The sequence below is a fragment of the Aptenodytes patagonicus genome, chromosome 13, assembly GCF_965638725.1.
Source record: "Aptenodytes patagonicus chromosome 13, bAptPat1.pri.cur, whole genome shotgun sequence".
Classification (NCBI taxonomy): domain Eukaryota; kingdom Metazoa; phylum Chordata; class Aves; order Sphenisciformes; family Spheniscidae; genus Aptenodytes; species Aptenodytes patagonicus.
Window position 1 is genome coordinate 6,312,685 of NC_134961.1, and position 71,126 is coordinate 6,383,810.

The 71,126-nt window shown below is 46.8% G+C and overlaps 2 protein-coding genes across 3 annotated transcripts; one reads left to right on the top strand and one right to left on the bottom strand.

Moving 5' to 3' along the window:
• Nucleotides 1–19,894: 19,894 nt before the first annotated feature.
• Nucleotides 19,895–29,343, top strand: SSTR5 (somatostatin receptor 5). 2 transcript variants are annotated; one of them, XM_076351231.1, is made up of 2 exons: nt 19,895–19,948; nt 27,339–29,343. In XM_076351231.1, exon 2 carries the CDS (start codon nt 27,403–27,405, stop codon nt 28,513–28,515), a length of 1,113 nt encoding a protein of 370 aa, XP_076207346.1. In that variant the 5' UTR covers nt 19,895–19,948; nt 27,339–27,402; the 3' UTR covers nt 28,516–29,343. The 2 variants fall into 2 exon arrangements, with proteins under 2 accessions (XP_076207346.1, XP_076207345.1); XM_076351230.1 differs by lacking the exon at nt 19,895–19,948 and adding an exon at nt 20,262–20,374.
• Nucleotides 29,344–58,059: 28,716 nt separating this feature from the next.
• Nucleotides 58,060–65,325, bottom strand: C1QTNF8 (C1q and TNF related 8). Its single transcript, XM_076350844.1, has 3 exons — nt 65,317–65,325; nt 59,418–59,658; nt 58,060–58,647 (listed from the first exon to the last, which is right to left on the bottom strand). Exons 2-3 carry the CDS (start codon nt 59,641–59,643, stop codon nt 58,100–58,102), a joined length of 774 nt encoding a protein of 257 aa, XP_076206959.1. The 5' UTR covers nt 59,644–59,658; nt 65,317–65,325; the 3' UTR covers nt 58,060–58,099.
• Between the last annotated feature and the right edge of the window lie 5,801 nt (nt 65,326–71,126).

Here is a 71,126-nt window from a genome sequence, read left to right on the forward strand (position 1 = left end):
GCACACAAATAGCTCAGCTGACGTGCAGCAATCTGATTTATGCCTCTCTGATTCAAGGTTAGAGCTTAAGAAAGCCTTTTCTGAAAGTAAGTGAAGTGGATACTATTGAAAGTTTTGCTCCAGAGCAAATAGACTGCAGCTGAGGAACTGGGTCTGAACTCTTCTGAAGTCCTACTGAACTCAAAAGTAAAATCTATTGATTATTTTTTTCTATGTCTTGTCCATTCTGCATTGCACAGTGTTTATCAAATACGCAGTACTACACTGTGGACATTTACTGCAGGGGCTGACTACAGAAGGTCAAGTGCATGACAGAGCCAGAGAGGCTTTTTGCTGGGAATGGACATCCTGTCATTTTCCAAATCAGACACTGACAAACCCCACCACAGAGATATTTTCAGGCAGAGGCTTCCTGACAAGCTCATGGCTTCCATCACCGTTAATATCTTCCTCTTTCCCCAGGTTTCGTGACAGCCTTGAGACAAGGAAGCGTCTACATGAATATAATTAGCATTTGCCATGGATCAGTTCATCTGTTCAGAATCAATCACTCAGAACAAGATCGATGTTTAGAATGATGGACATCGAAGTCCTACAGGCCTCCAAGCCGGGCTCGGTCAGGGCTGCCTCCTGCCTGAACAATTAACAGCAGCATTGCAACAGAGAACACAAAAGCAAGTCGAGCTTCTCCTGGGAGGATCACCACTCTCTTTTCCCCTAGAAGAAGGTCTTCTGTTGCTGTCTAATACCTGTTATACTCCTGAGGGTTGATAGAGAGGGTAGCATAGGTTGTTGCACACAGGCAGAAAAGATTAGGATATTTTGGGTTTGGAGCTTATTTTTTCAACCTGCATAAGTTATGGAAGACAAACTGGCTGGCAGTGTAGCAGTCCCACAATGGGAGTTGTGCTGTTGGCCACCATCAAAGGTCTGGTCCACTGGGTGTTGATCGTCCTCATTTTGTTCCTTTTCCTATTTGGAGCTGGTGTATCTAGTTCATAACGTGTCTAAATTGCCTCCCAGACCAGCGCTGACAATGACAGGTGCAACCTTTAGTCACCTGGAGAGTGTCCTTCTTTTTATATCATCCCTCATTCAGCCAAAGGGAGGCAAAGCACGCAGGGAGAAGTAACACCTTTTATCAGACCAACTGACGTGGTTGGCAGGGGGAGCGGAAAAACGTTCAGGCGTGGAGATCGCCTGCAGAGTAAAACTGCCCAGGGCTCTGCCCATGTTTCCTGACAAATCAGTTCCCCTCAGCGCAACTGAGATTGTCCATATCATCTCCAGTTTATTTAGGATGGAAAGTTTTGTCTGCCTGGTTTGGTATGCACACAGTAACAGTCTTGGTTGTGGGTCTGAAGCCTCTATCCCTTTTAAAACATATTTTATTACGGCAGCTGCAGTGGCTGAAACTGGAGGAACATCCGATGCATTTCATCTTCCTTTTCAACACTATCAGCAAGGCAGATAAAAGCAGCAGCGAGTGGTGCCTCGTACTGGATATTCTTCCCTTACCCTTTTGAAGCTTTGCATGTAGACACAGAGTAATTATACTGTAACTGATTATATCATAGTGCTACCTGGTGCGGCATTTTATTAGCAGAGCAGGAGGAGCACACGGACCTTGCATAAACAGCCCCCTTTCCATACCTTCACATTGCTTTTGAGCTGTAACATTCAGATAGTGTAATTCTTCTGCTAGCACAAAGCTGTCATCTGAGCAACCGTATTAATTACAAAGATCACGAAGAGGTGCAGATGAGCATATTTATGTGGACTCCAAAGTGCATTGGTAGAAATGTGAAAGGATCTAAGACGATGTGTATAAATACATGCACCGTCCACATGATTCTCATTTATATTGCACTGAAATTGTAGCTTTCGGTCTTTACTATGGGCTTTAAATTTACTATTGAATATCAGGAAATGGTCTCTAACCTGTGCTGTATATCTTTTCTGAACCCTTCTAGACTCTGGAAGCAGGGGGGTAAATGTGATGTTCCCTTCCAGTCTCACAGGACTTGTGTTCCTATCTAGATGCAAACAGCTAATACGTATGGAGGTGTGATCCAGAAGATGACTTCATTTATCTTCTGCCTCTGCCCCCTCAACACTAACCACGAAGCACCTCTGCACCCTGAATACAGCAGAGCTTTAAAAGCAGATGAGCAATAGTGCAGGACAGCCTTTTTCACTTTTGGCGGAGAAATACTGACACTAAAACTCTTTGCATTCAAGCATACTTTCCCACAGTTAACCAAGATTGTACAAATCTGGGTAAAATCTTTGTAGCCAAAATCCTTTAAAAAAGCAGAAGTCCTATCCCAAAAAGGAATTAAATACTTGGTGTTGGGTTTACATTGCCAGTGTGTGTCTATGAGAATACGCAGAAAAAATGAGTTGGATTAACTGAAGACAAGAGTTACAGAGTCGGAGAGTTACAGCCAAGGGTTTGCCCTCTCTTCCCTCCCCACTGGTGCAGATGTTGTGCTTTTGAATAAGAACATCCGTCCTGGGTTTAATGGGCTTTAACTAAAATCTCTTAAATACCTCTATGCTAAATGCCCCTTGCAGACATACCCATATTAAGGCCCTCAAGCCAAGGCTGTAAATCACCTAAGAAGGTATGTTGTGGTGCATTAGTCTCAGTATAATCTAATTTTACATCTAAGGTATTGAGAGCTGGCTGCTAGCCACAAAATTGAGGCAGCATCCTTCATTAGGGCTTGATAAATCTTACAAACGTGTATGGCAGTGTTTGAGAAAGCAGAGTTAAGGGCTCTTCATGTTCATAAGAGGGTGCTTTTGTTGTGCTTTGTTTTGGAAATGAGTGGTGTTTCGCACTCAGAACACAAACATGACTTGGAGTTTCAAGAAATTAATTTAGGAGGAAAGCTTAACAGAGATAATTAAAGCACAGCTTGACTAAGCTTGATAAAAAGGAACCTACTGGTCTACAAATTTCTTAAAGTTGATGTATGCTTCAGCATTTACTCATACTGAAGAGCATTTACTCATTTTTGTCAAGCTCTTGAAGTCTATGTTATTAATCATTGAGATCCGCCTCCAAGAGAAAGATGTACGACTGAAATCTAGCACATTTGCAGGTAAATGCTTTTCATAGTGAATGAATGATGCAAAAAATGACCCAAATGAGAAAGAACTGAGGTGAAATAATGTAATAGGATATCGCTAGGGGTAATGAGATGGAAGCATGGGAAAACATTGAGCACTTGGGATTTTTAAATTTAGATTGGACAAAATGCTTATAAAAATAGCCAAAGGGATATTCTTATGCTACTGTCCACATTGGATGAATTAAATATTGACCATCATAACTGGAATATCTATAGGATATCAGACTGTTTTCTGCAGTGTGGGGATAGCTTGTGATTGTCAAAGATTTCTTTCATCCCAGTACAACGCATTGCACTGAAGATCAAACCCAGAGGTTTGCTGGATGCTGGAGAAGGTCAGGTTCAGGCTAGGAACAAGGCACAGGTTCCTGTGATGCTGATCCCTGGCTACTGCAACCAACTGCCAAAGCGTAGGGAGGGTTCTCCAGCATTAGACAGCTTTAAATTGAGACTGGATGATTGGGCTTGCCTGGGGAAACTCCTCACTTCGTGTTGCTGCAGACCAGATAAACATACTGGCCTTGAAACATCTGATGCTCCCTAGATCCGAATCCTTTGGTTCAAATTTTCCTCCTGCTTCGCTATCGACTCAGTGCTGAGCTGTTACAGCTGTGAGAGCAGGGAAGGTCAGCAAACTGGTCAGGGACTCGGATGATCAAATGGATTTCTTCTGGTGTCTCAGGCTTGGCTCCCTGCCCCTCTCCCAATCCAATCCAGCCTGTCAACACACTAAATAAAAGCTAGAAAGGAAAACGAGGCAGATAATAATTGTGGCTGTCAAACATCTGTTGTTGCTGGAGGTGGAGAGGGAGTGAACGCAAGCCTGTTTCTATCAGCTGGTATTCGCTGCCAGTCCTCCAGTAAGCTGGAAATTTAGGATGAATTTCTGTGTGTTTATCTGCAATGTGACATTAAGCAAATTGAGTTAACATTAGAATAGATTGTGTTGCCAGCTTAGTGGATGCAATGCAGAAACTCTCCTAGTGCAGACTGGGAAGAGGTGAAGGAGGAAGATAAATCTGAGATGGAATAAGAGGAAGAAAGCCAATTAAGTGTCAAGTAAGAACTCCACTCACTGCCTCAACATAGTATGAAGGACTCCGGGTGGAACATGGACATCACTTGATCTTGGGTGTAGTCTTATTTTAGCTGTGCAGAGGAAGAATTCCCAAATCAAACGTGTGACCCCTAAAAGCAAAGGAGAGAGGGAGCAGGTAAGATAAGTGGCAGCTTGGAGACACTGCAATTGTTCTTGAACTGGAAAGAGCTCAACATACCAAAAAATATTTTCAGAGCTCTTTTTCCTTCTATCTTTGAAAAACAAACTTAGGAAAAAATAATTGGTAGGGAGGTTTTTTTGTCGTAAAACATATCTTCAAACACGCCAGCTCGGATGTGGCATCTGAGGAACATTTATATTCCCTCTTGACTTTTATTCTTTTTGGATTTTTTTCAACCACTTTCCCATTCTTTCATTTTAGTGTGTCTTGAACCAGACAAACTATTGGCTCTGAAGAGACCTGATGCTTGAGAGGAAGACCCCAGCACTGACAGCTTGTGACATCAGTGGAAGGTGGTGGGATCACCAGCTAGTGGTTGCTATTGTGCAGCATCTGCCTGCATGGCCCTGGCTGGCAATTAGCTGTCCCTGGGAAGAGCAGGTTGTGCCTCTGAGAATAAATCCCATCCTTTGGACAGCAGAGCCAAAAGAGCAGGGGAGAAACCCTGACATCCTCAGATGCCATAAAGTTCCTGCTGCTTGATGAGCACAGAAGGGCAATAGGAAGCTCTGGAGCACGTCGATGTTTCCTGGCATGGGAACACTGACACCCTTCCTCCTCGTAGGAGGATCCTTAGAGCAACCAGCCATCAGGATCCCACCACTCCCCTGAAGGGTAGTGGGGGGTGTTTGCAAAGTGACAGATACAAGATACACTCAAGCCAACTGAGCTAAAAACTGCTCTGAAGATCTTCCCCTGAAAAGCTTTTCTCCTGCAACATGTTTTCGTTGGCAGTTTCAGATGTGAATTTTGGTCTTGCAAGCATGCGGTAGTGGCTTCCCAAGCCTCCGTCCCTTGCAGTTGCCTCCTTCCACACACATCTCCTGCCCACTCTCTGTCCAGCTGCACTTTGCAGATAAACTGCCAGCCAGCATGGCCTCAGCGCAAACAAAATAAATGCCTGTGCTGGACTACAATTTTAGCCAAAGATAAAGATTCCCTTCCTTGAGGAGCAAGATATGAAGTCAGGTTCTCCAAACCAGCCCCTGGAGAACTTCTGCATCTCCACTGGCTGTGGAGGAGGCTGGGGAGGCTGGCCAGATAACCCACCTCCTTGTACTAAGCTGCATGAGTAGTCCTAGAATCCGCTAAAGATCTCAAGGGACCAAAATAACTGCCAGGAGAGGCTGGCAGTACAATTGCTCCTACCCTTCCTCTTTGCTCAACCACACGGCTTGATGCTGAAAGCAAGAAATGACCTTGGCAGCTTCCCTCCACCTCTGCACCCCAAGAGGCTGCATCCTTCCCTCCTGGCTCACGGCGGAGGCTCCAAAGCCAAAGTACCTCTGTGGTGAAGTGCAGACCACTCCAGGATCTGACCCTACACTTCCCTTTCTCACTGGCTATGCTTCAGATCTCATGAAAGTGGAGACGTCTCTCCTGCTACTTGAAAATCAGGTTAGGAAAAAATTAGAAGTGAAATATCGAAAGAGTAGTAAAGTAGAAATGACTTTAAAATATCTTTATTTTTAAAAAAATTTGGTAAAAAAATACCCAAACCTTTTCCTATCCCAACATCTTTCTTCCTGTAAAATCTTTGGAGTTAAAATAATTCCAGAATTCTCAGTGCTGTTTTACTTTGCATTTCATCTGCATATATGAACAGCAATAGCAAGGAATTTTGTCCCCAATTTCTAACCAAGAAGGATGTGAAAGCAGTGATAAGTCACAAAAATCTTGTGTGACTTTGGGGAGATCAATTAATTTACCCCGCGCTTTGTCTCCCCATCTGTCAAAGAGGAGAACACTTTGCCAAGCCCCAGGAGTCACATGTAAATAACACCGGTGGCTGCAAGATGCTCAAATCCTGACATCCTGAGAGCCACAAAAGCTTCTGGATAGCTTGCGTCTTCCACTTCAGAAAATAAAGAAGGGTAAGGACTGGCTAGTTGTAAAGTCTGGGAAAAGAGACAGAAATTAATACCCTGCTCATTCATATCCCAACTTCCAGTGACAGAAAATGGTTGTTCACAAAAGTTGCCGCACTCAGTGAGTTTATCATGACTACAAATTCTTGAGAAACCACAGAGATTATCAACACAAAGTAGGAATGTTGTCTAAAATGGGTAAGTAAAATTACTATAATAAATCGTCTGTCACCTGATGAAATACTCTGCTGAAGGTTGCAAACACTGAAGTATTTAAAGAAAACACTATTTTACAAGAAATTGCTGCCTTGACTGCATATGAATCTCATTGGGGAATCTGTCATCTTGTTCCTGACATTTGTTCTGCAGAGGGAAGAAAAAAAATCTGTTAAAAACTGCAGAAAGATAAGCAGTGGTAAAATTACCAACCCAGGATTCTTCAATAAAATGCTATAATAAGAAGAAAACAAGGACAGAGAAGAAGACAAACTTCTTATGTAAGATATGAATCTCCATGCTTTTATGTAGGATGCTACAGCCACAAATTAAACCTATTTGACAAGAAATCCTACTTGCCAAGAGCAATTTTTTTTCTATTAAAGACAAAAGCTACTTTGCTTCTCAAGCATAGCAGCCAGGGGAAAGTTTAACTAGTAGGAAGCTGAAGAAGAGAAACAATAAAATAAAGCTGATAAGGCTTAAAAAAGGTCGTAGGCAAGATACGCCCTTCTCTACAGGCTCACATCCATCACAAGGTCGATTTAATGCTTTTTTAAGTCTCTACCTTGAGCACTAAAGCGGTGCTGCCCATTGTATGACTGGATGAAATATCTACTATATCATAGAGCATTATATCACATCCAGACGGGGGTTAAGCTTCACCTGGACCTCAGCAAGGACACACCACCTGCTGGGAAGAGGATTAGCGGTGGAGGAAGAAGCCCAACTATTAAAGCTTTTATTGACGAGGACCTGATGGAGACATCATCTCAGCTTCCAGTGTCTGCCCTGGTGCAGGATCATCCTCAGCAGAGCTTGTTGCCTCTGCAGGCTATCCCGCTTCCTCCGAGGAGCAGGGAGCTGGCGCGGTGCACCCTCACTGCTGGCTGCCCAAGGACAGCGCCGAATAACCGGGGTGAGTGAAAGCTGGTGCCACCAGCTGCAGTGCTCTCTGATGAAAAACTGAGAGCAAACCTCCTCAGGAGGGGAGAGTGCAAATGAAAATGAAAGAGGTTTTAAGCACGTTTCCACGCATGCCACAGATTGCATCCCTCTCTTTCTTCCTTTCACCCCAGCCTCAGTCCTGGAGGGCAAGTGGCTCGCTTTCAAATGACTCCCTAGTGGTTGACTACATAATACACATGGCTTAAACTTCAAACATATTCCTGAGACACCACAGTGAGCAAATACAGATTAAAAATCCATTTAATTACCCAGGGAAGAGCCAGGATGAGTTGCAGTCTCACAGCTGCTTGTTCATTCATTGTCAGGGACATAATAAGTGTTACATTCCCATCCAGGCTGGGATGAAGGCTGAGAGATGTCTCTGCCTGAACTTCTTTATTACTGCAGCCTGGATAATTTGGCTTAAGGTCGTGGCTCTTCCTGTTTTCATTAAGACTCTCTTCAGTGCGAATGACCTTAATAATCATGACATTTGGCATGTATACGGCATTTCCAATATACAGTAATCAAAGCCTTGTAAGGCTTGTACGACAAAGGAAAGCAGGTCAAGAAGCACATGTGGACTGTCTTAAAAAGAAGAGATGTTACGTTGTTCATGACAAACATTGTCCGATGAATCTGTCATCATCAAATCCCAATTCCAGCTATTCATTTCCATGAGCTGTGTTCCCAGCTCCCAACCTTGTCCAGCTGCCAGCTGGACCCTGTGAGTTTAAGCGACAAGCTCCGAGTTGTTTCTGGTTTTAGTGCAGGACAAATGACACAGTCACGTCCTTCTGCTTCTGATGAGACCAGGCACCGCAGCCGAAGCTCACTAACTAGACAGTTTTTAGTGATCACTTCAAATCTTGGTTAGTCGGTGGAATGATTACTAAAATGATTACTAAAAACTGTCAGGGTGTATGCTTCACACCAGGCACAACGCTGGCAAAATAAGTGTATTGCACCTCCCCGTCTGTTGCTTTTCAGGGGAAATTACAACCAGCCAGTTGAAGATCGGTCCTTCACCTACCGTCAAACTTTTCGGTGTGTGTAAGTTCTGTTTTCCATGTCTGAGTTTGGTTTTTAATTTCCCCCAGTTGGTTTTCCAAATGCTGGAACCCACCTGCAAAGGCAGGCTGTCAACACGGAAGGACAGAAAATGTGTTTTCAGGCTGCTGAAGTATAAATCAGAAATATTTTGAGAAACAGGATTAAGCCCTGCTCTCTTGTACGTTAATAGCAGCGGTAATCTCAGCTAATGCACTGCCGTGTGTTTTTAGAAGTGGGAGTTTTGGATACTTTAGGGGGTACATTTTTCCAAAGAAATTTCATTTAAAGTTGACCAGCCTGAGTCATGGTTTGCAATGTGGCATTAGAAACACAAATATATCCACCTCTACCAAGTTTTATCTCCCAGGCTCTCTGATGAGAGCATTTTCGATTCCCTGAAGCAGAAAATAAAAAGGTGAAACTAGAGCTGCAGGAATGAGGTTTTGTTTCAAGGATCAAAACAAAACCTTTGTTTTGATCATTGAAACAAAACCTCACCAGAAATCGATAGGACTTTCAATTTAACACAAAGGAAAGATTTTGACTGTAAAAAAAGTAAATGAAAAGTAAATAAATATTTTCTAAATGTTGGTCTCAAAAATCATAGTCTCATAAAAACTACAAACATTAAAGTGAAACTTGCTGGTCACTGTAATGGAGCTTTTTTCAGTGAACAGCTGGCTTTTGTTACGTAGTGTAAGGAAAGATATCAGCCCTTCTTTTTCAGTGTTGTTATCAACTCACAGTCAAGGCTTCGCAGAACACAGTGTGCCAGCAAAACGGGCATAATACTCCCCAGGGACAGAAATTAAATAAGTATTGATAGAGCATTTCAAAAGAGTGAATTGAAATATTTTAAGTACAAGACATTATAGCTGATAAAAAAACCTGTGCAATGTTTGTTCTTCATACAGCAAGGCATGCAAAGTACCTGGAAGAATCCAAGAAGACATGTTCTACCCATTAACCAAACGCTTAGTAGCAACAGCGAGCCTGCTAATGAGACAGCCTCACTTCAGCGCTGAAGCGAATTTGACTGTTGAATTTAATAACGAGGCTATTATGTTCCACAAATTGGCACATGCGCATAGAGAATGGTTTTAATATTTCATTTTTTTTGTGTCTGCTTCTCATTAAAAGCAAAGCAATAAATTGAAGTGAATTTGTCTGCAGACTTAATTTCCTAACAGGACCAAAGGCTGCAAGTTATTTCCATTAGAAGACAGCTAAAGTGCTAGCAGAGGCCATGGAAAAGAATACGTGCAGAAAACACAACCTCAATCATCTTATACTGCAGATATTACAGGCGTGGGAAGGACTGCTTCCAGCTTGTCTGAGCAGGAGATACAAATGCAAAGGACATGGACAGTCCTCTGTGGTCCAAGATCCACAAGGACTATTCAAATTGAGGTTCAAACTTGACATTAGGAAGCATTTCTTTACCGAGAGGGCGGTCAAACCCTGGAACAGGCTTCCTGGAGAGGTGGTCGATGCCCCAAGCCTGACAGCGTTTAAGAGGCATTTGGACAATGCCCTTAACAACATGGTTTAACTTTTGGTCAGCCCTGAAGCGGTCAGGCAGGTGGACTAGATGATCGTTGGAAGTCCCTTCCAACTGAAATATTCTATTCTATTCTATTCTATTCTATTCTATTCTATTCTATTCTATTCTATTCTAAAATGCTGCTTTAGGAGAGGAGTAAGATCTAAATGGGTGTCCACATGGTCCTCATGCTTTATGTAGCCCACCTTAAAAGGCTCTGTCCCCTCTATGTGAACCCGCAGGTGGGTAGAAGTACCTGCAAGCAGTACTGTAGGGAATGTACCAGCTCACACCATTAACGCCCCAGGGTTGACGTGGTCAAGGTTGCAGGTTACATTCCTTCACCCCACCTCTCCTGGGAAGGACTGAACTTTGTTTCAAAGATGAGGGAAAAGTTGAAAATACCAGCTGACCCTTGCAGGCACTATTTGTGCCTAAGGCAGGAGACCAGTTCTGCCAGCGCACGGCCCCCCTCTTTATCGACATGTTGGACAAAGTGGATAGTGATCAGCATTGACAAATCTGGTTTGTTTTCCTCACTTGTTCTCTGTGAGATGACTCCCATTAAGGTCTTCACGTGGTGGAAGCGCATACAGGGCATCACTGCAGAGTTGAGCTATTCGAAGTATCTTTGATGCAACCCTAGCACAAAAGATGCAGGATTCGTCACAGGGTTTTGTAATACCTCCAACTTCTCTTACTTCTCAACTTATTTTCATTCTCTTTGGGGAAAGCTTTTACTATTGCTTCTATTTGGTAGTGACAACAGGTTAAGCACAAAAAACCCCCCTGACTTGGGTTTTGTTCTAAGCAGCTTATAGCCTTGTTCCCCTGAGAGCGATTCCCCAAACAAAAGACTGCACCACAGGGCTGGTTGAGGCATGGATTCCTCTGTCACAGGTAGTACAGGGGGTGTGAAAACCTTCCTGGCCTGCACTGAAACCAGAACAAAAAAAAATCCAAATCTTGCAAGTCTTTCTGATTCAACAATTTCTAAAAAATGGTTTGGATCACAAGAAATATTATCTTTCAGCTTTGAGCGTTTCTCAGATAACATGAAGGGAACGCTTGTTTACGGTTATATCAGATACTAGGGAACGCTATTAACTTCTACGCTCCATGTCTCCTCTCTGGAGAGCACTTGTAAGTCAAAGATCATTTTCCTACCCTTCTCCTTGGAGAGAGCAGCAAGTTCTGGATTTGAATCCTAAAATGTGCAGTGTTTTACCAAATACTTGATTTTTACCAAGTTGCTGCTATTATCCCTCCCAATCCTGCAACAAGTCCCCGAGCTTGTAAATATTTGTCATTAGAGTTCAGGAGCTTTCTAGTTAATAAAGCTTCTCTCCAAGGCTGTTGTATTAAATGGTTTGCCTGTGTTTACATGTGCATAATGAGGAATTTGGCAGAAAACCAAACAAGTTTGCAGGTTTGCGATGCCGGCTGCTGCTCACGTTAATAACTACAAAATGAATAATGAATCATTAAGTAACTCACCTCGTCACTTTGCTTCCCGGTCACAACAGTACAACAAAAAGCCACCCAGGGAGGTCACAAGAGGCCTGCTGATTTCACCAGCTCCAATCCTCAGCCCACAGAGCGCATTTCTGAAAGTGCCAGCACCAGTGCAATACGCATTTCAGTTTTTGAGCAGCTCTGCAGCATCAACATGCTTAGAGGACATTTATGTAGGACATGTATTTTGCACAGCTAAACTCCGAAGAGTTATGGTGAAGTTTTCTTAGAAGATGCCTGGAAAGGTTCCTTAGATGGTCTCGAACTTGGTCTTCTCCTACAGTGGGCAGTTCTTCATTCTTCCTACTAATTAATAATGATGGTCTGTCCATTGCACCGGTAGAAGACAAGAAATTTTCATGGAAAATCAGTCTTTTCCTGCCAGATCTGGACTCCCTGTGTGTTGTGCGTGGTCCTATCACTTGTTTAGGATGGCAGAGTAACAGAACCTTTTACAGAAGTGCTGCCTAAGGATCAGGTGCATAATGCAGAAATTATGAGAATTTAGAGAAATATCTTCATCTGAGCTACAGGTCTGCAAATCACCTGGTTTTCAAAATGCAGCATCTCACATTTCTCGTAACAGATGTAAGTACAAGGTTAACAGAAGAAAGTCACATTCTGAAGTAAATATGCTGCGTGGACATCATCTCATTGAAAACAAAGCACCTTAATTAAATGAAAATGCATCTAATTATGTTTTATTATAGCCTATCAGAAAAAATCTATGCAAACAATTCCAAACACAATACAGAGAAGTACGCTGCTTTAAAACAGGAAAAAATGTGCACATACAAATACCTTCCTACAAATATTCTGCAGTTAACCGTTGGTCACCTCAAATGTTTTTCCTGTTTCAGCCCTTTGATGAAACCCAGCAATTCTTTGGAAAGGTTTTGCTTTGCAGCTGGAATCCTGCCATTTTCCTCTTCGTTTCAATATAATGGTGAAATTTTCTTCAAACGTCACTTGAATCTGTCTGAGAGACTCTTACAGGATGCCAGCTAAAGACTATAGAGAAAAGCAGGATGTGGGCAAAATTATTTTAAAAAATTATTCATCTTTAAAAACCGTGGTCCCCCAAAACTTACAGAATCAGAGCTCCAGGACTGTTTTGTCTGCTCAGTACCACTTGTGCTGCTAGAGAGTGATGCATTGAAGACAGGAGAAGGAGGAGGGACAGGGATGGTGGGGAACGATGGCACGTGACACCGACATGTCTCTCCAACCAAGCGCTGGAAGATCACAGAACGCTTCCTCATCAATGAACTGAGTGAAAAGCAGTTTGAATACCTGCCATTGAGGCACGTCCCAACGGCAGGAAGGGCTCACTGATTTTAATGGTTGGTTAAAAAAAAGAATCCCATCCGATGAAGTCCTCCTCATGGAAAATGAGCTTCTCATTGAAAAACAACGTTGCCAGAAAAATTGGCTGAAAACCACAAGATGCTGCTGGTCCAAACAAAGTGGTGTATGTGAAATTTTGCCACTTAAAGATTAAGACTAGCGATTCTTGTTCAGTGCTGGGAAAACAGTACTTAGATGTCTGTAGGGACTTATAGACAGGTTTATTTAGAGAGGAGTAAGCTCTCTGTAAAGATACATATTTCTATCAGAAGGACTGGCCAAAAATCTAGGCTTTAATAACAGTTTGTCTACCAGATCTAGGGCTGAAGGAGCAATGAGTTTGCTCTGCGGCTATTGAGAACAGCTGATTTGAAAGTCATGGAAAGAAAAACAGTTTTCTTCCCCAACCAAGTTGCAAATAGCCGAGCAATGTTCACTCAAGGTAGTGATGAGCAAACCCAGCCCCTTGGCCCATGCTTTCTCCTCCAAGAGGGCTTCCAAGAGGCAGAGCGGTCTGTCGGTGCATCACCATGCTGGGGAGTAACCCAGGGCTGCTCAGTAATGACCAACTGCGAAGATCTTCATGCATCTCTGCCGCAGGCGATTCAAAAATTTGACAACAGATGGGCCTGTAATTACAGCCCATTTGAGAGATTTTTAATGCACTGATTTGAAAGTCATTGATTTTTCTTCCTCGTAAGGAGAACAACAAAGAGAAGTGAAAACACCTCAACCTCGCAGTGATTCTTGCTGTGAATAGGCTTTTCACAGCATATTCTGCAGGCAAAGTGAAAACATTCGGCTTCAGCCAGCCAAACTGTGAATGTAATTGAATGGAGTAACTGTCTTCCAGTTAGAAGCTGAGCTGAAGCATGTTTTCTGTGAGCTTCGAAAATGTTTGAGCTGAATGCAAGCCAATCATTACCAAAAAAAAAAAAAAAGAAAAAAGAAAAAGAAAAGTCCCTGCTGCATGTGGAGTTACCGGGCGAAGCAAAGATTGGAAACCAAACCCCATGGCCATGGCCAGGGCTCGTGAGGTGGGGGTGACAGATATCTGTAGCCAGTGTAGTCTGAAGCTTTGAACAGTGAACGGCAGAAAATGGATCCATTTATTTCTATGGTAACATGAATAACTCAGGACTACGCTATAGCCCAAATCTCAGCTGGATTTGAAAACTCCAAGTGATGAGCAACCACTCTCATCCAGCAAGCTCGATGACTTTCTTTCAAGGTAGCTCTTACCCCATACATTTCCCTTTTCTTAAAACTGGTAATGTTAAAAAACCAAAATGTTTAAAATCCTTAGAGGAAAACATACTGTAACCTTCAGGCAGAAGCGGAATGCAGTCTCGGGAGCCACAGCTTCACTCGCTGCGACTGCCAGTGTTGTAGCTTGCTGGGTTGGGCATCTTCACAACGTGGCCATCCTGCACTTCGGGGAGTCTTGTGGGGATGAGGAACGGACATGTCCCCAGCCCCAACTGGCTGTTTAACCAAGAACATACTTTCCTCTTTGCCGGTGCCTCATACTCACATTTTTTAAAATAAAGATACTCCTTCCTCACTTGGGAAGATTTTGAAGCACCAAGGAGTCGACTTCCAGCCTGGCAAAGTTATGCAGACTCCCCTGCTTTTCAATACTGATTTCATGGGTTTTGACCTTAGTCCTCTTGCGGTTATGAAAAGTCCGGGTCTAATCCTTAGCATACAATCAATTTTTAGAGCAATGGCTCCAGAAACGAACTGGGAGCAAACCATACATCTTCTGCTCCTTCTTGGTTTCTCTGTTCATCTGAGTTTGAAAGGTATCTCTGTTGCACTACTTCAGTCCTTCTAATCAGAGGCAATCCAACCCTAGGGCCTCAGTTTCAACACCTCCCTCTAGTTCAACTCAGGCTTGGACCCAAGTCTATCACTGAGATGGTTTACACACTAATAATTCCTCCCTCGCCAGCAATCAGTCTTTGTTCCTTGCTGCCAGGTTCAACAGGAGAAGCTGCTGACTTAAGTTCCCCGGGAGTTCTTCCTTCTAAAAATATTGCTCACAACTCACCCTTTCTGCTTCAGCTGAATTTTGACGAGGCAGTTTCAAAAGCACAGGAGGAGCTTCCCATGCAACCTGTCTTTACAGCTCCCTTGGAGCTGTCGCCTCCCCCATGTTACACGTAGGCACCGTTTCAAAATGTATTACTACCATTACATTTGTCAGCAGTTTCATCATCATTCAACATTACAGTAGGAAATGCACCGTTCAGGGATCATGTTATGACACTGAATTTCTGTATGTGACAAGGAATGGCAAAATAAATAGACTTGTATCCAAGTTATGGCTATTTGAGAGGTGTTTTTACACAAAGAGTAGAACAAACCAAAATAATGCAGTTTGAGGCTTTTAGCTCAATATTAGATCTCTCCCCTTTCTATAACCTCAACACAAAAAGGTTAAAGATATATAGATTATACAGCTATAAAACATTACATGCAGCAAAAAGGACAGACCCAGTAGAATTAAAAAAAGACTAGTCACATCACTGTTGTGTGCTTGTCCTCCACACATCTCATCTGCCTCACGCATTGACCCGCACCGCAACAAATCTGGGCCATCACCCCTCCCACGCGCCTCTGAAGGCCTGCGTGCCCAGCCTGCGCTGTCGGGTATCCGTGCCCACGCTTGTGTGCCAGGAGTTCTTTTTCCTCCCATGTTTATGGTATGGTTGGTGTAACTGATCTTTGGTCTCTGACCAGGGGCATTAGCCATTAAAAGCATGATAACAGGTAGGGTTCTCAGATAGTTTTTGTGTTCGCTTCATTCAGCCTTGAAAGGGAGCGTCGCTGTTGACTTGAGCGGGTAAAGAATTCGACAAGCCTTGAGAGCTTTTGAAAATCCTGCCTCTATCATAGCACAGATCCTGGTAAAAATACTTTTGGCAAGGTGTTTAGAAGAAGAGTGGTGTTTTCTTCAGGGACACTGAGGGACCACCGTGTTTTCTCAGCAACTTTTTTTATATCACAAATGATAATAAAATGCTAATAAAATATATGAGGGACATTCATTAAATTAGCCCTATTTTGATTCAAGCTGATATTCACAGTGGGGCTATTGTATCACATTTTGCTTGGCATGTTTTCAAAGAAGGTAATAAAAATCTCCTCTTCTTTTTGTTTATCATCCCAACTCTATTTTTATCAGATGACTCTCCCCATTGTCATGGCAAGAACAGACTGGAGTCTTAGTTCAATTTAGCAATACATGACCATAAATATATCAGCAGATTGAATTAGAAAGTGACACGCCAAAAGCAGCTTTCTCCTTCTCTTTTTTGCATTCACACATCTGACTCAATCACAGATCTCTAATTGAAAAGCCTCAGCAGTGGATTAAGATCATATACATTATTACGAAGCACAATGCCTCGTGCATGCTGATGAAAACAGGAGTGCCTGGCAGGGACTGGGGAGCCCTGCCCTCGGCTAACCACGCAGCCGCCACTCAGATCGTGCCCCTTGCTCCGGGGGCAAGCAGCAGAGCAAAGGGGCTTAGGTGACTCTGGTACGGGTGTTTATATCTGTAATATATAGGATAGAGGCTCTTTAGGGAGGACAGGCAGGGGAGATGAGGAGGGGGTGGTCACCTTCTATGTCAACGACCAGCTGGAGTGCATGGAGCTCTGCCTGGGGATGGATGAGGAGCCATCTGAGAGTTTACGGGTCAGGATTAAAGGGAGGACAGGGACAGGTGACACTATAGCGGGAGTCTGCTACAGGCCACCTGACCAGGAAAACCGAGCAGATGAGGCCCTCTATAGACAGATAGGAGCAGCCTCATGCTCACAAGCCCTGGTCCTCATGGGGGACTTCAACCACCCCGATATCTGTTGGAGGGACAACACAGCAGGACATAAGAAATCCAGAAGGTTCCTGGAATGCATCGATGATAACTTCCTTCTCCAAGTGATAGAGGAGCCAATGAGGAGGGGTGCTGTGCTGGACCTTGTTCTCAACAACAAGGAGGGGCCGGTGGGGAATGTGAAGCTCAAGGGCAGCCTTGGCTGCAGTGACCATGAGATGGTGGAGTTCAAGATCCTTAGGGCACCGAGGAGGGTGCACAGCAAGCTCACTACCCTGGACTTCAGGAGAGCAGACTTTGGCCTCTTCAGGGATCTGCTTGGTAGAGTGCCATGGGATAAAGCCCTGGAGGGAAGAGGGGCCCAAGAAAGTTGGCTAATAGTCAAGGATCACCTCCTCCAAGCTCAGGAGCGAGGCATCCCAACAAAGAGGAAGTCAGGCAAAAACGCTTGCATGGATGAACAAGGAGCTCCTGGACACACTCAAACACAAAAAGGAAGCCTAGAGAGGGTGGAAGCAAGGACAGGTAGCCTGGGAGGAATACAGAGAAATTGTCCGAGCAGCCAGGGATCAGGTTAGGAAAGCTAAAGCCCTGATAGAATTAAATCTGGCCAGGGACGTCAAGGGCAACAAGAAAAGATTCTATAGGTACGTCGGGGATAAAAGGAAGATGAGGGAAAATGTGGGCCCTCTCCAGAAGGAAACGGGAGACCTGGTTACCTGGGATACGGAGAAGGCGGAGGTACTCAACGACTTTTTTGCCTCAGTCTTCACCGGAAAGTGCTCCAGCCACACCGTCCAAGTCGCAGAAGGCAAAGGCGGGGACTGGGAGAATGAAGAACCACCCACTGTAGGAGAAGACCAAGTTCGAGACCATCTAAGGAACCTGAAAGTGCACAAGTCCATGGGACCTGATGAGATCCATCCGCGGGTCCTGAGGGAACTGGCAGATGAAGTTGCTAAGCCACTATCCATCATATTTGAGAAGTTGTGGCAGTCCAGTGAAGTTCCCACTGACTGGAAAAGGGGAAACATAACCCCCATTTTTAAAAAGGGAAAGAAGGAAGACCCAGGAAACTACAGGCCGGTCAGTCTCACCTCTGTGCCTGGCAAGATCATGGAGCAGATCCTCCTGGAAACTATGCGAAGGCACATGGAAAATACGGAGGTGATTGGTGACAGCCAACATGGCTTCACTAAGGGCAAATCGTGCCTGACAAACCTGGTGGCCTTCTATGACAGGATTACAGCATTGGTGGATAAGGGAAGAGCAACTGTCATCATCTACCTGGACTTATGCAAAGCATTTGACACTGTCCTGCATGACATCCTTGTCTCTAAATTGGAGAGACATGGATTTGATGGATGAACCACTCGGTGGATAAGGAATTGGCTGGATGGTCGCACTCAAAGAGTTGCCGTCAACAGCTCAATGTCCAAGTGGAGACCAGTGATGAGTGGTGCTCCTCAGGGGTCGGTATTGGGACCGGCGCTCTTTAACATCTTTGTCGGTGACACGGACGGTGGGATCGAGTGCACCCTCAGCAAGTTGCCGACGACACCAAGCTGTGTGGTGCGGTCGACACGCTGGAGGGAAGGGATGCCATCCAGAGGGACCTTGACAGGCTTACTTGAGAGGTGGGCCCGTGCAAACCTCATGAAGTTCAACAAGGCCAAGTGCAAGGCCCTGCACCTGGGTCAGAGCAATCCCAAGCACAAATACAGGCTGGGCAGAGAATGGATGGAGAGAAGCCCTGAGGAGAAGGACTTGGGGGTGTTGCTTGATGAGAAGCTCAGCATGACCTGGCAATGTGCACGTGCAGCCCAGAAGGCCAACCGTATCCCGGGCTGCATCAAAAGCAGCGTGGCCAGCAGGTCGAGGGAGGTGATTCTGCCCCTCTACTCCACTCTGGTGAGACCCCACCTGGAGCACTGCGTTCAGCTCTGGGGCCCCCAACATAAGAAGCACATGGGCATGTTGGAGCGAGTCCAGAGGAGGGCGACGAAGATGATCAGAGGGCTGGAGCACCTCTCCTATGACGAGAGGCTGAGAGAGTTGGGGTTATCCATCCTGGAGAAGAGAAGGCTGTGGGGAGAGCGTCTAGCAGCCTTCCAGTACCTGAAGGGGGCCTACAGAAGAAAGCAAGCTGGAGAGGGACTTTTTACAAGGGCATGTAGTGATAGGACAAGGGGTGATGGCTTTAAACTGAAAGAGGGTAGATTTAGATTAGATATAAGGAAGAAATTCTTCCCTGTGAGGGTGGTGAGGCACTGGAACAGGTTGCCTAGAGAAGTTGTGGATGCCCCCTCCCTGGAAGTGTTCAAGGCCAGGCTGGATGGGGCTTTGAGCAACCTGGTCTAGGGGAAGGTGTCCCTGCCCATGGCAGGGGGGTTGGAACTAGATGATCTTTAAGGTCCCTTCCAACCCGAACCATTCTGTGATTCTATGATTCTGTGATAATAGCAGAGGAAGGGTGCAGGGCAGAGGGGGGAGCTATGTATGACTTTTATTCACTTGTTGCATTCAAAGGGCAGAATATTTCAGCCCCTTCCTGCCCAGCAGAGCCCCGGTGAAGTGAATGGGAGTTTAGGAGGGAGTAAAACAAACACCAAGTTTAGCCTGACAGCCTGGATATTAAGCCCTGCATCTTTCCACTAGCTAGTAATTTTAGGGCCTGATCTGTAGCCAGTTGGAGTAAAACATCCCCACGTGGGATTTTAGCTCGCATTCTCCATGGAGCGGCAGGACGCTGAGTGCGACCCTGTCACTCAGTCCTCCCTTATGTTCAGTGCCCAGGGACAGGAGCGTTAAACAAATGTGATGAAGAAGACAGTCCCTTCTCATCGCCCCTGAAGGAGCCTGCACGCTCAGGTGCTGCACTTTCGGAGGAGCAGCAGTGAGCCCCCTGCGCTCGGGGAGGGGGCTCACTCCAAACCAGCCTGCAGGAGTCTTTAAAAGGACTTCTCGGAGCTGGAAGGGAGCTAGACCAGGGGAGGAAATGCGGGTCTCCTGTGATAGCCCTTTCTCTTCTCCGCGGGCACAGAGTGGGTGCTCCCAGCCCCTCCCAGGAGCCGCCGCCCCCCTCGCAAGGCGCAGACCCCGCACCCGCGGCAGGGGCCTGCCGCTCCTCGGGGTGCAGGGGGCCGGGGCACAGCAGCGGGACCGGCAGCACAGCGGGGCGACAGAGCCGGGTAAGGGCGTCCCTGAGGTTGGGGAGGGGGGCGCAGGCATGCCGGGGGGCTGGGGCAGAGCATCCCGGCCGACGGCTGCTGCCTCCGGCACCGACGGCTCCCTACCTCCAGCCCAACTTTCTGCAGAGTGGGTGGCCCCAGGCTATCCCCCCCCCCCCGGGCTGCGGCACCCTCCCCTGCCGCTGCTCCGTCCCCCCCCCCCGCTCCGCCACGCCGGAGGCAGCCCCGGCCGGGAGCTCCGTCCCTCCTCCCCGGGGGAGCGGCCGCGGTCCCCGCCCGCCGGCGGAGGGAAGCGGCGGAGCGCGGGGTGCGCTCCCGGCTCGGGGAGCGGCCCGGGGGGGCTGCAGCCGGAGCAGCGCGGCAGCCCAGGGGGAAGCGGGGCGGTTCATGCCTCCACCCGGCGGAGAGGAGTCCCTGGAGCTGCAGGTAATCGTTGCCGGGGGGGGGGGGGGGAGAAGGGACTAGCGAGCGGGTTTGGGGGAGCCTAAAGGGATGAGGGGGGAGGTAGGAGGGATGGAGAGGGGGCAGACTGGGGCTTTGCAAAGCGCACCCCGCTTTTGAGGGCTCTCTGGGATGAATGAGGCACCGGAGCGCTCGGTCCCGTTTGCGGCTTCCCCGAAAAGAGCGGCCACCCCGAGTTTTCCCTTCTTACGGGGCTTTTGCTGCTGGAGAGCAGAGTGACCCCGTCCTGGCTGGAGGGATGGCGGGGAGAGGACCCGCTGGCCGAGCGGAGGATGCGGTGTTTAAAGCAGGACAATCCTTACCGTTGCCTTAAAGCGGCCGCTTGAAAGGGAGGAGAAAGGCACCTGCGGGAGGGATGCGCAGGCACAGCCCGACACGCCACCCGCTCGGCGCTGCTTGAGCCCCACCATGACCCGAAAAGGTGGCAGAGCCCTGAATGCTGCCCAGCCTGGCGGGACGGGGGCACAGAAAGCCATGGGGGGCTAGAGCTGAGCGCACGATGCTCCTTTCTGATAAAACACGGGAGGGAAGCGCAGGGGGTCAGATGTGCTCCAAGGTGGTCAGCGAGAAGTGGATGGTCAAGGTCAAAGTGGAGTCCTGGGAGTCACCATCGGTCTGGGCTGGGAGTAGCACCGTGTGTCCATGTGCCTCGCTGGCTTACTGCAGCTCCCAGCACCCGTGGAACCGGGCACGGCTTGTTCCCTGTGCCCAGACCTTTGCACTGAAGAGCGGGGAATGAACAACCCGGCTCAGGTGTTTTGAACTTGCAGGCTTGCGTTGGGGTAGACTAAAGACTTCTTATAGTTTTGTGGGGAAGGAGACATGCAGGTCACACCAGGCAGCCAGTACTTAGGGTGCTGGGATTGCTGGTGTTGGGAATCCCAGCTCCCGGGGGACCCTGTCACCAGGGCTCGGTGGCTGGAGTGGATCTGCACTGCTGCTGTGGGGTGCGCCCGAGCCAGAGACCTCGCACCTTGGGAGCTCCCCCCCGAGGCTCCTCTCCCAGAGCTGCTCCACTTCATGCAGCAAGAGAATCTATTACTGAGCTCCTTCCAAGCTGGGGCTCTCTCCTGGAAGGGGGTCCCTGAGCCAAAGGGATCGGTGGTTGTTTCAGCTCTCCCTCAGCCCGGGAGCAGACACAGCCCGTAGTTAAATGTTCCTCAACTGAATTGTCTTTGAATCTGTCACGTCCCTGAAATCAGTTGATGTCAATGGATTGCAGAGGAGAGAGGGGTGGAAGAGAAACATTTTGGTAAAAACCCCTGGTTACAGTGATGCGCCAGCGCAGTAATTGGAGTTTAGCCCCAGCCACACCTGCCTGGGTGTGAGCACGGAGATGTCGGGCTCCACACTTTCCTCTTGCTGAAGTTGCTTAAATCAACTGATCTGGGAGCAAAACCACAAGCATGTGATTTACACGACTGTTTGTGTGACAGCTCAGCCAAAGTGAGTAATCTCTGAGCATAACAGAGCCTGAAATGTGTTTGGGGAAAAAAAGTATTTAGCAAATATTTGGCAAAAGCAAAAGTGTTTTATGGGCTGTTTGTTTGCAAACTAAAAATAGGACCAAGTCATCAGGTAACATCTCCGCAGACTGCTCTAGGAAACACTGGGCTGGCCTGAGCAGGGTGATAACAAATTGTTGCCAACGTGAAAATACAGTTCCTGAAGGTTTTGATAGTGCTGAAAGTGGCAAGACATTACTCAATTTTGACTTCAGTTGATCAGTGTTTAGTACCAATACAACCAGTCAAAACAGAAAACCAATTTAGTGCAAGAAAGTTGTTTTGTTATGTCTTCCGTAGAGAAAAATCAATCACTCCAGTTTTTTGGAGTGAGAAACACATCCTGAGAAATATCACATGGCAGATTTTAACAAGGAGAAAGTTCCCATCTGGGCTGAATCCTTCTGCTTTTTTACCCCAGGTGGTGGAATAGGGTAGGGAGTGGGGAAAACCCAGAATTTTGTGTATGAAATGGTGAGATTTCTATGCTCTCAGGGAGCTACTGGTTCAGTACAAGAACATTATTATAACTGTAAGACGCTGAAGCAGGTCTTGGCATGATGCTTCATTTCCCTCCTCCTCACGCAGAGCCCTGCCTGGGTGTTTGTGTTATTTCAGAGCTGCTCTGTCAGGTCACACCAACTTTCACACACCCCCCCCCCCCTTTCCCCTTCCACCAGCAGCTCGCTCTCCCTCCTGCGGCAGCGACCCTTGGCTCTGCCTGCTCGATCCATGCAAATGCAAAGCATGAGGCCCCATGGGTTGTATCTGAAGAAGCAGGTGATGAACACTCATCCCCAAAAGGGCAAATTTACTAAAGGACCAGGAGAGTTTTTCTTCTCTTTGTTCCACTAACACATTGCAGCCAACTCCATGGGACAGGAGAAAAAACATTAAGTTCTGCTGCTATTAGATACTTCTTGGATGCTTATCCAGGTGCTTTTCTTCCCATTACTACCAAGGCCATCTGTTTTAAAAGCATATCTGTCTGGATTACCATTTTGCCTCTTCCTGCTAGTTATTCCGCACCTGGAAGCAGTAATCTGCCGTTCTGTTGTCGTAATTCTCTTCACAGCAATTATGTTTAATGCTGCATAAGAGAGAGTGATGATTCCAGTGGTAAATAGGCAGCGAGATCAAATCTTGACTCATAGAATCAGGTTTTTTTATGTAATTCCTTCTTGATCCCAGTTATACCCAGCTATACTCTGATGTGATGCACTTCATAGAGTTATTTTTGCTTTGCTATTGTAACCACAGCCAGGGTTTGTTCTTCCTTATGTTGTGATGATACTTTAGTCACTAATGGACTGCTGTGTGCTGTTGGATGGATACCTGCTCTTGTGCCCAGCAAAAGCATGTTTTTTAGGACACCTGCTAGAGAAGTTCTCACAAAGGGTAAATACCTGCTTTCGAGGAGAACAGTCTGTACCATAAGATCTCTGCTATTTCTTCTCACAGTTTTCTCGGGCAGGAACACATGCAGTCAGATATGTTCAGCTGCAGCGGATGCCTATTTTTTTTTCAGGGTACTGCTCTGTAAAAGGAGGACTTGGAATTATACCAGTGATTACTGTGGATCTATGTTCTTAGCTCCATTGTCCTTTTTGGTTCATGTGTTTTAAGCAGAAAGGACATAATTTATGAAGTATACCAGTGTGAAGTCTTGGAGATCAAACACCAAGGGGAAAAAATTCTGGACAAGAGAAAGTCCCCTAGAGGTGTTTTTTTATTAATCCATTAATTAAGAATACCAAAACAAGTGTATAAGATGTCAGTCAGCATGCCTTAATTATATTTAGTCATCCTTTGTTGAGGTTCATGGTCATTAACTGCTGTAGTGGCAATATAAGTTCAGACAAAATTGTGCTGGTGAGGGGCAAGCTGTCAGCTAGATAGCAGAGGGAAACAGAGGGAAAAATAATCTATGCTCACCAAAGACAGCCAGCAAAACATGCTTTTGCAGCTGTTCGGCTTTTTTTGTTGTTGCCATGCCATAATGAATCCCAAAATACCAGTGGCTACAAAGCAAAGGCAATGAGGTTTCGATGGTTTGGTGGATAAAGCACTGAACGGGGACTCTGGAGACCTGGGCTCAGTTTTTAGATCTGGACGATTCTAAGCACATCACATCCCCAGCCAGCGTACGAGAAATGTTCAGATGATGGCAGATCCTTGCTGGTGCTGCCAATCTGCAGGCTGTCACCAAATGAAGAGGCTAAAGACTTTTCATGAGAGCCTTAGCAAATGCATTTCCTTCTGAATCCTCCCGCTATTGAAGGGAAAAGTGCAAAATTCATCAAATGGAACAAAAAAACTGAGAGTAAAGATTAATGTTCACACAAAACCAAGAGAAGAGCCCCAAAACACTAAAGAAGCAGCCTGACAAACTGCTGAGGTATCACTGACTCCTGGGGACGGCACAGCAGCAGGAGGAGACCGTTCCAGCTGCTGTTGAAGGAAGCTAGAAGAGCTGTCCCCCTCCATGGAAGACACACAAAGGTCCCTCAAGAAAAACCTTTGGGTGCATCGGGAATGCCAGCAATGGATGGCTCAAAGAACCTGAGGCCCTTGGCAAGCAGGGATTTTGTGCGGTAGGTTATCCACATAAAGGAACTCCTCTTCCTCAGTGCTTCTCCCAAGGCTTGAACTCTAAATGCAGTGGAAGGAGCAACAGACTTGAAGAACTTACTCTGTAATTTCTATAGTCAACAATTTCAAGGATATGTACTGTGGGGAAAAAGGAGGTAACTTTAGAAGAAAGATGTCCATCCTCGTTTTTTGTAGAACTCGGATGAGAGCCACACATGACTGCATTTCCTGACCTTCCCCTACTGAGTGCCAGCACTGGTTCTGTTTACTGTCCTCCTATTTTTGCAGTCCCAGAACAAAAATTTTGCTTTTTGGCCCAGGCTGGATGTTGCTGAGCTAGTCTGGGGAGAAGTGCCTTCCCAATCTCAGCACCATACTTGGTCCCAAAGATGCAGTTCCATGAATATGAGTTTATAAACACCGACTGCCCCATCCCACCACCCATTTCCTTTATATCCCTCCCTTCAAAAATACTGGCTAACCAGCTGGGTCACACAGCATCTGGGTTGCAAGAAAATGCAGTCTTCCAAAGATCAAAACCCTCGCAGCCCAAGAGGAGTGTGGTGCTGCTTTGGCTTCTCCCAGATTTCCCCCACTGTCAGAACAGAATTAAAAAGTCCATCCTTTGGACAGAACTGGAGTTTGCCTTTTCTTATATAAGCAGTGAGTTTAGTCCTATTTATTTCACAAGGAGCATGGTCTCAGCCGACCTCTCCCTGCAGTGTGCTCTCAGGGACTGCAATGACACTTGCAGGGAGCCCACGGCTGCAATACCTAAACCCCAAACACCATGGTAGCTTATTCAGGACCTGCGGATCCTCCCTGCCCATTTCTCATCTCCATCTTGAAGCCAGCATTTGTCTGAGCTTTGGCAGCTCTCTCAGCTTTACGATCCCAGCCACCCTGGGTTTCTGATTTCTCTGGTACATCTCCTCCCAGCCGCGGAGTTACATGTGAGACACCTACTTCCCATCTGCACATTTCCAAATCAGAACAGCATATTTATGATTACTGCTGGTAGCTGGAGGTACTTCTACTCTCACCCACGGCAGTTTTTCTCACCCGAAGAGAAAGCACAGTAACCAGCCCGTGGAGGTGTTTGCATTCCTCTTGGAGACGAGAAGTTTCTTGCATGCTTACATGATACTGAATTTTGCTTTTGCTTGAAAGGCATGGGTGCAATGTGGGCTGGGTGGTTTTGAATCCAGATTCATGCCCCCAGATTATTATAAAAACCCAACCATCAGGTGATGGGAACAAAAGTTGCTGGGTATATCCTCCTTGAGCGCCTTCACCACTGTCTGCTGGCCAGACTTGGGAGAGGTCTTGGGCCAGATTCGTGTTTTGAATCTCCACTCTTTTATAGCAGATGCTTTAACTTTTTTTTATAGTGGAAAGCTTTATAAACACCTACTTAGACCACGTTCAGACAAAGAACAAAAAAATATTCATGTGAATCAAGCATGCCACAGAAACAGAGCGTTGGAAATTTTCAACCCTTTTCAGATTGTCTGATAAAACATACTCTATCACCAAATCTGTTCAGCTGTCCGTGTCCTGAAGCTGCCCACTGCAGTTTGGATTTCTCGCAGAAGAAAGGTGTTTATTAGACAAAAAGCACACTTCAGGATGAGAGGAGGGTGATTCAGAAACACTAACAGAAGAATAATCTTGAGAGATGAAAAAGAAACAGCTTGTTCCTTTGCATTGCGGTCTTCACATCTGCATGCACACAGCCTGACCCGACCGAAAAGTGTTCTCAGACATGGTCCTCTCCATCTTGGAGTTCATTGATTTTTTTTCTAGGGTTTTGACGGTTGTTACGGAGGGTTTTGTTTCCTCACCTACACATCTGCCGACGTTCCCTGGGGGTTCTCAATCGGTTCTGCCAGGCAGTAAGTGGCATTTGAATGATCAAGCTGAGACTGTTTCTGTGTAAACAGGAAGACCTGTGAAACATCGCAGTGGAGCTTCAGAGACGAAGAGCCAGGAACTATCTTTGGTTCTGGAGTCTGAAAGCACCCAGAGCTTGTACCAGAGTGAGACGGGGCTGAGTCAGTCCCGGAGCCTCGCCAGGCACCCTCCGCTAAGCGACAGCAGAATTGCACCTAACTGGACTTTAAAGCTTTCGGCACTAATGCCAGGGCTCTGCTTTCAGTCTGATTTGTACGCGCTGTTCGGTCAGAGTCTTTCAAAATTATCCTCTAACATTTTCTGTATCAGTTTTTAGACAGAAAGCTAGGAGGAAAGGTGGGTTCTGGATTTGTGTATTTTTGTGCACGTTGGGAAGTAGAGCGCATTATGCCCCCTGCTCCTTGATTTCACAAGAGAGGAAAATGTGCGTACAACAGGTTACAGAGAGTGAGACAGTCAAACGGTAAAGTTTGCTTGCCAAGTGGCACAGGAGGCATGCAAGAATTAACATTTCTTATCAGCAGAGGAAGGACTGGCCTTGTCACCAGCAGGCTTTGGACCCGAATGACCCACATGCCGGGGCATTCAGACTCCTTTGGGGCAGGAAAGCTTCTGCCGCTGACTGTGAAGTGTGATGACCATCACGCTCTCTCCTCTCACTTGTGTTTCCCGGCGGGATGCATGCTGTGTTACTGCCGTGGAGCCTCCCATCTTCACAGTCACATCCAGCCCTGACCCCATTGCATGGAGCTTGTGAAAATTAAACAGATACCACCATCTACTGGGATGAGCACTTGGGCTCTCTCATTGTGCAGTTCCTTTGTTCAGGCAGAAAATTAAATGTTGTCTAAAACTTAATCAATTTTGAATTCACTCTTTCTCTCTTTTTCTTCCCTTTTTTTTTTTTTCCCTTCTAGGAACAAGATGCCCATGAAGTTTAATCTCTCTTAGCCTTAAAAGAAAAACTGAGGAGTAAAAGATATGGATCCTTTATACTTTTCCAACACATTTAGCACAGAAGCTAGTTCCAGCGATGTGAATTCCTCACTGCTGACAAATGTGACAGAGAATGGGACGCTCTCAGAGCAGCCCCCATTCAAATACATCCACAAAGTCCTGATTCCCATCTGTTACCTCCTTGTATGTGCAGTCGGACTCAGCGGCAACACGTTGGTCATTTATGTGGTTTTGCGCTATGCCAAGATGAAAACCGTCACCAACATATACATCTTGAATTTAGCTGTTGCTGACGTACTCTTCATGCTGGGCCTGCCCTTCCTGGCCACCCAGAACGCCATCTCCTATTGGCCTTTTGGCTCCTTTTTGTGCAGGCTCGTTATGACTGTAGATGGTATTAACCAATTCACTAGTATTTTTTGTTTGACTGTGATGAGCATGGACCGCTACCTGGCAGTAGTTCATCCCATTAAATCAACCAAGTGGAGACGTCCCAGGGTGGCCAAGCTCATCAGCGTGACTGTCTGGACATTCTCGTTCTTGGTGGTGCTTCCAGTCATCATCTTTTCGGATGTGCAGGAAGACTTTCACACCTGCAACATGAACTGGCCAGAGCCCGTCAACATCTGGTCAGCAGCGTTCATCATTTACACATCAGTCCTTGGTTTTTTTGGTCCTTTGTTGGTGATCTGTCTCTGCTACTTGCTGATCGTGATTAAAGTCAAATCTTCAGGGATCCGAGTTGGGTCTACGAGGCGGAGGAGATCAGAGAGGAAGGTGACCAGGATGGTGGTGATCATTGTGGTGGTCTTTGTGTTTTGCTGGCTCCCATTTTACATGATGAACATTGTCAATTTGATATTTATACTGCCAGAAGACCCTGTGTTGGTAGGGGTGTACTTCTTTGTGGTGGTCCTGTCCTATGCAAACAGCTGTGCCAACCCCATTCTTTATGGATTTCTTTCTGACAACTTCAAGCAGAGTTTTCAGAAAGTCCTTTGCCTCCAAAAGGGCAATGGTGTAGAGGATGGTGACCCCATTGAACACAGGCAAGAGAACAGCAGCCGCTTGCAGGAGTCAATGTTAACCCAGAGAAACATTGAATTCAATGGACATATGCAGACTAGCAAGGTCTAAGGGCATGGTTTGTTACTGCAAAGCACTTGTAGACCTGGAGAACTTGGGGACTTAAAGGAGAGATGAATTCATAGCAAAGCTAAAATCTGGAGACCCACAAGCTCAAATAAATGTACATAGACTTCTCTTCACTCCCCTCCCTTTCCCAGCTAAAAGTGTTATGGGCTATACTGGGCTGGGTGAAGCTCTTGGGCTGTTTTAGCTAAGTCAGACATGTGTTACCACTTTCTGTACTCTAGAGAACTGATTTACTGGTACACACTGCCAGCTTTGTACTGCTCTAGCGATGCAAACCAACACTAAACCTCTTTTAACTACCTTGTTAAGCTGAGTTTATGGCTGATTTGCACTGTTGGGATCAGCTCAAAGCAGAAAACAGCTCAGATAATATCTTTGGAAGTCTTCAAGGGGATCTCTTAAAAGAAAAACACTATTTCTTAAAAGGAAGTTTCATACAAAAAAGGCCACAGCACTGATCTTGAAATTGTGTATGAGCCATGGTTATAGAGTGCTGTGTACTCCATTTACATTGTTTTATTGTCATTAACCCATATAAGAGATTCATAGTATTCGGGAATCTTCCAAAGACAATAAGAAAGAATAAAAACAAGACTAGGAAAACATTGTTGAAAGGATTCAATGTATTCATAATACTTTCACATTCTAAACAAAACTGCATATAAAATGTAATGTAACCACTTTATTATTATGTAAGTGACGATGATTGTGAAGTCCTGGAAAGCTGTTGTGTATATTTATTGGTTCTGAATGTAAGTATGGACATGAATATAAACTGTATTTTCAGAAATTAAAACGAGTTCAACCCCCTTCTGACTATCCATTTCATGGCTTCGCCAAGCACTGTCAGGCACTTCACACAAAAAGTTACAGCTGAGTCTTTGATGCTTAAATCATTGCAGATGCAATATAGTTTAGTATGGTAGGACCAAGTACAGGGACCTGCGGGGCTCTGTCCCGCTCAGACACCAAAAGGAAAGTCACTGCTCCTCATGGTGCTTGGGAGCTCAGGAGATAAATAGAGATCAAATGACTAATGGGAGACCATGGAGCAGGACAGGGGGAGCAAGGAACAGCATGCAGACCCGATTCCTGCCTCCTATCTGATCCAAGCTACTTGCACTGTAAAGTGAGGACTCTTCATACACGAAAAGGAAGAAAGCAAATTAGGTATTTGTTTTAATCCGGGCAGAAACTACTTATTCTCTTTAGAAATTGCTTTCCACCACCACTGGCACCCACACAGGTCAAACAGTCCTTCTGTAAGGAAATTTATTTGTATATAATAGCAAGCAGGGCAGGGGATACAAAAGGAGAGGGCATCTCACCTGCCCTTCCAACCTTTAGTGACCTTCTATAGCATCTCTAAGGGACGTGGCTGGGCCCCGGCACCAGCAGTAAATATCAGCCTGGCATTTGTACAAGCAAGGCAGATTATTCAAATAACTCTGAACAGAGAATGATGCTGACATGGTTCCCACCTAGAGTGCAACCCAGAGAAGGGTGGACAAGAGCGATTAGAGTGAGAGGCCCTGTGTTGAAATTGCTGAAGATTTTGGGGTTGGCAGCCTTCCAAAATGAGATCCAGGTTGCAGTCCTCTCCCCCTTAGAGCTTCGCAAAGGCTCAGCGAGTTCAACAGAGGAGCCTGAAGATGTTGTTTCAAAGCCAAGTTACCGTTATCAGCTAGTCCACGGCAGCTTGTTTTCCATGAGTCCTTTTGACCGAGGCCTTCAGGACTGCCTGGAAGCAGAGACCTGTTGCTTGTCTTAACTGTCCTTCTCAGGAGCTTGTATTTCCCAGTCCAAACCATGTCCTGACATGCGCCGTTCAAAATCTACTCACGTGTTGGGTCACCTGTGCCATAAGGTGCTAAAAACAGGTCTAATTTGTTAAAACATGTGGCACTATGGTACACAAATACTTCTTAAAATGCTCTGCAGGAGAAGTTAAATCCCTGCCCAGAGACCCAGTCACTGGGCTTCTTAATAGGCTAAAACTGACTCTGGATCTGCCAATCTTACCATAAGCCCTAGCGGACAAGTTTCTTTTTGGATTTGTCTTCATACCTAAGATATTTCTAATTGACGTCTGTCTTAGTTGGGAAAAGCATGTGTTTCTCTTCAGTGATACATATTCTGGTCTACCATCGCTGTGTCTCAACCAGGCCATACATCTATCTTCACTTCAACAACCACAGTGGAGGAATAAAAACAGGCTCCTGGGAGGGTGAAAACAGAGTCAAACCTGTCCATCCTCCCAGGCTGGTCCAGGAAAATATTGTGCATCTGCAAAAACAGACAGCAAAATTGTGTTATGTCCAAAAAATCAGCCTGGGGTGAGAGGTAGGGATTGCTACACGGAGGTCCCATGATGGACCAGAGAGCCGCAATGGTCTGTGCAGGGAGAAAGCAGGACAACAGCCAGAACAAAACATCTTTTGCCCTGTAGGCTGACTCCAGCCAGCAGGACCTGTAGCTCAGGGTGGACAGAGCCTTCGCTCCCACCCAAGGGTGTTCCCTCTCATCTGTGCAGGTACAGAACAGACCCGCCTGCATGACCACCAGCCCTGAGGACCAAGCACACCAGGCAGGGCGATAGCCTGAGCTAAAACCACTCAGGCCTTAAAACTACTTACTCCTGGTGCAACTATTTAGCATGAACTCATAGGATGGACCAATTCCTAAGTAACTTCTTGCTCCTACCCACTGTTGTGTATATATGCACCATTTTCCTTCTTTCTGCTATTGTACATGGCCACACTCGCATTCCCCAAGCACAAGAGCACAGGAACTCACCAGATACAATGAGAGACAATTCAGGATGTATCCAGAGCCTGGTCCTTGGTTTGGGCCATTAGTAGCAGGCTGTAGCCCACCTTCCATACACCTGCACTATACCATGGCCATTAATTCAAACTCACAGCACAACCAGGTTTACATTGATTAATTAAGTCATGCAATATCTATTATTTCCGGAATTATCAGGCTGTTCCAGGCATAAATCAACTTTCTTATCAGTTCTTGAGACACGTGGAGTAATTAGTGCAGGCCTTTATGTCATCTCTGCCGACTCCATCTGCCTCCAGTTGATTAGCCAGAAGTTCTCCAGTGACAGAATTAGAAAAACCCATTTTAGTTCACAGATCGTTTTGCAAGCAGCAGTAATAATGAATGCTCTGGCAGAGCGAGGGTGCCCCGCGTATGCAGCATTGGTAGCTTGCTCTGCAGAAGCGCAGGGATGCAGAATTCGAGTCAAAGTGTGCTGCTGAGTACATCTATGCCATCGCCCATCACTGGCCTGATCCTCTGGAGCAGCTGAGCTCTTAAGCATGGGGAATATTAGCAGAATGAAGAAACCAGAAGGGTGTTCACAATAACAGCAAAGGTGAGCAAGGCTGGTTGCTTTTGCTAGCTGTATGCTATATTAGTATTTGCTATGGAAGTAACAAGACACAGTTATGAGCAGGGAATAGCTGAAATGCCAGGGAGAGATTTAGGAATCTGCCCTTGAGGCTGTGAGACTCTGCCCAAGTCACTTCACCCCTTGTACATCAGTTTCTGTATGCGCAAAATTGGGGAGAATGGTACTGACCCCAACCATACGGCATTCAGGGCTGAAAGGCAGGACCAAATAAAAAACTTACAATTCCTGTCTCCTACCAATGTGCTTGGAGCTCCATAAAAATCAGAGCTGGCAGTCCTGGAGATAGGCAATGCATCGGGGACCAGAGGGGAAGGGTGACATCACTGCCAGTCCTCACTAGTATTTTCCTAAGGCTGCCTGAGAAAAGGGCTGCTTGGGTATCTCAGTCTTCATTTTTAAGAGAAATCATTTCACTTGGGGATTATGAAGGATTCTTGAGAAACTTGAAGCAAGTGCACCCAACAGCCTCGAAACCGGCCGTCCAACAGAAACCTTTGATACGCTTGGGACTGGCAGCGCCACCGACAGAATTAAAATGTACAAGGAGCAACAGCCTCATACTTAGCCTTTTATATTTTAAAATAAGCTTATGGGTGGGGCAGAGACCAGCGTATGGCATAGAGAGGTTGTGAGTTGGGTACTGGTTTGCCAGAAGGCTGCCCAGACTAGAGACGGGGGAATTTGGAGTCAGACAAAACCACCTGCAGACTCAGAGTGGTGGTTTGAGGACAGAAGGTAGGCAGCAAACCCATAATGTCCCTCCAGATATTTCATCCCAGGATCGGACACCCCTTTTAGACACCTTTGAGACTGAGGTGTATCAGACCCACAGGGACTGTGAGTGTTACTTTAACACAAAAATAAAACCACATTGCTAGAATAAGTCACACACCTAGACATTAAGCAATATAATGAGAAGCAGATGGAAGAATAAACTCCAAAACCAAATAAAATAAAAAACCTCCTCAGTGGATTAGGTAAGAACACAGAAGAACTGAAGAATACTCACAAGACCAACACTTTAGTAAAAATTGGCCGAGTTGAAATATCGATGATTTCTGAGCAACTTCTTATTTTCTCTTCAGGGAAAAAGCTAATATTCATTTCAAACCTCTCTGAGCATGGGAGAAAGCTAAAGAGGTGTGATAAATGAAGATCCAGAGTTTTATTGCTCTGTCATGTTAATCTGGTGCAGTATCAGGAGACACCAGTGTAACAATAATCTGGTGCATTAGGGATACTCTGTTTTTCTTTCCATGATGATTTTATAACATGCTGGAAAGAAAAGCCAACAGCGTTTCATGCCAAGACGCTTTATAAACATTAATATTGTGCTAACAAAAGCATCATCTTTTACCACAGAGGAAGAGTTTTAGTGCAAACTACGAGCTCTTTGTGTACCAAGAGAAATTTCTCTGACTCTTTCAGAGGAAAGAAATTTCTCTTTCTCTTCTTTTCTCTGACTCAAAGTCAGGTCAGCATGTATTGTGCAGAATCACCATGCACTAATCATCTGCCGTGGTCTTCAGGCTTATGCTACAGAGATCGTCTTCGCTTTCCTCTGATAAAACATTCTGGACAAAGTGTACAATTTATGCATCGAATGAACCAAACCCAAAAATTGTTTGCGTATTTTCTGGGTCTTAAAAAGTCTTCTTTTCAAGTAATCTGGCTGTTGCTACGATGGTAACTCTTAGGTCTCTCACCTGCTGTGAAAAGCCTGCCCAAGCCCGCCTCGCCGGGCTGTTATCTCAGCCCCCAGCTCATCTCCCGGGTGGCAGCACTGTCCCCTCGGGGACACAGAGGCTTCAGCCCTCTGGGACATCAGGGCTGCTCCGCTGGCGTGTCCAGGCTAGCCCTGGAGCTTACTCCTACATCAAGATTGAACAGAAGTGGAGCAAATCAGTGCTGATTTCAGTGTGAAATCAAATTTGCAGTCCATGATGAAGGGTTATACCTTGCTAATCACCCATTTTTTTCAATGGCCCGTTTGATGCTCTGACCACAAGTGACGATCAGAAAGACACAAAGGATGCTGAAAAGCACGATCTATCTGCTGATCAAGCCAGCGACCCTCTTTCCCTTGATTCAAAGAAAACTTGTCTTGATAAAGCACTGAAGATTAACTCCTTGCAAGAAAGAATGGCACCAGAATGCGGAAAAACTCAGAAGTGTCTGAATTTCTTTCTGATTCCTCTCTTGACTTACAGCAGGGGAGCAGGACTTGGCTTCTATTAATTTGCCATAGAAAAATAAAGAAAACATTTTAGAAATGTGTGCAGCATGTACCCATGAGATTGAAAAAAGCTTTCCATTAGGCTAATGACTGATTTGTTTTCTAATTTAAAAAGAATCAAAACTAATTTTATTTACTAAGCAGTCAGTAATGGTCACACTCCAGTGAATGAATAAATGTGCATTTCAGAAGGAATTCTTGTTTTGCAAACACATTTAATTTAATGCTTATAAAAACAGGGGAACTAATGAGGAAGGGATGACTGCCCTGTCATGCACTCTCTGTGAAGAAAAGATGGGCTTGTGCTTACGGTGTCAACTTAGGACTCCACAGGTCTTGGTTCAGTTCCTAATTTCAGCCTTACAGCTTTGTTTGATGTGAGGTAGGCTGTGATTCCCAAAGTTTTCCGCCTGTAAAGCTAACGCAGTGCTTCCTTTCTCACACCTGTCCTACATGGCAGACAGATTTGAAAGTCCCATCACAAAGTGTGTGTTCAGTGCCAGCACCACGGAGTTTACATCAGTTTTGTCAAAGTCTTGCAGGAATAGTTGCTTTTTATGAAAAGGATAAGTTCTGGTGCATTGATTTTGTGTGTCTCTGACGTAAGCCTCCTTTCCCTTATTCAGGTGGGGGTTTTGCTGGTAAAAGCTGTGCTAGATGGACAATCAGGGGGCTCTCGTCGACAATGCATCTCCAGAAAATTCACAGCTTGCTCTGGGCACTGCCAGCCTGCTTATCATTACCTTCTCCAAGAGGGACCACTTTGAAAGAAAATTGGGTTTCAGTGTGGCTCTCTTGGGGCAAAGAGGATCGAATAGATCACACAAACCGGGCCTTGATGGACCATCCAACCAACGCGTTAACACACCATCCGTCAGTGGCACAGCCGGGATGATGATGCGAAGCCATGCCAAGCAATACCCCCATGAAACCTGGGTAAGTGCTCAGTGTCACAGATACCAGCCATGTGCCATACCCGACAGCCACAATAGCGATTAGGCAAATGGCATATGAGTCGGATAACTTTTGCCAGCACTTAGGGGTTATATATGTGCGTGCGGTATAGGCTAGAAATAATATTCTCACTTGATGGAGAAAATGCAGGTAATTTGTACACAGTGACAGAAGAGGAGGAATGAAATCTGGGTAAAGCCTTGGGAAATCACATCTCTGAAGCACATGAAGGAGCATTTCAACATACAGCATAAAGTAGGGTCTTTGACAACCTGAATGCTGAAATAAGACTGAAACCCAGGCTGCTGGAGCCTGTCCTTAGTCCTTCTGTAGTCAAACCTGCCCTTCATATACACCCCATCTTATCTGTCATGGCCCATGTTTGATCACACTCAGCCTCATCCACAATTTCCTTCCCTATCTCTCAGCCACGGGCACATCTTCTGCCCTCCAAGCAGACCTACGTGAGCAAGGTGCTGCTGTGCTTCACGTGTTGAGGCATTTCATTCAGACCTCCTCAAAACCCCTACGCTGTCTGAATTAATATTAAAAAGAAAAATTAATCCTTCCTTTCCTCCTCCCTGCAAATCGCCAGTATAGCCAGGCACTTTTGCCTTTTATAAGAGGTTTTGCATCCAGTGCCAATGCAGGTTTTACTCTTCAGCAGCCTGTTTGGAGCTTTGCTGCCATCCCGTCTGTCGGAGCAAGATAACTCTCACCACCAGAGCCGTAGTACCAGAGACCTTCAGTGGGTGAGTTATCAACCTGCATCTCCCAGGTTGTACTGATGACTAATTTCAAAGCACAGCCAGTGGCACGATTCTGCCAGCGCTTTATAACCAACCATGCCTTATCTAAATAGTATTGACTGATTTTATTCTCTGCCGGTTGCTAATGACTGGCAAATAAATGACTGCCTGTGCTGTGAAAATACAGAAACGATTACAAAGCAGTAGTGTGTTCTATGAGAAATATGTCATTTCTGCTGCTAAAATAACATAAAAAAGGCAGGGAACTGTTTTTGCCAAATTCTCTTTATATAAATTAAAAAATTAGGCATGCTCCTAATTTGGATTAGAGCAGAGTCTCTGGTTAAATAGATTGAGCAGAGGACATGGCAGGTTTTCAGCCGGACTGACTCATCTCCGTCTCAACCCAGGCATGCCTGAAAAATACAGGGCTGCTCCTTATCACAGGAGGCCAAAGCAACTGAGTCAAACTGTGCCTTCTCCTGCCCTTGAGACAATCCAGAGTCACTCTGCTCAAGCCAACGGTCCTTGGGGTGTCACTGGAAGCGAAGTGTGACCAGCCTTAACGACCATCATCAGCTCTCCTGGTCTACAGCAAACATCATCCCTGCTGCTGTTAGTGTGGTTTGCTGCGGTACAGCAGCTGGAAAAGGCGGTGTGTCATTTCTCTGGATGCAACCCAATCCTCTGCTTTGGACAAGTCCTCATTTGCAAGAAGAGTGTCCACACCGTCTTGCTTGGTGTAATGTGACTGTTGCTATTGGGCGAACTGTGGAATCACCGGTGCTATAAACCCAATTTTTTGTGAACTGAGCTGAAGGAGATGCAATACTGCAAAACAAGACACACGATGGTTTGTACCCCTACCTCCAGAGTTTTGCTGGCTGCCTGATGCACTTTCTCTCCCTAAGGATGTAAAACACAGGGAGGAAAAAAGAGTATGAGCTGAAAGGGTTGAGTCTTGCTCTGGCTAGACGTCAAGGCAGGGCTCACAGCAACTTCACTGGTGGCTGCAAACAGCAGGAGTTGCAGGCATGCACTCACTGAGGAGCAAGATCGACCTTGCACTGCAGCCCAGGCGCAGGAATATGATGTTTTCTTTACGTGGCACAGTCCTTCTCACCTTCAAGGGATCAGGAGCGTGCTGGGAAGGAAGAGAAGCAGGGATCAGCTTGGCCCCAGCCTTGCTTTCGTGCCTTTCAGTGAGTTACAACAGCTGCAAATCGTCCCCAATTGCGGCACTGAGATGACAATCAGGAAAATAGAAGCTGACAGCAGATAATGACTCTTTACATGTCAAAAAGCTGCAAGTATCAAACAACTTACATAGCAAAGCCGAAGCCTTTTAACTAATGCCAGGGACATTGTAGGTATCTGATTTCTGGAGCGGGCTGCTGGGGAGAGGGGGCTGCGATGCCTCCTTCATGCAGACCTTTCCCTGCCACGGTGACCTCTTTGCCTTTCAGGTATTTCGGTGAAGGCCAAAGGTACTGGACAGGATCAATGACTGTCTCTTTTCATTTGGCAGAAGGATGACAGTGAATAAATGCTACCTGCAATTAGGTCATCCCTTCAATGAATTAAACCATTAAGGAAACAATTAAGAGAGGGAAGCTTGGTTTGAGGGGTGCAAGGCAACTGAGACTTGGAGGTCCATCGCTGGCTGGGTGACTTTTGCCAGCTGATGCTTCTAATCGAAGCAATTATGCATAACTTGACAAGGGACAAAAGGGCTCGCAAAATTAAAGGGATGGCAGCAACGAGGAGGGCCATGTCTGCAATGATGGATGAAGAGGGAAGGGTGTTCTGGGGTAAAGGGAAGGTTCTTGCAGATATTTTCAACTGTTGAAACCAAGGAAGAAGTGCTTTCAGATCCCGCCGCAATCCAGTTCAGTATTGGGAAGAAACCTGGCTTTACACCCTTCCCTTTTCCCCCATGATTTAGTTTCCAGCCAGATGAAAACTAAAGAGGGCTTTGAGCCAATCTAGCCATTTCCTGCAGTGGGCGATGGGGGTCAGGACCCCTCCTATAAGCTCAGGCATGGGAGATGACGGTAAAAATTCAAGCCTGGGGCAGTCAGGTAAGCTAAGAGCCGGGCTTCAGGACTACCTGCTAAAGCAGGCTTCCAAAGGCTGCCCAGTTAGGAACAGAAATAGATTACTAATTTTTCTTTTCCCCCACAATGACAGAACAAAGAGAACATATTTCTTTTCCGTGGCCACCGTTAACCATTTCAAGCGGAGCTACAGCATTGAAATGCCCCTGTCCAGCCCAAAGGCATTTATATGCAGCCGTTGTTCTCTTCAGCCTTTCGCTCCACTGCGAGCAAGATTTATGCTCTGAAGGATGATGAGAAGGGGCATATTATTAATCATGAAATCCATCATCTATCCCAAGAACCTGATGGAAGAGGTCCCACAGAGATGTTAATGCTCTATTTGCCAACTCCTGAGATTGCTCCCAGGAGCCTGGCTGATCTGCCTTCGCCGGTTGGCAAAGCGTGGACATGTGAAGTGTCTGCCTGCACTGAACACACCTGCAAGAGCAGAAGGACAAGGCTGTCCTGCTGGGACCGCAGCCCCACAGCCACTTGGGCCACCTACAGCTGCCAAGAAGTTGGCCTCGGTCCCACCTCACCTGCCTGTCTCTGGTTGGCAGCGGGGTGATGCAGGTCCCTGCTGCTGTAGCGGCTCAGGTGAGCCCTCCCTAACCCATTTCAGCCCAAATCAGACAAGTTAGCAAAGACTTCTTGCTGAAACACTCACCTGGGCTCAAACGGGCTCGCGGGTTTTGCACAGCTTTTTTGTGTGTGTGTTACTCTCCACATTTAGCAATTGATAAATCAGTGCTATCACAGCTCTTGCGTTACACAGTAATGCTGATGGATAGCCACTCTCTCCCCCACCCCTGTTTTGGGTTTTGTGGTTTGGTTTTTTGTTTGTTTTTTTTAACCCATTTCTGAATTTTTTCTTGTTTTCTCTCCCTTTTGATCATGCACTAGAGTTTGGCTGAACGATCAAAGGTGGTGTAGTCAGTGCATGGTGAATTAAGCTCTGTCCTCAAGTTATGTCCATGCAAATCAAGAGCAGCAGGTAAACTATCTTAGACTTTCAAGCAAGGAGAATTTGGCCCTGAGGTCAGTGAAGGGGAGCCGATCACAGGAATTTTAGCAAAGTTTTTTGGTTTTGTGACTTGGAGGACTCATGGTCTGGCACTAACTTGGGTGCCAAATCCATCCAAATGGGTAGGGTAAGCACGGATGGGGCCATCCCATGAGACTTCAGCCCACAGAGACAACACGATTGCACCCAGAAGGAGGTGTAACAGGAAAAGACAGAGGTGCAAACTGGGCTGGCATCATTGTACCACCCTATCTAAAGCCTAAATTAGCAAGTACAGCCATGTAAATCCAGCTTGGCTGCCCCATGACAGCAGTCTTACATTTCTGGTCAATATTGGTGTAACTACTGATTTACAGCACTATTTTTCACTAATATTAGTGAAAAGCCAGCTAGTACTGAGCATGCTCATTGCTGTAGTGCCTGTGCACCAAGAATAGTGCTCCTTCGTGCTAGGAGCTGCACAAATGCAGAGTGGGGCCCCTAAGCAGCAGGTGATGGAAGAAGCAGGGCACGCCAGGAGAGCAGAGCGGTGCTGCTGTATTTGTGCACTTAGCCAACATATAAAAGCATTTGGTCTTTACCTGAAAAAGATGTAAATGAGAGAGCATGGGATGAGGGATGGGGGATGGCAGCGAGACAGGCAGTTCTGAGGACTCCTGCAGCTTGTACTCATTTCAGGTTTTCATCTCTCTCTTCTCTGTCTCCACACAGCTTGTGATTAACATCGGTAACCTTCCGTCAGCTCATTCTGTATGTGCATAGTTTATGATGAGGCATGTCTTGAGATTCTAGGTAACAAAACAAAAATGACTAAAGCCCTCTGCCTCAGAACTGAATAGTGAGGGGGCTATTTTCCACAGAGATTTGTGAGAGTTGGGGCGGTGGTGTGGGAGCCAACATCTTAACAATTCCCACCTCCTCATGAGGACATTTGCGGACTTCAGGATTTGACTCATGGGGTGCAACTCAGTTGTCATTTTGGGATGTGTGCCCCTTACTTCAGCATCCCCCCTTGGTGCGTGCCTGCCTTTGCCCATCTACTCCTCCCGCAGTGCTTCCCTGTACCCTGGTCCTAAATTTTTTCTCCCTCCCATGCTCTGCCTCGTGATCCTGGATTTTGCTGCTCTGTAGGGAGAATAGGTGCCTGTGTTGAATTTTTTTCCCAGTCCCTGCTGCTGCCTCCTGCTTTGTCCCAGGTTGTGCCATCCTATGCCTCATCTGCACTGGTCTCTCCTAGGAATCCCCCCAAACAGCCCGTCCCTCCTGTTTTCTCTGATGCCTTTCTCTGACCTCTGGCAAGACAGGGGGTTTGCAGCATCTGGGCACCAGATTTGGGGCACGGAAGGCAATCCTTCCCCGCAGGCATTGCCAGACGGAGCGCTTGGCTGTTGAAGGTGGTGTTAACGTGGTTCTAGATTCTCACAAGTGGGAACTGAATTTGCAGAGCCCTGAGTTTTGGTATGGTTTTTGGTGTATATAGCCAGTAGTGAAACCACAGACAGCTCAGCATCCACGGGAGTCGTCTGGAGAGTGCGGTGTGTGGCTGGCCAGATGACGCCTGAAAACGCAGCTTGGAGGGAGCGACAGGGCTGTTTCACTGGCATCAGTGTGTAACTGCTTGTGGATTTTACCACCCACTTGTCCTGGCTTGATTTATGAATTCAGCCAGGAACATCTTCTGCCTCGGAAAGAAAAAGGACTTTAATAAATGAAGATGTATGGGAAAAAATTAAAACCTGGCATTGCATTAACAGAGCAAAGATTATTTCTCTCCTTCCTCCATAGAATTTGATCATATTTGGAATTAACCAAGAAAAGTTTTATCTGAAGGGAATAGTGAGACACCTGAAAAACAGGCTGATAGAACTGAGATCAGAGCAGGGAATGCAGAAGCCGTGTTGCCCCGTGCCCTTGTGCGTGCACGGATGCTGGCTCGGTCTGTCCACCCCTTGTGTGGGGCTGCCGCCCCCCTAAGCTGCTGTCTGAGGCAGGGGTGAGACCTGCCTGGCAAAACAGGCGCTAGTTGTGCTTGTGTGCTGGGGTTCCTAATTTTGCCATCCTCCCTACCAGCAATCATGGCCTTGGGGAAGCATCAGAAATCAATCGGCCGAACAGCCGGCTCACTGTCAACCCAAAGCGTGGAGCTTTATTCCAAACCTGCTATTGCCTGAGCTTTGAGTGTGCGAAGCCGTGGTGAAAAAAAGCTGCCCGTGCAAGGGCTGTAAGCACGTTTTGGGGAATAAGAGGAAGAAAACCGCTTTTTACCCCTTTTAATGTTTGCCTTCTAACAGAATAGGGAAATATAAGCAGGGTTCCCTCTGGCATAGCAATGCACCTGATACCATCCGCTATTGCAGGGAGGAAACTCATTCTTGCATTATCCTAATGGTGGAAACCGTCTGCCCCGCTTTGATTCACTTTCAGCCCTGTTTCCTCTGGTCCCAAGTCAACATTAATCTTAATTATGTCTCAGCTAACAAGCCTCTAAGAGTTTATTAAACAGGCTTTTGTGTTCCCTAATTGAAAATCTCAGCGCAAAGCGTTTCAGCGCTGCTTCTGACTCTCACGCTGCTTTGACAAATTGCTACGAGAGGTTGGCGGAGGGGAGAGGGGATGGGGGCACCGTTTGTAATGCCGCCATTTCACTCACCAGCTGCTGCTGCGTCTGCGAGGGGAGCTGATGGGGAGAGCTGGGAAGTCGGTCTCAAACACAATGGTCCTCTTGGGAGGACAGTGGTATCTGAAATGCCAGTCATGGAAATGCCTGATGTACATACACAGCCTCGTGCGACCGCTGAATGTCTCTAAAAAAGAAGGGCAGGACTGCCAGGGACCATGCGTGAGTCGGAGGGCTCTTCACATCACGAAACGTGCCCCAGTCCCTGCAGCTCCTGGCAGGAGCAGTAATGTCCTGCAGGGAGCTGAGGTCTTTTTCTAGGGACAGGAGATTTCTTCTCGATTGCAGTTGCTTTGCCTTTCCTTCAGGTCAGACCCAGGCCCAGAGACACCCACAGGCATTCCCACACCTTCCCCCGGCTCCGTCATCTCTCCTGCAACTTTGACATTTTGTTCTTCTGTTCTTCTCATCCTTGGATCTATGTACTATGAGAATTTGCAAAGAAGGGTGGTCTGAAAAGGTATCATTTTAGGTTCTGGTTTTGAACAGGGGCCAGACCTACCCCGCCTCTACTCCCACTAGCCCTGGGGTCAGGATCGGGACCACAGTTGCCAGAAAATAGATGTTCCAGCGAGAAGCCTGCCCGACAACATTTTCGCTGATAATGTTGCAATGCATCATATTTAATGAGCAAATTTAGGAAAGCTTTCAACGCATCAATTTTCAGATAAGACAGCCAAATGACTTTTCCAACAAACAACTGTCTGGGGAATTCGGTTTCGTGACGAATGCCTGTCCCCAGCTGGGGTTAGAGGAGGAAGCACAGTGGCAGCTGCAGCCAAGAGCACACGTAGGGTCTGCTTCCCACCCTCAGGGAGAACCCAGCCTCTGGGTCAGCCCTGTTGGGTTCTGAGGCATCATCTCCTCAGCGTGGCCCAGATAAAGCAGTTCAGTCTAAATGTGGCAGCTCTTTTTCTGGCCCAGGGCTTTTTTTCCAGGAGCGGCTCTGCTCCTCGCAGGTCTCCTCCATGGCTCCTGCAGACCATCTCCCCCGGTGCCGTGCAGCTGTTGCTCCACGGGATCCTCTCCTCATCCCAAGAAAACTTTTCTCAGACTTGAGTTGTGCTTTCAAAAGCTCCACTCGCTCTTTCTCCAAAGCCTATACACTGCTCTTGGGGAGACACGGGTTTCCCCAGCAGCTTGGCGGTGGATTTCTGAGGAGCCAGGCAAGCTGACAGCATCTCTGAACACATTTCATCAAAACATGTCATGCTTTGACAGAGACTGACAAATTCAGATGAAAATCTGTCCTCCCAGCCAGCCATTCCCGGAAAGCAAGAGACAGAAGTGACACTCCCCAATGCAGTTATTTTTTTTACACATTTCAAATCCAGTCACTAAGCCTGAGGGACTGACTGACATTTTTAATACCTCGACAGACAATTCTTCAAATTAAAACTTCCTATTCAGCTTTAAATTCTCCTTTCTTAGCCAACCCTTTGATTCATTAAAGTATTACAAATGTTAGCTCTCCTGCTGCGCTACTGAAAACAAACACCCACCTTCACATGAAGGTCAAGGAAACCTTGCCCTGTGCCCGTCTGACCTTCACAAGGTTGCCAAATATATTTGCTTGTTGCCATGTCTGTTTAAGTCCCCAGTTATGAATATTCATTGAGACTCGTGCAGACCTCTCAATAAACAGATTTTCAGCTGCTGGATACCAACGTGCTTTGCTGAAGTATGTGTGCAAAAGTAAAACAAGCAGCAGCTGGGATAAAGGAGCACCTTTCTTAAGTGTACCACTTTTTATTCCAATAAAAATGGGTATAAGTGAGGGGAAAAGTCACATATTCAGTTTGTACAAGTGGCATTTGCAGAACGCAGCAATTCCACATGGCAGCTTCCAGGTGGATATCTGAGAGGGGTCAGGAGTGATGTGGGATTAATGTGCTTCTCCAGTGACTTCTGGCCTCCTGGGTTTCAGTAGGGTCACCATTGACTCCACTGGCACCAGGATCTCTCTCCGGTTGCCCTCTAAGGGAGGCAATACCCAGGCATGTATGTGAATTGGGGCCTGAGGCAGGAGTATATCCAGAGACCGATGGATTTACATTAGAGTAAGAGCAGAGCCTTATTTTTACTCCTTCCCTCTTTGAGTTGCAGCTAAACATAGTCTAACTTCCAAAATCAATATTGCTCATGCGTGCCTTAATGCAAACCCCCCTGGGACTACCACAAGCCTAAGAGACCATCTGTTAAAACCAGATCTCCGCTCCCTGAGGCTTTGCGCGCTGGTGGCCCCAGGGACTGGGTTATCACTGGGATCCAAATGTTTCTTGCGATGCGCGGTCCTGGCACAGCCTTGATACATGCAGCAGCATCCTTAAAAATTGCAAGGCCATGTTTCTAGCATGTGTAAATGGTGCCTTTCCCCTGGTCCTCCTAACTGCCCATCAGCTTCTGCAACCAGAAAGAAGGCAACAGTTGCTCATTTTATACTACTGTGGTTTGTTCCCAGAACGGCTTATCCAGCTCCACCATCTTGGTTACCTGAAATGTCTTAGTTGGTCATCTCAGCCTGCACTTTGTTTTCATGTCACATTTATTCCTGCACGTTTTTGTATTGTTTGAATAACTCCATCTAAACCCAGCCTTGTTGCTATGAGATGGATGATGCTCTGGGGTTTCTGTGTTCTCTCTCTCTTTCCTGCTGTAATCTCGTAACACTTAATCCTCTGTATCTCTTCATCTTTCCGTGAAAAGTCACTAAAGGTGAAAGCTTTCTCTACTTGCTCTCTTACCATCTATATCTTGAGCCTTTAAGCTCTCGATCCAGGTTTCTGACCTCAAGCACTGAGTCGTCCCAAACATCAGATGTGCCCTGTTCCCTTAGCCTACTCTCCATTTCCTAGGATGAACCTTCAGAGTTGCTGTAGTGTTTTGGTTTTTCTCCAACGTGGGTAATGGAAAAGCAATAGCCCTTAAAAGAAGCGGGTGCTACAGGGGATGTACAGTCCTGTCCTCTGGTGACGTGAGGTTAGGTGATGCAAGGCCAACAGATAAGTTTGCACCTGAATTTGACTCGACAGCCCGCATGCTGCAAACGTATACACAGCACAGGCCTGGACGTGCAGCACGGTCGTGGTCTGGGAATTACCATCAGGGACAAGTATCTCACTATACCTTTTCATATAGTTAGGCTGTCCTTCTGCCAGGCAGTCTAGGGTGCAAAATATGGAGCTGGGTTTTATATTCCTTGCGCAAGTGAAGAGTGTTTGGACGGGAGGGCCGGGTGTGCAGCCATGACTGGTCCAGAGCATCTGCCATCAGCTTCCCCGCCTCAAAACTCCAGAGGAAGATTTTGGGCTTCCCCTCTCAGGGCTCCAGGGGCAAGTCCCACCATGTCTTTCTGTGGAGAGTCTGGAGAAAAATATTTTTTCCCTCCCAAGGTCTCAATTAACTTATGCCTCTCCTGGCTTTTCCCAGCATAACATCCTCTTGCCTTCTTGATATTTGAAATAAAAGTATGTTGCGTCCCTGCCCTGGGAGTTAACAGCATGCCCAGAGAGCAGAAACAAAACCAGGGTGGAGATGAAGGGCTCTTAGCAACACCAGGTAGAAGGTCCAAGGCTTCAGGAGTTCAGGTCCGTCATCCAAGTCCACCGTCTCTCCAGCAGACAGCACCTTTCAGTCTGGGTTTGGCCATCATGGGTATCTAGCCCATGAACCCACAAAATAATAACGAGTGGGATCAACGGAAACATATTTACTCAAATTAATAACATGATGCATTGCACGGGCTCTTCCTACCAGTTTCAGATTGACGCGTACGAGTCACGGCCATCGCTAACACTTTGGGGCTGCAGCAGCTCTGCACAACAGGAGAGATCGTGCGTGTCACACCCTGAATTCTCTGCAAAACTGCTGCTTCAAACAAGCAGAACAAAGGCAGGCAGCACACGCCAGAGCAGTGTCATGTCACGAGAAGAAATGCCGGCTCTGAAGAGATGTGATGACAGTAGCTCCCGTGGGGCAGGGGGAATTAATTGTGCGGCTGCCAGAATTAATGCGATCATTCTGCTTTCTTGTTTGCACTGCTATTAAGCCTCACACTACAGGCTGTGTTCGCTTTCTGTAGCCACATGTGTGAATCCAGTCCCATATGCCAGGTGATAGACAGAGGTCTGATGGGCCTCACATCTCAGCCTTGCAAATATTTTACTTTCTGGCGTGCATGTGCCTGACTACTCCAGACAGGAATCAGCACAGCAAAGTGTAATTTACATAGAATGAATTCATGTCACCAAATTGTATTTGGATTTCTCCAACACCTGTAAAATCTTGTGTGGGGAAATGCAATTGCATCGCATTTCTGACCTGATGTAGCCATGATATAAATGTGGAGCTGGGGTGGAACATACAGACCAAGCCAAGCAATGTGAATAGAGGGTTTCTGCACCCCTGAAATGGTCAGGTTTATTGGCAGGGTAACATCAACCCTGCCTCCCAGCCTGGGATCCTTGACCAGGTTCTGCAATATCGGTAGCCAGCATGATAGATACCAGCTAAAACCAGCATGAATTTAGTCTCAAATCACTTCAGGCAGTTCATTTAGGTGAAATGCACTGCTGTGCAAGAGGCCAGAGTGAAGTCTATGAACCACTTACGTCTCACAATGACGGACCTGGTGCTGGCTGGCTGCACGGGGGTGGATTTCATCCTTTGTGAATCCCTCGAGAAATTTTCCAATAGGGTATTAAAACACTTCCATATTGTTCCGTGAGCAGGAGCCAGCATTGTCAGAGATGTCTTAGCAAAGAGCATTTGCAATTTCCAGAGAGCACAAAAAAAAAGAGTGGGGAAAATGGAATTGTATGAAAAGCCCATACACGAAGCTGTTTCTCTCTTCTTTTTTTCCCCTTTTCCAACCATCCTCCTTCCCCATCACTTAAAAAGTGCAACTTGAAAGCTGAGGCTGATCCTAATCACCTAATTCAAATGCTGAAAAATTTCAAAGCACAGCATATCCTGCACATCAAGATGAAAAAAATACAATATTCTCAAGATTTTTGACCATGCATCGCCAACTCTCCGATTCACTCTGGGACTGGGGAGATCTTAGCTTGAGGAAGATCGTGATAAATCATAAAAAGTAACTGAGATGCGTATGACACAGAGCTGAGATGTTTAAGTTCAGTCTGGCTGAGACAGAGCAGAGCGTGCAGCTGACCCTGGCCGGTGGCTTGGGGTACGTATGTGTCACCCAGGCCATGCTGGGCACTGGATGCTGTGGCAGCTCAGCTGGCCCAGCCTGGGGGTGCTGCTGGTCCAGGGATGGGCTTTAGGTGAGCAGAAAGCCCGTATTTCATGGGGCACCTCTCAACAGGTACTAGCTATTTTATTTTTAATGTGACAAAAACAGAAAGGAAAGATGCAGGTTCTGCAAAATTTAGTTAAGAATTGCTCTGAACAGATTTCTTGACGTCTCACCGGTTAACCAGGCTCAGGACAGCTCGGCACAGACCTGCACTTCTCACTTGGGCTCAAATCAGCATCGGGAATAACCTGCTCTGTGGTCAACTGGGCTTAGCCAAATTGGGGGGGGGGACGGACGGACATGAATTACACTGTGAATGTTCCGGTTTGAACACTAGTTTTTGGTATTTTTGCCAGTAAATCAGTGTAGCCTTTTTTGTGTCAAATACATAATTTTAGCTGGGATATTTTGTCCTGTTTGGCTGCACCACAGGTCTGAGTCTTAATAGCAATAAAGAATAAAACTCACTGTTATTTCTAAGTTCTTGTGAGTGTAAGCATCAAGGTGAGGAGCACAATAGGAGCTCGCATACGCAGGCTTTCACCGATACTTTTCCAGTCAAACTGAATTTCAGAGGGAAATGAAAGCACAAATTTGTAGCACTTGACAATTTAGCAAGTGTCATTTCCAGTGAGTAACAATCACAGCAAGCTCAAGAAGCCTGAAGGAAACTCTTCCCGCAGCACAAGGCTGGGAAAGTACCGCTTTGCTCTGCGGCTTGTGACGTGCTACCACACCTGAAACTCTCTAAGGGCCTTTTTCAAGTAGCTCTTTGCATCAGGAGTTACTGTGCACAAGCCACTTTGCACAAAAAGTGGTGCTGCATTTAATTCGGTTACAGATGTGAACACACAAACTCCTTTTGCTCAGCAACTGGCTGAGGCTGCAACCCAGTAGCTGGGGATAAGAGGTTACAGGGCAGTTCCCGAAGATCCAAAATAGATCCCAGGCAGAGATGAATTCTGCAATTAACTTCAGTAATAGCAGGATCCTATTCAACTCGTAAATCACTTTGGAACAATATTTTATCTAGTGCCACAGGGTATTGTTCAGTGTGAAACTAAAAACATTTGGGGAATTTTATACTGAGTGCCATGGCTCTTTTTGCATTTTAAAGACCTAATACTTGACTTGCAAAACCATTCTGCCTCTGACGAATGCCACCTAATAATAAAAGCTTTTGGATTTTCCTTTTCACTAGTTTAGCAACGAGACGGGCCGTGAGTCAGTGCAGTAATTCGGAGGCTGTTGCACCGCTGCAGGTTCAGCCTGTGGCACCGTCACAGCTTTTCCAACTTCACACGAGAGGGGCAGCCCCAACGCGCTGTGAGACAACGGCTCCTGCCGCAGGTGAACAAGCCGCAGCAAAACGGGAGGGATGCCCGTGCCGCTGCTGATTTTGGGGGCAGATCACCTAGTTATTATTTATCCTGCCCGCCACAGGGTTGTCCTGAGATGCTGCGGATTGACTTTCAGCTATCCAGTTCTCAGTGAAGGCAGTGGGTGCCGAGAGGCTAAATCGCTTTGCACGGGCAGAAGAGCGTTGCAGGCCGTGTGAAGTGGGTGAACTGCTTTGCTCAGAGCGTCAGCGGGGAAGGAGCTTTTTGGCTTGACAGAGTACGTGGTATCTGTCAGCTCTGAACACCCACTGCTTTCTTTCCCAAAGCCCCTAACAAATGACATCGCCAGTAATTAAGCAAATGCGGTTAGCGGTTTTATGGCTGATAAGTTGTAACTGCTATTCTTAATGAGCAGAGAGACTCAATTAGATGAGGTTAATATACCAAATAAACGCTATTTGCTCCACTTCAGAATCATCCAAGGTGAAACACCCCGGCACTGGGAGATACTGAGCACAAAATACAGCCACACCAGAGACACTGGTAATCGAACACTTGCTAATGTGCAAACCATTAGGAGACCTGTCACTAAAAACCTGAAATCCCCAGGACACAATAACTTGAATCATCTCCAATAACGGGCCAGGTCTGATCAGTACAGGCAGTGCTGGCTCTACGACCCAGGCTCCACGAATTTGCTAAATTCAGGCCAGGATCCCGCTATCTGCCTGATTTTACTTCTCTCCGGTCTCAGGGGTATAGTTAGGGGAACGACTGGGGATAATATTGGGTTGAGTCACAACTTCTTCAAATATTTTAGTTGTGTAACCTGCACCAGCCGTTCCTTCAGCCTTCACAAATGGGAGCAGGACTGGGGAGGAGCCCTTGCCGAAATCCTGAGTGCACCAATACCCTTTCTTAGCCCTGATCCACTTCCACTTTGGGTCTCCAGAGCACTAAGCTCTTCTGTTTCTTAATGAGATAATTTAATACATTAGCTGCTTGGGTCTATTTTAAGTGTCCCTGGTTTAGCATGGCAGAGAGCAACTAAAGTCATGTCCACTGTTAGAGCTATAGCTGTGCAAGGAACCCCTATGACTCAACATGGTTGTAGCATCCCAAATTAAATGTGCCTGGTAGGTTTTTTCATGTTTCCTGCATTACATACCCCTCCCAGCCCTGTATTTCCATTCCCAGGAGAGCAGCAAGGCTCACTCTCTCTCTGCAGTGTATAATAAAGCCAAGAACAGGCAGCACCGCTGCCAAATGGGCACAGAAAGCATGGCAGGCGAGAGCAAGGAGGAGCCGGCATCCACATCACCTATCCCAGCAGTTCCTTTTGTATTTTGTTAGATCTTAAAAATAGCAGACGACAAGGCTTGCACACAGCGAGCATCGCCGCGGCAGTGTTATGCTGCTGTCAGCTCATTTCTCCACCCTGGGGAACAACTGCCATTAGTGCGTGGTCTGAGGGAGTATTTCCTATGGAGAGGAGCAGGTTTCAGGGCCAGAACCTGTGTTTGTTCACAGTTGTGTGTTTTCAAAGCTTTTTACTGAAGTTTTAAAGTCTTGGCATTTTCCTTCCCTCCGGAGCACTTTCTGAGCTTTTCCCTCCTTGATTTTACACAGGACTGAAAGTGAAAACGATGGGGACTCCTGCCCAGGCCACTTCAGTGAAATTCTTATCAATGGGATCCAGGCACCACAAATAAGAGTGGCAGACCCCCAAAAAGCAGGCAGACGCTGTTTAATTCCCTGGATGCTAATGCTTGTCTGGACCCGCCATCCGAGATCTACACAGCAGCGTGTGATTTACACTTCACTGTACAGGTGCCTTTTCAATCAACAGGAGAGTCAAAATTCTGCCTTAAAAGGGATGAAAAGCAGGGACAGAGAAACAGAGGGAAGAATGACCTTGTCGAGTAATTGATTTGCATTCTTCCTTGCTTGGAAACAGGGCGATGTGATTCCCTGGGTATGCGCAGGCAGCCGTGCAGTGCTGGCATTTTGCATTAGCAAAAATCCAAACCCAGTGGCAATTCCTCTGTTTCCTGCAACAGAAGTTTTGGTCCTTCGATGGCCTTTCAGTGGCAACGGCAGGAGGAGATCTGCCACTTGCTCACACTGCAGCATTCAGGCCCCTGAGCCAGCAAAATTGCGTCTGCTCCCCCCACGGCTGAGGGAGGAAGCAATTTCTTTGTGAGTTGGTTTTAATGCAATTTTCCCTGGAAGAAAGGAGTTGCAAATAGCATTAGGCTGTCATGCCCAACGTATGGCAGCAATTGTCGGGGTGCCCAGATCCTCTGCAGCAGCTTTTGGCTGGAGCATGAAGCGCAGTTGCTGTCAAGAAAGCATCCGCTGGTTTGGGAGAGGGGAAGCAAAGCCCCTGCCACCACGGCACCAGAGGGGCTCCATCAGCTCATCCTCCCCGACTGCCAGTCCCTGAGCTGCAGCCAGTGCTGGCGGAGGGGGCAGAGCTCTGCCCACGTTCCTGCTGTGGCCAAATCCAGCACTGCGAGGACACAAATAACCAGCTCTGAGCTTTCCCCACAAGAAGATAGGTCCTGCCCCGTTATAGTCACACAGTGCGTGAACTCTTTTACCAGGGGACTTCTGACTGAAGGCCTGGTTAGGCAGAAAGCATATAAAATCTCCCAAAATTAGGCAAACAAAAGGTGCCGAGGAGCCAGGTAGCGTGAACTGGCAGAGAGAGCACGCAGGTTTTCAGTTTCCAGAGGCTGTTGCTTGGACCTTTGCCACGAAAGCTAAAACCGCCGTGGAAAATGGGGGTGCAGGAGGAGAAAGGGGCATCACCAGCCTTCGGCAGGGACAGCCACGGCGCACAGCGTGGAGCAAGAACAGGGAACCCCCCCCCCCCGCCGCGTCCCACCTCTCCCTGAGCAACTCATGGGAGGGGAGGACGGGGGGCTCCCCAGCCTGTCCTGGGGCACCCCTTGCTGCTCTGTCTGGAGACACGGCCCAACGGTTTGGGAAATACCATTCCCAACCTCCCACCAGCCTAAAGGGGAAGGGTGGGGAAGCAGCCGGTGTCTGCACAGCTTGTGCGGGCCAAAGTCTCCGGCCTTTTAGCTATGTATTGCTCCCTGGCTTGTAAGTGGTTTCTATTTGTTTTAACACTTTCCTATTCTATCTGCTGCATTTTATCTGCTACTTTAAATCTTTGTTAGTGAATAGGTTCTTACTAGAATCATTAAGTTCCATTCAACTCATCCAAACGCGACCCATTAGCTTTATTTGTTGCCTGGTTTCCTTATCTGCATTGATGTTATCTGCCTGTTCCTGTTGTAAAAGAAAAGTTTCCTTATTGAGAGGAAGAAAGCAGTTTGCCGAAGGCAGAGGTTCCTTTTGTTCTTACCCTGACCGACAGAGAAGGGTCCTTCCAGAAAGCGAGGAGGGATGAAACCTCATCACCAGAAACGGCCTCCTTACCCCCCAAAAAAGGCCGCGAGAGGATGGGAATGCAGGATCTGTCGGGTACCCCCGCTGCAGCAGGTCGTAGCATCCCCGTGAGAGAGGGAGGCGAGCGCCGCAGGCAGAGCCGGCGGGCCGCAGCGCGGCGCTGGGTGCCGGTACCCGGCTGCGGTACTGCCTGACCCACCGGGCAGCCGATGCCGCAGCGCCGGCGGTGCCGCACGCCCGCAGCTCGCACCCGCACCCCAGATGTTCCCCCCCCCCCCCCCCCCGTCCCCAGACGTGCTCAGGCAGAATTTTTCAGGTTTTAGTTTTCATGCGAGCGCTGCTTTTAAGACTTTGGTTACCTGAAGAGAGGTTTCGAAAGGGATGAGGAGGGTAATCAGACCTCCAAAAGCGTCCAGCACGTCCTCAGAGCAAACTGCTTATTGCCTGAAGAGGCTTATGGCACAGCCCGCCCCAACGCAGCATGCCCAACTCGGGGTCAGAGGAGCAACACTAAACTGCTCTGGGGAGAAGCACGTTTGCTGTCAGCTCCCATTCTGGATATTTACAGGCAGAAAAAAAACGTGCAAAGAGCTAGAGTTTAGGGGAATTTAACATTTTGAGTGCAAGTTGGCAGAATAGGGATTTTACCAGTCTCGTTTGGCTGGGAAAAGCCTGATTCACACTAGCTCACAGCCCTTACTAAGCTTAGATGAGCCAGAAGAGAACTGTAATTACAGCAGTTACTAATGGATGGCTTATTGCTGCAGGCTGAAATCAAATCAAGGAACCGGGCTACCTTTGAAGAGCACAGTTGAAAGACTGAGCACAGAGCAAGACTGCAGGCTTAGCAACCCCAGCCCTGGCTCAGAGAGCTGCTGTAAAGCAGGGACCAGCAGCAGGATGGGCGCATCCTCTCTCCAGGACAGCGCAAGCACATGGTGAGCAGGAGAGAGCACAGGAGCCAGACTGCTTTAGTGGTTAGCTCAGGGGACAGTGTCAGTCCTCCCAGGTCCTCTTCTTACCTTTGACGACTCATTACCACCACAGGGGTGCAAGCAAGGCAATTAACTGTGCCTCAGATTCACTGCTAAACCTACAGCAAGATGAAGACCTAATCTTCACCTGCTGCTCTATTTATTGAGAATTAGAAAGTGCTATAAGAAGGGCTCTCTTAAAGGAGATGACATTTGCTTTGCAGCTCACCAGAAGAGTCTCAGAGAGTTCAATGAACTAGTTCAGAAGTTTAATCAACTTAGACGAGGCTGACAGTACAGAGCAGCAGGGTTTGACCAGAAGCAAGCATACAGGAACAGAATAATTAGGAAAGAAAACAGGGAACACAGAGAGGTTTTAGTTTCCTTGATGCCATTTGGCATCAAAAAGCATAAGCACCAGCCCGGTCACCAGCTGTGCCAGGTATAATGAGCTCTAATAGAACTGTAAGAGCTATTAACCAGAACACTGGTTGTTTGTCACAGCCAGGATTATAAGCCCTTTAACACCTCTTTCAAGAGAGTATTTCTGAGTAGTTACAGCATTATTTAAAGACTGCACAAAAAGGCACTGAATTCTTTAAGAGCAAGGTCTTCTGCTAGGTCAGTGAAGAAGTTGCAGGACCAGCAACAGGACCCAAGAAGGGTCCTTGTAACAACACCCTCACACTCAGCACTGCTGCAGCTCATCACAGGCAACAGAAACAGAGAGGGAAAAAAATGTATTCCGAGTACTGTGAAAAAAAAGTCGTGTCTTCTCTAATCCTCTATTAAATACTAAATGAAAAACTTTTATCTATAGTTTTTCCCCAGCACCTCACTCATTAAACCTAGGTGAAACTCACGTCCCCAGCAAGTCCAAAAGGCACCATAGCCTTTACTGCTGCCTTATATAGCCCCTCAGCTTGTTAAGGCAGGCTCAGGTGGGCTCCACTTAATGTGCTGCTTCTCCATATAAAGAGGAGCTTAAGCACCACCCCTAAATTCTGCTTCAGGAAAGGGAAAGGGGAAGGGAAGGAAGAGGAAGGAAAGTCTGTACTATTTTTTAGCTTCTAGGGAAAAGATGGTCAGACCCTGTTAGAAGTCAGGTGCTTCTGTGTTTGAACTCAGAGAAGTGGGGTTTTTAGAGTAAGTCTGCAAGTGCACGGATTTTTTTCCTGTTTTACACCTGAAAGGTAAGAACTGAGAAAATGAACAAAACCAAGTTATAGAGCAATTACATAGCTAAGTAAGGACTCTGCAGAAATCCTACAAGTCATAATGCAATGCTTCATTTAGCGCAATCGTGTAAGGAAGGGTAGTGAATGAGCGCATTTGGAAGTCATAAGATAGACTTAAGCACAGGATTCAGTGGGGCAGACAGAGCCCCAGTAATTACCGAGCTGTGCTACAGGATTTCTTATGTGTGGGTTTGTGATACTGGAAATTGCAGCTGAAGTATATTTAAAGCAATGTGAAAGCAGGCCTGGCTCAGCTTCTTCATATGGGGATTTTTCGTGGGAGCTACTTCTTGTGGCTTTTTCAGGCTTTTCTCAATTAAAAAAAAAAAGCTGAAACTTAAATCTACAGGAAAAGAGGGTTAAAGGGGCATTGTGCAGCTGTGTGGTGCATTCCTCTGCTCTAAGCCAGAGCTGCCCTTTTTGTTCCTGGCAGATCCTAGGATGCCATTGAAGTCCTGGGATGGAGAGCTTGTCTTCCATGCTGCAGCCACTTGCAGAGTCTGATTCTCCTTCTACTTCAAGTGTTTTTTCCTTATATTGAACACAAATCTTGCCCTACCCCCAGTGGATATGGGCAGGTCATTTGCTTGCTCTCTTCCATTCATCACCTTTTTGGTACAAGGACAGGCACTGCCCCGGCACACTCCCTCTTTGTGAGGTGCTCTGCTGGGGTGCTGATGCCAAAGAAATGAAGGAGAGGATGTTAGACGAGTTTGTCCTCCCTATTGCCAATGTTTGGGCTAGTAAGTGTAAATCTCATACAGATTTACAGTCAGAAAACAAAGGGTATGTTGTCTTAAAGTCTGTTTTAATCTTCCTATGCCAACCAAAAGAGATTTTGAGGGGGGTAGATGCTTCTCATCTGATGTTTTCCGTAATCTTTCTGTTGTTACAGAAGGCTCTTGTTCTCCATTTACAGCTGCTTGTACATGATCTCAACAGGTTCCTCTGCTTCCCCTGTTTCTGGCCCTGCCCCAAGGACAGGTAAAGTTATTTTGGCAAATTGGTTTATTGGTGCCTTGTACCATGGGGGCTTCATCTTCCACAAGGCTCCTGGGGTGAAAGGGACCTACAGGAGAGCTAATGTTTCTTAATAAAATGCACCTGGGATTTATGGCAGCTGAGGCAGTTTTGTCATTTCTGTGTAATACTGTTCACTGAAGGGTTTGGAAAAAAGATTCTGACGGATCCCTGATGACTTATTTCAAAGCATGAAGTACAAAGTGCCAATTTAGGGAAATAACTGGAAAAATAAATATAAATTAAGTTTTTTCATTTAGATTTCAGCACTTAACCCCCCCACCTTCTTCTCTTCAAAAGAGAACTTTAAAAGTGTTTTTCAAAGTTTAGTTTCCAAACCACGTATTGCTGGAAAAAAAGGGATTTAAATTCTGTTCCTATAAGAGACACCCCGGCAGGCTGCCTGTATGTTGATGAGCAGATCTCAAATATTTGTGCCTTGGATTTGGCTTATTAAACTTCTCTAAACAGGGATGCTTGTCCCAGCCCTTGAAGTTGGAAGAAACTGGATGCATTCAGAAGGTGGCAGTAGGAATGTCTTCGTACATTAAGCTTTGTAGATATTTTAATTTTTTTCCCGAAAGAACTCGGCGGGTTGAGACTTCTAGTTCTTTTATGCAATAAATGACTAATTTGAATAATGTATGCAACCCAATAATGTCTTTTATTATTTGAAAGGTTATTCTGCACCTGAAACCAATGTGGCTTTAATGATTTACCTGCTTATGCCACTGGCATGTTGAATGTGTCCTATTGCTTCAATAATCAGACCACCTCCAACTGTGTGTCTAGGTGTTACGGAGATGCGCGTAGGTAGTGATACAGGTGGATGGGGGTTTGCTTGCTTCCTGGTAGAAAGTAACTTTTCCAAAATCAGTGCGGGTTGAACACAAACGTGTTCTGGGTGTGTTTTTTCTGGTGCTGGATTAAGCACTGTCAATAACTCCAGCTGGGCATGACATTTTAAGAGGGCTGGATCATTTTTTTCTTTTTAATTATAGCCAGTGCAGTGAACTGCAGATGGGGGTGAGCTGAAGCTGTGGTGAAACTGCTCGCTATGTGAGGAATGTTAGACAGCCCTGCGACTGCATCAGCCTCGGTGAATAATCCCTGCTCCACCACAGGCACCTCATGAGGTCCTCTGCCAGTGGTACCCTGCATCTGGAGTATGACTTTCTGCAGCTGCAAAATCTAGGTCTGGGTGGGGAACGATTCAAAAGTAGGGACAAAGGAGGGGAAAAAAGATTTTGAGCTCTCAAATGTGGTACATGGCTGGGAAAAACAGTCTGCAAATGCCTTCAGTGAGTCCAGTGCAGCGGAAAGGTTTCTGCTTGTGTGTGTTTGCTCAGGGCTGGCATCTCCCTGTTAGTGCTCTCAGTACTAAGTGGTGTGCTGCAAATAAGCAGTGTGGCCATTAGGGCTTTTACCATCATCCTAATGGCAACAGCTGATTAGGAAGCTTTTTTAGAAGAGGGGTGGGAAGGAAATGCTGTGCAATGGCCTGACCTAAGCAGCTGGGATAGCTGACAGCAGGTCAGTGGAGGATCTGCATAAAATGCCCTTGGGAGCATTTTTTAAAGCTATGCAAGTTTCCCACTTTTCAGGGTTGCAGGCTGTGATGGAAGCTGGAGCAGATGTGATGTTTCAAGGCTTGTAGACCTGTTGTCATCATGCATTTACTTGATAGGCTACTTAAAAGTTCCTATCTTCATGAAGACTGTGGGATCTCAAAATTTGGTATTTATTTTACAGCAAGGGGTCATCAACTTCTGTCTCCCCATCCTGATACTTGATGATGGCTGTTTACTGGCCAGGAGTTGGTGTCAGTCTAGTTTCTGGAGTCCTCTGGTGTTCAAGTAACTAAAATTGCCAGCTGAGATGATTACGTGGGTCTGGATGTTCAGTGTAGTGCTTTTAGCCCTGAACTGTGAAAAAGCGTATGGAGAGAAGATAAACAAAACCAGGGCACTCCAAGCAAGTGTACTCAAAGCAATATCTTTATTTCAGCTGTGGATAGGCGAGGTACAGCAGTGAAGCAGTTTGCCTAGCAAGAATTTTTCATGTATCCTTCATACAAATGACTCAGGATGCAAACAAGAGACTGGGGGAATGGGCAAGGAGGAACTGGGGAAAACAACGTTTCTTGCTGCTGCATGTACCTTTCCACTGTTATATCAATAAATTTTTTAGGAAAAAAGAAAACAAATCCCCTAAAATATCACTGCTTGCAGTAAAGCACCTTTTTTCTTTCCAGTTTCTTCTCCACTTTCCAGAAATGAGGGTGCTACAAGATGGTAGCTTTCAGACATGAGCATGGCCTCAAATTCCAGCTTGGCAATGAGCACTCCGAAATTGGATCCTAAGGCAGGGCCCACCTTTTCCCTTAAAATGAGAAATACACGTTCCCAGCCGTGCTGGATGTTCTTGTGAGAAGTATTGCTAGCAGTACAGAAGTCTAGCAAAGTTGTAGCACGTGGCTACAGCTGTACTTAAAACTATGTGCCTCTGAAAAAGCTTTGCCAGATCGATATGCTGTAACTGATCTAATTCTAGCATTATGCTCTCAGAAGGTAATATTACATGAAATAGAACAAAAACATAATTTAGTGTAAGTGTACTGTGCAAAATATTGTTCTTAACTCTGGTGTGTTCTTGTCCACCTGAGTGGAGCAGACCCGGTGTAGGCGCTGGCGAGCGTGGGCTCTTACTAGCAATAGTGCACACTGCAAAGATACCCAAGTGTTGCAGGAGTAATGACATTCCTTAACTAGCACCCAGATAACTGGTATCTGAAGATGACCCTTAGATAGAATTAAAATGTCTTCTCTAAAGCAGAGCAAAGAGGTTAAATTTTTGCTACCAACTTGGCAAACTCTTCAGGGATATTACTGGGGATCTATACAGGGCTGCAGAACTGGGGACTTGTGTGCTGCTTCTCCAGGGCACATAAGGGCTGAAGCCTTCTCAGTACTTGTGTAGCTTGCATCACCTTGAAGCGCAGTCACCTCCATCCACACAGGTGTCCTTGGCATGGACATACAACCCTGTCAGCAGGCCTGTAATCCTTCCAAGTGGAACTAGACATATGCATTTCTAAGAGGGGAGACACTAATGTATCTACCAAAGCTTTGAGCCTAAAGCTGATGAATGGCTACTCTACGGCTGGCTTGATTAAATGGCCATTAAAGATGATGTAAACATCAGACTCCTCGCTATAAATGGCATTTTCTCGCTCCCGCTTGAACATCCTCACCCAGACCTCCTCTCCTTCCTGAAGGTCCAGCATCAGGCTCTGGCTCTGCATGATGCTCCGGTCGCTGGGCTGGGCGTAGAGGATGGCCACCTCTTTCTCATTCTTCATCAAGTGCAGGTAGGTCTCCTTGAAGTTCCAGGTGTGAACGTTGAGGCTGAAGTAGTAGACTCCTGCCACATAGCAGAAGAACTTCCCCGAGAACATGTTGAAGTGCTTGTAGAGGTTCACGAACTCGGTGTCAAAAGTGACGTGCTGGAAGTAGTCTGAGCTATGAAGGGGTTTTCTCCGACCCACTGAGAAAGCAGCGTAGAGCTGCTTGCAGGAATGGCCTTGTGGGCCAGGCTGGCCTTTCTGTCCCTTCCGCCCATTGAGGCCACGTAGCCCTCTTTCTCCTTCCTTCCCAACTGCTCCAGGGTACCCTTTCTCTCCCATTTCACCCTTCTCACCTGCGAGCATAAAGGAAAGCTTTGTCAAACACAAGCATGCGAAGCCCAAGCTGCAGACATGTCCTGCTGGAGACAACCAGCAAAGCAGCTGTGCTAAAACACTTTCCCAGCACAGATATCTGGAAGCATTGGTCAGACACAAGCACCCTCTTAATTCTCAGAAGGATAAAAATGCCAGGTGAAAGCTTGGCTCCACTGAGCTTGCGGTGCCAACGTTCAATGCCCAGTAGTGGAACTCCATGGCTTGACCAGACTGGCTACACGAGTCCAGTATTCATGAACCCAGCCCCTCCGTGCAGAAGTTTGGGCAAGAAAAGTTACTGATTTTGCTGAGGTCTGATTTGGGCCCGGGAGAGGTGGTTGGGTTTGTCTGGTCTGCATATCCCTGCTCACAGGACTCCCTGGCACATCTCCCATATTACATGCCTAATTTGTGTTTGCCTGCCTTACTGAGACAAAAAATGTGCAATGGAAAAAGTGAGTGTCTTTCCCAGTTTCTAACTCTACCATTTAGTAATTCTGTGACAACATTTGCATCTGGTTTTTAGTGTGACCTAACTTGAGCTTCCAGTGATTCTGGTTTTTGGTGGATTATAGCCTTTTGCCAACTCTTCCCGCTTGCACACATTTACAGCCTGTGCCATGTCACCCCTTGACCTTCTGGGTAAATAAAGTGGATGAGTTTCTTAGTGTAGGGAGGAGCACAGCTTGCAAAATTAGGGTGAGCAAGTAAGAAAAAGGATGTTATCACAGTAGTCAGCTTTACCCACCTTTGAGGATGGTGATATCTATAGTGGGCTGGACTTTGGGTACTGAATAGGCAGGGTCGCTGCTCATCCTTGTGTATCGTGAGGAGATGATGGAGACGGGCTGCTCTGAAGGCCCGCAGCATCGCACGCACGAGAGGCGCCGCGGCTCCCGTCTCGGCAGACCCTTTTCCAGCACGGCACCGACGTTCGCCGTGGACACCAAAAGCAGGAGAAACACAGCGCTCATCTTCAGCGGAGCCAGCTGGACTGAGCAAAGGAACAGAAATCATTAATATGGCGATTCAAATCAGAGCTTCTGATGGGCCATCTGTTAATGTTACTGCAAGGTGCATTTCTTCTGATTAATTATTAGCTTATCTTCTAGTGGCACCAGGAGACTCCAGGTAGGAAGGGTGCCCCATTGCGTACTGTTTACAAGCAATGGAAAAGGCAATCCCTGTCTCTCATTACCTACAGTTGAAATATCTGACAGGAGACACCAGGTAAACGAAAGGGGAAAAAAAAAAAACCCACAAAACCCGCTGAGATCGGAAGCGAAGTCTGAGATGCTTAAAGTTGTCATAGCAAGCTCTGCTCAAGGCACACTCGCTGCCTGGCTGCTGTTGGAACAGCCCTTGCAAAAGATGCTGGGTAAAAGATTCCAAGTGTTGCTCTGTTGGTTACGGTTTCTTGCATTGCCATTCTGAAAAATTCACAATCAGATGCAGAAAGTGAAACTTTATTTAAATATAGACCCTAAACCTGATTTTGTTTTTTGAGGAAAAACCTGAAGGGAAGTGAAACTAAAAGAAATCAAAAGCATTTGGCTCTTTAGATAGTGTCTCTTAGCCTCTTGCTGGTAGCCTCTTTCCAAGGTGACCTAGCCAAGCAGTTTGTGGCTTTGACCATACCCATGTGCTGTTCCCAGCAGAATTTCTGTGTGCGCTTTCCATTTCTATTTTCCCATGTGCAGAACGGAAAGCCAAATAGCTGCAACGGACAGACTGGACTGGGATTTGCTCTGCACTAACACTAGTTTTTGAGATCGTCTATGGCATTTTCATTGCTACTGGCAAGCTCCAAAGGCCCTGATTACTGGCTGAAATGAACAGAGGGAAAATGTTTCAGGTGGTGCAAAGGAGGTGAGTTTTCTCCAGCTCCCCATCAGCCTCCTTCCTAGGGAGGGATTGGAGCCAGGGACAGGCAACTGCCTCCTCATACCGTGTATCATTAGTGTCATTCTACTGATTGCAGCGGTGTTTCATACAAGACAGATTTTGGACCGATGCCTTTTCGGACCTTATCCAAAGTCCAATTAGCTGGATGGACTCTTGTTGACCTCAGGCTGGGAACGGTTTTTACAGCCTCTCTTCTACCAGCTTTAATTCCTGGAGTCGTGGGGGAAGGTAGATGTCCTGGCTTTCAGAAATAGCTCAATGAGCACTCAGGTCCCATCTGCAGCGTGAAGGAGGGAATCTTGCTTTGGAGCTCTACAAAGACTTCACTGGGGGCAAAATGGACCAGTTGAGAAAAAATGGGGGGGGAAAAAAAAGTGCCAGTCCAGGGCAAGGTACTTGGATTGTACCAGCGCTCTTGGGAGATGCTTTTCTTCTAGTTCTTACCTGCCCCAAAAGAACTGTCATTCACACCTTTTATTACCTGGTGCAATCCAGCTCCCTGGAAACCCGATGAATACTTATTAGCAGCAACATAATAACTTTCCTTCTGACAGCAGTGGAAGTTCTTTCATCAAATCTGTCATAACTTGAAACGATCTTTCTATTCATAATTGTATCTCATTCTAGGTACAAGTCTGAGGAGGGATTAATACTCCTTTTAGATCAGTGTTCAGGGCCTGAATTTCATTTTCATTAAGTCCTTTTTAATTTTCATTCACTTCTTAAGCCATCTTTGTGCTGCCAAACAGGAACAGAAATGCAAGTCTAAATGGACAGCAGGTCATAAACAACCAGCCTGTACGTGACCAGAACAGAAAGTTTGCACTGTAGAGAGCATTTGGGGTCCGCGTAATGTTTCTGGGGTCTCCTCTGCAGTGACTGAAGTTTGTGCATATACATAACGGCCTAAAGAAGACCCCATGTTCATTCAGAGTCCCAGGCAATCAGGGCCAATATGTCCTCTTTGGGACTAAAAGTTATTTAGCCCTTCTCAGGAGCGTGGGTAGTCAATAACCTGGGGATAAAGCATAAGGCATTTGATACATTATCAGAACATTAAAACTGGAGGACATGATTGCCTATAATACCTTCATGAAGGAGAAAGAGCACCATTAATAGGGGTATTATAATGGGCGGAAAGGAAAGGATTCATAAATATGAAGAAATTACTTTACATTTTTATAGGCCATTATTCTCCCTAGGATGAATGGCTTTCTTATTTTTAGAAGTAACTTAAGGAAAAAAAAGAGTCTGGGTGAAAAATCAGTGTTCAGGTTGTGCACATCTTACATTACTGTAATCCAAGCACCCGTTGAAGAAATCGTGGCCACTTGCATGATTCATGAAGAACAATTACTCAAGTTATTGGCTAGAAATTGCATTTGGAGAAAAAATGAAGCAAACGATGCAACAATCCAGCCAATTCAGGATATCCTAGAGCTGACACCTCCGCACCACATTTTCCTTCAAAAAGTTAGTGAAGTTAGTTCACTAAAGTGGCAGAAACACGTATTTGGTTGCAATATCCGTGGTTAGGTGAAACCTTCATGATGTGTGTGAATAAACAGAATTTCAGATTTGCAATCTGCTCATAACAGACAAGAAAGGACAGGAGAAGTAAAATAGGAAAGAGGCGGAGAGAAAGGAGTCCGAGAGGACTGCAAGAAAAGGACAACGAATTCAGCAGTATGGGGTTATGTTTGGAAGATAGCAGGCACAAAACCGGAGATCAGGTGAAGGAAAAACCCCAAACCAGAGAAATCAAATGTGCAACAGGAAAGGAAACAAACCTGGTAAGGATTTCCTTATAATAAGATCGTGTCAATCTGGAGAAAAGAATGATTTGTACCAAACTTCAGAGGAGAAGCAAATATAACTCTCGTGGTGGGGGGGAAGTCAAATCTGACACCTAAAAAAAAAAAAAAAGATACAAAAAGGATGAAGCTCAGAATTTAAGGCCTGTGAGGTAAAGTGAGAGGTTGTTTTTAGCCATTTGTTTTTTCCCTTAAAGATAATTTTTGTGACCTTATTTTGTCAAATGTGACGATGACGGATTTGACTTCAGCTGCGCAGGTTTATCTTCTTGAGAAGACAGCAAACAACAGACTTGGCTTTGCTCTGCTACGGCCATGACTCACCAGAGCACAGGCTGGGAGGCTGCCTCTCCCACACATCATTCAGATCCCCGCATGGGAGGGACATCCATCCTCCTTCCCACCGCGATCCGACACGCTCGTTAGTGCCTGAAATGATGCATTAGTACCGCACCGAATGCCCTGAGGCTGCAAAACTGAGTACATTCCTCCTTGGTCATCCTTCACGACACCACTCTAGAGATGGACAGGAGCATCCTGAAAGCAACAGATTAAAACTGGAAGTATAAATTATTGTCTTTGTCTTCTGTACGGGGAACCTGCAAATCGTAACCTGGTTCGATTCAGAAATCGTGTTTTTCCTATTGGGTAGAAGAACCCAGAGATGATGACAGATGCGCAGACATCCTAACGGCTGGGAGGAAAACTGGTCTCACATCTTTGGAAACTTTGAAGTCCATAAATGTTTCACCTGAGGACAAGAAGATTGTCTCAGCCCTCCCCCTCTCAAAACCATTTTTTTCAGTTCAGCTTCTTTGGCTCTGCTTTTAGCTTGGGTTCATTTTGAAACAGTTGACTGACAATTGATGAGTTTGAAACATTTCAGTTGAAAAGCTTGCGGTGATGTGTAGAAAAACGTAAATTGTTTTGATGCTTCTGACACTTCTTGCAAAATGCTCGCAAAGCAGAAAGCTGACCACGAGGCTGGGCGCAAGACCTGTTCTGTTGCGATAGGTAATTTTGAAATAAATGACTTGTTCTTCCCGTAAGGCTTTCAAACCTCCCCACTCCAAAGCCATGAAACACAGCACAGCCCCCGGCCTCTGCAAGTGGAACCAGGATGAAACCCAACAACCAAGTGTGAATTTAATCTGATGCTAAGGAAGAAATTCTGCATGTGCTAAATGGGCAGATCTATCTTCTGGGCAATATTTTGGCAAACAAAACTAAAATTTGTGAATGGTGAAATGAGACATCTGAACCTGATGAAAAGGCAGTTAATTTCAGTGAATTTTGGTGATGAGGATGGCTGGCGGTTGTTTGTGTCCGTTATAACATTAGAATATGTTATTGTTGGAGAGCCGTTTAAATGTAATGAAAGGTTTCTTTGACTGAAACCACCCTTTAGCTAAGATTTAAAGAGACTATTCACTTTTTCTGTCCCTTTTTTTCCCCTCTGAATTTCTGAGTAGGAAGACAATATTAAAATATTACCAAAAGGGATTGTTTGTGCGGGTATTTCTGCCTGGCCCAAAACAAGAAGAAAAAGCAAGCGAAAATGCCAATCTCCTTGCATTGAACTCAAACACTCCCGTTGTTCAGGCCCGTTTGAAAGGGTGTGTCTGTCTTTCTAACCAGAGCTGGCAATATGAACCCTTTAATGGGTGCTGCACCGGCAGAGCCCAGGCACGGTGCTGGTGAGGGTGCTATGCCCAAACCAGGGACACTGTTGTCTACCACGCTCAATCCAAGGCAAAACAGATGATTAAATAATGTATTTTTGCTCTTTACTGACCTTGGAAGTACCCTGACTTAAAATATAATCCATCAAGCTTTTTATTTACACCTTTTTTACCTGCTATGGACAACCTGCATCAAAAGTGCTGGTTTTCCAGTGACACCTGGCCTTCCCAGTGTCTGCCGGCAAAAAAAGCCAAATTCTTCCCATGCAGGGGTTTAGAGATGCCACAAACCTTTGCTAGGGAAGGGCAGAAACCATTAGTTCCAGTTCAGGGAGTTAAATGATGTGATTCTTTCTTCTTGTGTGCAACTTCTTATTTAAATATATTTTCTTGACACTATTACAGCTGGAGAGAGCACCTTGATTGATTTTTTTGGTTCATGATTGAGTTTAATTTTGTAGCTCAAGGTAGACAGCTTATGTATGAGGCACATTTGCTCATGCAAAGCTTTTTAATGATTCTGTGCACCTGAAGAATTTTAACACTGATGTAAAGTAACACATCTGGGCAATAGAAATGATAAGAAATCCCCGTAATAGCTGCAAAAATAGCTTGCTTGCTTGCTCTGCACACAGAGAAAATAAAGCAAGAATGCAAAGCAAGTCAGCCTGGAGGATGGACCAAAAGGTTTTCCCTGTGGTTAGCAACATGGAGTTTGCAACCTGAACTCTAATCTTGGCCAAACCTCGTCTGGTCCGTTGGCACTGCAAGCAGCCCCTGTGGGATGTACAGGTCATGTCAAAGGTATAGATCTACATTAATCTAGCCCAGCCCGTGTTTTCACTGGGTACAGTGCAAGTACGTCCTTACCTTGCAGGGATGCTCAAAGAATAAATCACACTGATAACTGTGCTGAGCTCACACGCTGCGATATTGAGAGTTCACGAGGCAGAAATTGCTCTTGGGTCCCTGAGCCATGCTTTAAATATCTGCTAATGTTTTCCTTCCTGTCGTTCCTAGGGCTTCATTCAGAAAAGCAATCTATGACTATCTTCGCTTTAAATTCACGGCGCGCAGGACGACGCCAGACGCTGCCCATTTTAATTAGTGACAAATCTTGACTGAAAACCCAAGAGGGCAGTTAAGACTAAAACTTTTCTTGCGCTGCAGAGATGGAAAACACATGGATGTGTCAGCCTCGAACCTCGGCATCGTTCCAGAAAATATTCCAGTTCTGCTTTTTTACCTTTTGTCTTCTTTCAAGCCTCGACCTCCTCACTGCTCCAGACCTTTCATCGCCAGCAGCAGGAAACGAAGCATTGGTAGGGCCGGGTTTGTCTGGACACTGGACTTCCTCTTGGAAATTATTTGTTCGGGATTTTTTTTTAATTTCCTTCCCCAGGAGGATCTAAAATTTCTTCTTGAGCAACTTATTGTAGAAAAGCCCAAAACAGTGAAGGAGCTTGTGCGTTTTCCAAGGCAAAGCTGCGACAGCTCAGCAGTTCCTCTGCCCGCGATGCCAGAACCGAGCGTGGGGCAGCTCCTCTCCGACACGATGCTGCAGAGATGCTTCACTCGAGCTGAGCATCAGGAGCCCGTCCGCAGCCATGAAGTGACTTGAGGGCTCGCAGACAAGAATATTTGGATCCCCAAAAGCAACGTGGTTTAAAAATTTCCGCTGTCTGTAGTGCTTTGCCAATGTTAACCGACGTTAACGCCCTCTTGTCCACGGTGTTTATACAACACGCTGGCGCGAAGCAGAAGAGGGGTTGGGAGTGCTGCTAGAGACAGCCGGGTCGGTTTGAGCCCTGTGAGTTGTGAGCAGGGTGGGAACAGAGGCAAAGCCAGGATCCGGCCATGGAGAGGTCCAGGGATGTTAGCTGCATCCGTATTTGTAATGGCCTGGGTGAACATTTGGTCAGTGAGTTTGTAGCTCCGTTTCCGATTATCTGGTTTGTTTTTTATTTTCTGGTGCTTTTTTAGCATGTGCCTATTTCCAATGTGGGTGAATTGCCCTAATTCCTGTGTCCCGGGAGGAGCTGTGAAACACCTTCACCCCCACTAGTGCGTGTCCCTGCGCAGCAGCGGCTCGTGCAGTCACCACGTGTTCTCTCCAGCTGCGATTTCACCTATCAGGCATGGGAAGAGATGAGGATCCCAAGCAAACATCCCTTCCTATTACCCGCGCACGCTTAGACCTGGTGGACTGTATGGATTTAACACAGCCCCCTGCAGGCGCTATGGGAGGAGCGGCTGTGCCTGTATGGAAACGGTCCTGGGCGCCTGCATCTTCGCATGGTACTGCCTTTCCTGGTCTGCGGCAGGGGCTGTTATCACACTTGTCTCAGCGCAGACAGCGAGCAAAAGGATGTTTGCTGGTTCCTAAAGAAAGAACTCTTCCCTCTCTCCTTCTCCTCTTCCCTGCCTGCACCTCCAACGCCAGGAACATGCCTGCAATGTCCTGGAAATGGCCCTGCTCTGGGCTAGGCGGCTCCTTGAAAGCGGTCCCATCTCCATAGCAAACCCAGACGGTGATTCAGCCCGGAGCTGCCGAGGCAGAGGGCAAGTTACAGTAAGTCATTCCCAGGGCAGCTTCTCCAATAGAGCAAATCACCCTGATGAAGTGGACGGCACCCAACTCTCCTTCGCCTTTCCAGTGGAAAGGCAGTTTTCCCGTGACTTGCCACCGCTGACTCAGCCGCTCCGGGAACTCGGCTTTCTGTGTGCTGAAACAAAGCAGGCAGAGGTGTCCCTGCCGCGGGTCCTGCGCGGTGCTGTACCGGCTGGGCGGGTGGGAGCACTGGGACTCGGGTGCTGACAGCAGCAGGACCGTCCCGGCACGGCACCACTGCTCGCAAACCCCTGCTCGTGGTTCAGGAGCGAGCAGCACATTTCAAACGGCTGCAGTTCCCGGGCGAGGCTGGAGAAGCAAAGTCCCCTGAAAGTTTCCACGTCTGCGGAGGATGCCAGGAAACGGCTTTTCCTGCCCCGGGCTCCCGTGGCGGCGGGGGAGCCTGCATCAGATCAGGCACCGTCCCCGTCCCACTGCTCAGCCACGGCTAAGAGCAAAATCAGACCATAGGGAAGCATCATTCTGGAGTGCTAAGGGTGGTTAATGAAACAAGGAGTGTTAGTAGGAACAAATTAAAGCCAGCGCAGCAACAACCTGGCCTCGCACTTATTTCGCCTGCTGCAGCGAAGCAGAGAAAGCGAGACGAAGCAGCGCAGGCAGAGACCACCTCTTTTTATGACTCACCCAAGCAACCTGCTTCTGCAGGGTGGGAACAATTTGTTCCCTCTAGCAATAGTATTTTTTTTCCCCAACTTACTCAGATCCGTTTAACTTACCTTGTGACTCAGAACCCCGTCTTTTACTTTCCTTGCTGTTGCTTAGCAGGATGCATAATATGAAAGCTGCCGTTCATTCAGGTTTTTTAGTTCTTGGTGGCTGCTGCAGCTTCCTAGCTGGAGTCCAAATGAAACACTGGAAGTCAATCCGGCTCCTTATGAAACCCAGCAGCTAGGTTGTTTGCAAAAGCAGGGTTTTTTCTTGTTTCTTTGCTTGCATCAACTCGTGCTGGGTTCCTGTGCTTTTGTCCTGCTATAGTTTCCTCAAGACTCGCAGCCAGTCTGTCGGGTTGCACGGTGCCTCTCACAATGATGGAAATGAAGACCAAAAAATTTGTGAATAAAAAAAAAAAAAAAAATATCAAAAAACCACAGACCCGAAACCACATCCAGTGCTCCAGCCAAGAGAGAAAGTGCTGGCATCACATGGTAATAATTTTTCTTTGGGAGATTTCAGCATCTTTTTAGGCAGGAGAAAGGAGAAAAAAACCCCAACAAACCCGCAATAGGAGCTCTGGCTTTTGCACATAAGCTGCAGAAGTGGCAAAAGCCTCTTGAAGGGGTGCAGCAATGGAAACTGCCCCTGCAGTGACGCCGAGGGAAGGTGCAGGTGTGTGTCCGGGTGCCTGGGGACAGGCCAGCACCAAGGGAAGAATTCACCCCCACTGTCCCATGCACCTCCGTGCTGAAAAACAAACCGGGGGCTCTTTGCTTCTGTGTGAGCAGATTTGGGGCCGGTCTCAGGAAGGTGATGTGCAGCAGCAGTATGCTGTTTTCCCTCCCCGCTTCACAGGTTTAGGGGATAACGCCTTATGCCAAACCATCCATGGCAGGATGCGATGAGTATTAGCGTCGTCCTATGAACGGGAAAGGAAGGGGAGGTCAAACACAAGCACAGGGGCGAAACTTCCTCAGCGTGTGTTTGCAGACAGTCTTCTCCCATCACGACCTATTTGCTGGTGTTGTGTTTTGCACTAACTTTTCCATGACACTCAGAAATGGCTGGACAGCAAATTGCCACTATTTCACGTAATTGGGACTGAATTACCGACTCCTCTGGCTAACTGCAGCAATTACAGCCAGGGTGCCACGAGGGTCTGTGCGGGACGGGAGGCGTGGAGACAGTCTCCGAAGGAGACTGAGCAGAGGGCATCTTCAGAGAAGCCGTCCAGCCCTGTCCTGCCTGGGCTGGCCCATCTGCAGAGGAACGCGCGGTGGTCCGGGCCACACGCGAGTCCCTCGGGAAGGCTGGTGGCTGCCAGAGTCCAGGCGCTCACGGCAGCAATGAGGCTGCAGAACCAAGCACAGCATGGCACGCTGCTGCATGCCGGCAGGGTCACCCCTTAGCCAGGAGATAATGGGGGATGTAGGACAGATTGCTGTTGTCCAAGGGACTGCTGAGACAAAGTCACTCGGGAGAGCAAGGAGCAGACACGGGGGGTTTCAGAGCGCGCTGAACGTTGCACACCTCCCTGGCTCCGGGGCAGAGCAGCACTGCACCAGTGCTGTTTGATTTTGGTGCCCACATTTTCTTTGCTGAAATTGCAAACTTGGCCATTTCCAGCCCTTGGAAAAAAGCACATTAGTGGCTTTATTTAAAGCCAGGTTTGGGCTCTGAAGTTGGTGGGGGTTTTATTTGTTTGTTTTTTTCTGTCTTTTTTCTTTTTCTGTTTTGCAACTGCCTCCCATTAACTGTAAAAGAGGAAGTTAAAAGAGGTGGGTATCCTATATAGTGCAAGCTCCGGCGCCATTCCTGCACCGAGACTGAAAAAGAAAAGCAATGCTTTTGATTGTTCTGAGAACAGCAGGAGGGGAAAGGTGTGTTTTGTCCTCTCGCAATGCCCTCCCCCACTTCAGATCACAACTCGGTGCTTTAAATATTCCTCCCCCGCAGTCCTCTTGCTCTGTTGCCTGCCCTGCACCAGACCCCAGCACTTGGACCCCTCACCACTCCGTGGGGGCACATGCTGGCCAGGTCATGATTTTTTTTTTGGGGGGGGGAAACAGTCTCTGCCTTACGTAATGAGGGATGAGATGTGAGAGCACCCTGGGAACCTCTCGGCTTTTTCAAAACCCCTTCAAAGCCTCCCCATCCCTCCCTGACCCAGCCAGGCAGGGGACATCTCAGCCGAGGTCCTCAGAAATGTCCCCCATCGCTGCTCCAGCTGCTGATGTGCCCCAGCTCCTCAAGGCTCTGCACCGCTGTACCACCGCCCAGCGGTCGCCCGTCTCCCATAGCTCAGAGCCCTGGATTGGAGGGAGGAGACAGCTGTCACGATGGAAAAGGGCTTTTGCATGTCTTTTCAGCATTAGATGAGAAACAAAACAACCTTTAAAGCTGTAGGTGGACGTGGGTTATATAAGGGAGAACTCAAGTTGTTTGCAGATGACATGTTGGGAACGTTTTTATATTGGTGGTGTTAAATAAAACTAGCAGGTGATTAAAACAGACTGCAGCACGATTTTTTTCTTAAATTCAAAAATCCGCAACCAGCGTGATGAGGAGAGGGAATAGGGACTATTGGGGAGCGAGGGCTGCCCCCATAACAAGGGGGAGGGAAGATTTACAGGTGCCGCCAGTGCTGTACCGGGAGGATCCGTTAGCAAGGACCAGTGAGGCGAAATGTAGAGGTTTGCTGCTGTCCCGGCACGAACCTGAGCAGCGTCCAGCTCTCCATGAGTCACCCTCCGGTGCTGGGCTCCTCCAGCCCAGCCTTCCTGGAGCCCCCCCATCCCCGTCCCCGTCCCCTTCCGCTGCAGCGGTGGTCCCCGTCCCAGCCCCGCACAGACGGGCAGGAGCAGACTGCGCCGGGCAGAAGCCTCCTGGAAACGGGCACACGGAGCCCGTCTGCAAGGGGGGCAACGCGGCTGCAGCCTTTCCAAAGCTGCCAGGAAAAGAAAAACCTTACTCATGCTCTTTTTGGAGGGGTTTCAAACAGCCTCTAAGAAAATAAATGACTTTGCCTCACAAATGCCAACCAAAAGCCTTTCCTGTCATCTTCTCTGTCCTGGATTAAACACCGAATTTGTGTAATCTTTTCTCATCTATCATGTTTCTCAAGTACCCTGCTCTCCTCTTGATGCTGGTCAGCACCTTTCGTGGGAGAGGTTCCTCCGTCTGTCCTGCACCGGTGCCTCCAAAGCCACCCCGTTGGAGTTGCTGCATTCATTTACTTGGTCCCACAAATCACCTGAACTCCAGAAGCAAATATTCTGCATTAACGCATTTGTGTCTGTCTGCTGTCAGTAGAGGCACCACATCGATGCCTTTTCAGGATTTGGGGCTATCTGCCTCCCAGAAGCAGATCAGCAGCGTGTCCTGAGCACCCTACGCACGCTTCGGAGAGTTTCTTTCCTTCCTTTGTCATCTGTCAAATATTTATAATTAGAACACAATTAGTAAACAGTATCTATAAGCCCTGCTGAGACACGGGAGCTGCTTGGCATCAAGTACGTCCTTGCAACAAGAACCAATGCAAACAAAAGTGCAAAGGCAGATGCCGAAGCCCTTAAAGCAGAGGGACACCGCCCTGGAGATCGGAGTTTGGTTCCTGGCTCTGCTGCCGACAGCGTGGGGTTTGGGGAAAGCTCCCCTCCGCCCCCCTGGGGGTGGCGCGTCTCTTCTCCCATTCTCCATCGCCTATTTTCAGACTAAGTTCTTCAGGGCAAAAAAAAAAAGTATATAAAAAAAAGTAATCAGAGTACAAG

Excerpts from the sequence above, each read along its gene's own strand:
- SSTR5 (XM_076351231.1), top strand. The coding sequence starts at position 27,403 with ATGGATCCTTTATACTTTTCCAACACATTTAGCACAGAAGCTAGTTCC.
- C1QTNF8 (XM_076350844.1), bottom strand. The coding sequence starts at position 59,643 with ATGAGCGCTGTGTTTCTCCTGCTTTTGGTGTCCACGGCGAACGTCGGT. Across the intron at positions 58,648-59,417 it reads AGATATCACCATCCTCAAAG|GTGAGAAGGGTGAAATGGGA; the intron begins GTGGGTAAAGCT and ends TTATGCTCGCAG.